The sequence below is a fragment of the Populus trichocarpa genome, chromosome 13 (genome assembly GCF_000002775.5).
Source record: "Populus trichocarpa isolate Nisqually-1 chromosome 13, P.trichocarpa_v4.1, whole genome shotgun sequence".
Classification (NCBI taxonomy): domain Eukaryota; kingdom Viridiplantae; phylum Streptophyta; class Magnoliopsida; order Malpighiales; family Salicaceae; genus Populus; species Populus trichocarpa.
Window position 1 is genome coordinate 6,077,262 of NC_037297.2, and position 72,089 is coordinate 6,149,350.

The following is a 72,089-nucleotide window of genomic DNA, read 5'->3' on the forward strand; positions in this document are numbered from 1 at the left end:
AACAATAAAAATACAAGTGATATGAGGTATATAAATACTACTAGATATGAAAAACAACTAAAGAATACAACAAATCCATACACATAGACCATAACACACTTTTTATTTTCCTTCTTCTATATATTATATTTCTCGTATGCTTTGCTGAATTGGACTTACAAAGGGTCTTCTATTCTGCATAAAAAGACTTGTTTTGTAGGAGAACATGGGTTATCAACCCAAGCCCAACTAAAAAAAATCAAACCCATTAAATAATCATGGAAAGGTCCAAATTCATTTGAAGTTTTCTCCATTTTGTTAATAGCTATATATCATTAATCCATTTCATGTAATTGTTTTTTCTAATTTCTTTAAAAATCAAGATAAGGTTTTCTCTAAATTTCATTTGTCTTACGTTTAAGTCTCTAAATTTGATTCTTTTTAGGCAAAAAGTAATTTGAAACGCATTAACAAACATATAATTACCTAAACACTCTAAAAGAACTAGAATTTTTTTTTTGGTGCTTTACTATTCATATGAATAATAAAGCTTCTTAATATATTTTTTAATCATTTCATAACAATTAAGTGTCATTGTTGAGTTGTACATGACAAGTCAGAGATTGCGGGTTCAAGTGCTGAGTTTTGCACCTATTTTCTAAATCTTAACTAACGACCTGTTATTTGTTATATATATATTTTTTAAATAATCATTTCCCCTTAATAAAAAATATAACAGAGCTAGGCGAGCGAGCTTGACCTCTAAGCTCGCGCCCTCTTGACCTTTTTCCTAGTGGGTTGATGTTGGGCCTAACTTGTTGATGAATTTTTCTTTCTTTTTTTATCTTGTTTTTTTTTTTTGGGGAACTTAAAAAAAATTATCATGATTACTTATTCTTTAATTTTAACATAATTCTTAAATATTATTATAAATTTCTATTTGAATTTAAAATTATTAATATGAACATTCTATATTTTAGTTTTTATTACATTTATAATTTTTTTTTTAGTTTTCAATCACACAAAAACATGTCATTTTATTTTGATATTTTTTTCTTAACTTGGTTTAATAATTATAAAATATTTTTTTTAAATAGAAATAATGATTTTAATTAAAAATATTACATTATTTAAGATAAATAAAAAATATATTGATAGGAAAATTTATTTTTATAAAAAAATCAAGATAACTTTATTTTAAAGTTTAATGATAAAATATTTTAGAAATCTAAAAATTTGATGTAAGTTTAAAAAAGTTTGGGTAGCGCCGCATACAAAGTTATAAATTAGTTAAGAGTTTGTTTAATAAACGTAGGGTGACTTGTGTTTTGTTTTAAAATTATTTTTTTATATTTTAAAATTGTTTTAATATATTAGTATTAAAAATAAATTTTTAAAAATAAAAAAATATTATTTTAATATAAAATATATTTCGAGAAACAGCAGTGGTGTTTCGCAATTCCAAATTCCAAACGGTCTACACGATGGAAAAGTCCCCTGGTAAACTAGTGCGAAACGAAGATTAGATTGAAAGGAAAACAAAGATAGGTTGCGACCCACACTTGACTTTAATTAACACTCCTATCCTCCGCATTCCTCGCTCTCTCATTCTCTTCCATTGATTAAGATCTTCCTCTTCGTCCTTCAGTTCCTTCACAAAACACAGAAACAGATCTCTCTTTCGGCTCCTACACAACAGGTACTTTTTTTATGGATTCTTTTCCATTTTTAGGACGCAAAATTATAATTTTTCTTCTTCTGAATTTCATTAAATTACTACTCACCAATTGTAAAGAAATTCTAACTATTTTATGGTTTCGTTAGAGAACTTATTTATTTGTAAGTGATAATAGTGGAAGGAAGGCATCAGTATGTTACAGTTGATCACACAAGTATAATTTTATGCTGTCAGGTGTAGTAGCTTTTATGATCCGGTTGATTTTAGAGGACATGTGGTTGTTTTCATGTCAACCTTGGAATTTTTTTTTGGGTTCAACTACGACTGTTTGCTAATTAAATTCAGAGAAAATGTTACTCTTGTCAATTTGAGGAATATATCCTATTTTTTGTTTTTTGTTCATCTGGGTCAATCTTGTGTGGTTTTGCAGTCTTGAAAATTTTCCTAATGATGATTCAACCCCTGGTAGTATATAGTTACATCTTCAAATAGGAGGAGTACTGCTGCATCTTTGTTTTCATCAAACTGCCTATTTTTTAATAGGTGGAAAAGGCTAATTAAGTGAGAAGAGAGTATGTATGTATATATGTAATGATCTTCTTTCTATTTGGTGCAGCCAGGGGAGGTTGTTGTCATCTAATCTATTGATATGTGTTTATTAGAACTTTTCAAGTTGTTGACTTTAATATCCAAGTGTAACATGCATTTTCTTGTGGTCTTGAAAAAGTCCAATAGCATGCTTCAATCCATGTGCTTCATGTGGCAAGATCGATACTTGAGGAAATTCATATATGGCTAATGAACTTGTTCAGGTTGTCTAATGGGGAAGTAACACTAGCAATTTATTATTCCACGACATGCTCTTTCTTTCATACAATTATAGTTTAGTTTATAATGCTTTTTCCATGGTTCAGTTTCCTCACACGATAATCAATATCTACCGTTTTCTCCTCCTATTTGTACATATATTAATTGGTAGTTGTGCCTATTACAGCATTTGGGAGTTGTGACTTGTTAAAAGTTGCATTGCCTTTGGACGAAGGGGAACTAGGAATAAAATGAGGTAAAATGCATGATTTTGTTGGCGATCATGGAGAAATTAAACAGTCATTCAGCAGTGGTTGTCTTGAAGAGTACCTAGAACAGCCAATGTGTGTCTTCAAGTAAAAATCACATGCAAGAGCTTAACAACGAACGTGTTTGCCCTCAGAATTCTGATTCAATAAACAGGTAGTGCCTAAACCAATGACCCCAGGAAGAGTTACTTTATTCAAATGCTTACATGAGGGCCAAATCAATTTAACTTCCTGTATCCTAAATATGGATGATTGGCTAAAATCCAAGAGTTGTGCAGCATGTTATTTCATTTCAAGTATTCTCTTTATCTGTAGGCATGATGGTGAGGCACATCTTGCTCCTAGGAAGTTGAAAACCAATGGCAATCTCAATTATTTTGAAGACAGAGAGGCTATGGTACGGGTGCTTTTCAGGGTTCTCCATGTTGAGATTTTGATTCTTTACTTACAGTGAAGCTTGATGTGGCTTGCTTACACTTTATGAATTTGCAAGTAGGAGCTTCATTTACGATTAAGAGCACAAAAGGAGGAGATCCAGATTCTTCATGGACAAATTGCTGCTGCCTGTTTGAGGGTAAATTTATCTGAAGGCCTTTGCTAGTCTGCATCTAGATGATCATAATGGCTAATGTGTTATTAGATTTCTGACTTACATGCAATTGCTTTGTTTTATATGGTGCCAGGAGCTTCAGTTGCTTGATGAGAAATATATTTTGGAGAGGAAATTTTCATACTTAAGAATGGTCTGTCCATCTTGTAAAATAGCAGTTCTCACCCTTTCCTTTGATGCAGTAATTTTCTATATGTACCAAGATGGATTGTGAGAGCAGTTTTTCAATCTCTGATCTATTTGCTGAAGCAACATCTTTTTGAATGATAGGCTATTGATGAGAAGCAAACTGAAGCAATTACTTCTGCTTCAAATGAGTTGGCTCGCAGAAAAGGTGATCTAGAAGAAAATTTACAATTGACCCATGATTTGAAGGTCTAGTACATTTTCTATTTCCAGCTTATGCTTTTCTACTCCTCTGAATACATTTTAGTTTTTTCTGTGCTGCATGAACATTGATATCAACCCATGATTAAGTAAAACTAAAGTAAGAAGTATTTATTAACAACGAAGATATCGAGGCTAAGAGCAGAGATATCATTGTCATTTTGAAGAAATCCCTTTTTTTTTTTCAGGTGATTCTGGTCAGTTATTTTAAATAAAATCCTTATATGACCTGCTTTTACTGTTTAATTTTGTGACATGACCGAGCATAGGGTTCATAGCGAATACAACATAGTGCAAATGAAAATTTATGTGATAATGATTCACAGGGTTCAGCCTTATCTAAACCAATACAAATTCATGGAGCACTGGATTCCATTAATATTAGTTTAACCCACCTTTACCTCCAAACATTTGGACACACAAGATGCTAAGGCACTTTTTTTTTCTTTAAATTTTAAACATATGATATTACAAATACTCTGCGTAATTTGAAAAAACAAATTTTAAGTGAAAATACTATTTTTTTTAAATAATAATGAACTAATAATTTTCTTTTGTCATGAAAGGAGTACTAGTATTTTTATTGGTTCCAGCTTTTTGACAATTCCTTTTCCATATGCTATATACGTAAACATAGTCTAAAAGAGGAAATTATTTTCCTGTTTTTAACCAATCTACCACAGAGTTACATAAATTAGTTTAGATTTATCTTTTTTATCTTTTTTTTTTTGATCATGTAGTTTAGGTTTTCCGTAAAAAGCAACAATATATATTTTTCATCATAAAATTTGTTCTTTCCAAAGATGCTAAACATTAAGAAAAAACATAGACAATAGTTAAAGAAGATTATGAACTTCAGTTCAGCTTCTTAATGTTGGACCCAATGTTGGGTCCCACCACAATGATATATTACACTGTTACTGCTGGAACATATGATTCCTGGAACAAGAGGCTCCCCTTGCATGTATGTAAACTGAATATATTATTTTGCTTTGCCAAAAAGTAAGAATGTCTATTGACTAAAATAAATTATACATGCAAACAAGTCTCTAAATCACTAAATTAGTGAAATGGCCCCAACTTATAGCTTATTGATTAATTAGGATAAAACTAGTGTGTGTACTTTCGACCTAAATGACACTTAAAATTTCAAGAGTGTTGTATTGCCCATTCACCTGCTTGGCAAGCATTCCTCATTTTGACGTACATTTGTATCTTCCTTTTCTTTCTTTCGTTGTTTTTAATTTCTTTTTACTAATGTATTTTAATTTTTATCATTCCTTCTTTTTCGTCCATCTATTGTATTTATTAACTAAACCTTTCATTAAAATTTAAAAAAACTAAAACTGCTCAGACATTCACTGTAGAACAAGAGAGAAAACATTGTGGATTGGAACAATGTTTTTCTTTGTTTTTTAATCCTTGAAGCCTTTTCTATTTTAGTCACCAACTATTTTTTTTCTTTCAATTTCATCATCATCAAGGCATTGATTAGGATTTGAGGTTGATAATTTGTTTCGATTAGATTGTTAATGGGTTCTCACTGTCTTGAAAAAATATATCTGACATTAAGTTAATGCTCCATTTGATAAAATAGAATATAAAAGCATTTGAAACTTCAGGGACCAAACTTGACATTGAAACAAAAAACAACCTTTTTTTTCATTGTTCATGAGAGGCACATTTTAAAATTTTAGTCCCTAATTTTTTTTTTCATTTTTGGTCTCTTTGTTTTTTGGATTTTTAGTTTCAGTCCAAAACTTTATTTTGTTCATTTTTTCAATATCTGCACTTGAGATAGGAGAGAGAACTTAGATGATTGGCCACTTTCCGACAATAAAAAAACACGATCTTGGTGTCAATGAGTTTCATTTAATGAGAGGAGTGCTGTTTAGGTGTTTTTGATCCATTATTTTGCTGAAATAAGTAGAAATGAGTGATTTAAGGTTAAAAATGAGTTTAGTGAGGTCTATATGGTGTTTCTTAGATTATATTTGGTTAGTGTTCTAGGACAAAAGAAATAGAGACAGTAGGAACAAAAACGTGTTAGGTTAAAGACACAGAGACAAACATAAAATAAATTCATCTCTAGTACGGTTTTGGAGTGAATTTCCATGCTCTTCTTAAAATAGGAAGCACAAGGAGACGTGTCCCTTCTGTCTTCATCTCTCATGTTCAAAGACATTAATCAAACGTTAGCTTAGATATTCTCAGATGAAAGAAGGGTTGAAAAATGGGTTTTTTGAGTCATGAAGTCATACCCTGACTTTACAGCAACTTCTCTAATGGCTAGAATTTGACCTCATTCATCTATTTTTTTTTTAAAAAAGAGCCAAGCGCACATGGGCCTGCTAGTGTTTTGGGCTAGAGGCTGGCCCATCCAAGCCTAGCTCTTTTTATGAGACCATTTTTTATTTTGTTTCTTAAATTTCAATTAAAATTATTTAAAATAAAATAATTAAAATTATAAATGCCATTCAATTTTAAATTTGTTTTCGAATAAGATTATAACATTTTTTTTTATAATATTGGCAAACACTTTTTTTTTACAGCCATTCATGAGTATTATTTTTTTTTAAGTTTAATCAAAATTAATTATAATGAAATAAATAAAATTATATTTAATATATTATTTCATTAGATATCATTTGATTTAATATTTATTTTCAAATAAGAATCTAGCTTTTTTTTATATAATATTAGTAATCATTTCAATAGCTATTATATATGATCTTGTTCTTCAAACTTTTTTTTTTAATATTTGAATATTCAATTAAAATGAAATTTAAGTTATTATAGTTATCACCAATATATTTTTCAAATTGCTGTTACTTTTTATTCATTGAACTATGCTTCTTAAAAAAAAACATGTTTTTTGTCAAAAATATGAAAAATTACATTAATAAAAAAATAGATTCCAAAATGTTCCTTGTAACATTGTGCAAACATTATATTATTCCTTTTCTTATTAATACATTTAGTTCAAAATATGTTTTAAAACTTGCTTTTATGGTTCTGATAGTCTGTTATTAAAAAACAATTATTCTAGTAAAAATATGTAAAATAAGAGAGCGTATTAATAAGATGAAGGGGTTTTAATTAAAGAGATACCTTTTTTATTTTTATTTCAAATCGTTCAATTTTTTTTTTTTGGATATTTATTCTAATTACCTTTGGTTTTTATTGAGTCAACAACATAGCTTGGAATGCTATACTTTTTTGTTAAAAAAATATATTCATATGAAAATAAGGAATTATACTAAAAAATTATTTTGTTTGAGTAGAATTTAAATTACTACTCTTCTTAAAACAACAAGAATAATTTCATTTTCATATAATTAGATAAAAAAAACTTGAAGAGCTCATTGCGGCATGAGATCAGGTTTTTAATTTGTATTTCTCTCAATTTTTTTAGTTAGTGTTAACAATTTTTTTTTTAATATTTGTTGGTGCATATAAGTCTAGATTAGTTTTATTAAATGCACACATCAACTTTTCAATTCACAATTATTTTTTTATGTTAGAAAATGCGTTTGATAATGTCTGCACATTGTTTTTTTAGGTTAAAGAAGAATTTGATTTGACCCACGGCAGAGTGTGGGTCAACTTACTAGTATTTTCTATTTTTACAAGCTACATATATAAGAAATGTCAAGATATATTTCATATTCTTTAATGTACCACACATGCTCTAGAGTATAACTTTCAATTCAATTCTACATTTATTTGTTTTATAATTTGAATACATTTTCACATATTTTTATTCTTTTATCTTATATTATATGATTTATATAATTAATTTGAATTGATAAAATTTTTCATTTATATGTGTGTGCGCGTGTGTTTGCGCGCACGCGACCATTATAAAATATGTTACAGTACGTGTTTTGGCCTCTTTCGGCAAAAACCTTGAGCTTCGCCATTGACCCTAAGTGGTCCGTAGATAATGCTTAAAAGCATGGAAGCTGAAGTTGCCTTAACATTAAGCTACTTGCTTCAACCAGGGAAACAAGTAATTAATTTAAGTGAAGTTCCGACAATAAATGGTAAACTTAATTCCATGTTTAAAGGTTAGCCTGTAGTGATTGGTTGTTGGGACTCTCATATGGAAAGTAGTTTTGTCCATTGTAATGGTCTTGCTAGTAATCAGTAGCTTTATAAGTAAATCCATTATTGTTTTTCTGTTTATATACAAATGCAGTGTGAGCTAGATCATATCATGCACAGTACCTAGCTTAGCTTTGTCATATAAATTGCTCAAAGTGAATGTTGGATATCATGTTATCAACATACATATACACATCTGAATATTTAAATTTTTTTGACATCTACTAATTTATCAGGGTAGAACATTCTGCTTGGGAAGTGTAAACAGACGCTTCCCATCCTTGCTTTCTGTAAAACATAAAGGAAAAACAATTTTGTAGTTTCGTATATGTGCTTGACTTCTCTGCCCTCTCAGTTGAACAACTTGAGGAAAGTGATACTATCAATTGTTGTGATGGACTAATATTAATACCTTTTTACCGTGCTCCTAATCTTTTTGCCTTATGTTTTTTTTGTTATCAAATTATTCCTGAATGTGTTTTGGGTAAAATGCATCCGTGAATTGTGTACTTGTTCTCCAGGTTGTGGATGATGATAGATATATTTTCGTTTCATCCTTGCTTGGCTTATTGGCTGAATATGGAATCCGGCCCCATGTTGTAAATGCCTCTGCTATTTCTAACAGTGTAAAGGTAACTAATTACATGGATTATATATCTGCAAGAAGTGAACATGGTACTGCAAGACAATGCATGAACTTTGAGGCTGCTCTCATTTATGTTTTTATCTCCCATTGACTTGTTGCCAAAAAAGAAACAAGAAAAAAAGAAACCCTAGAATCAAAGCATGCTCTGGATTTATCTTATTCTGATGGGCCATTCCCAGGTACCTTTTTCTTTTATTAAGTTCTTTGGGAAGGCATGAGAAATGCCTTATATTTTGTGTTGGTCCTCGAACAAGTTACACTCTATCCTTGTCTGTGAATCTGTATCATATTTGATCCCATGTATCCTGTAAATATGTACTCTTATGGGAAAGATCTCTAAATGCCTGCATCTAGCTGACATCAGATGGATGGCTTTTATTAAGCATGAGAACAACATTCAAATATCTATCAAATAAAAATTTAACTAATTTTACTTTATTTTTTCTTTATATATATTTTGCAGCTCCTGCATGATCAATTGCAGTGGAATATTAGAACTTCACATGTAAGCTATGAGGCATGCTGCAGAAGAGCCGCATTTGTTTTTGTGTTTTGCCAAATTAAGAACTTGCCATTATCATTCTTGTATTTGATTAAATTTCAAATGCTTCATTTTATCTAATTTAAGCTATATGTTCTCATGAGTCCCCGAGGTTTAACTTTAGTTTTTTTTTTTTCATTTCCATATGCAAGCATGTATTTAAGTATGTGCATCTTAGACTTGCAGATCCAACCACTCCCTTACCATGCATATACAAAAGCATTTTTTCCTTTACCCATCTTTACATCTCCTGCATCAATATTTGACTTGAGCATTTTTCCTTGAAAACATTCTTTTGGTTTGTTCTAAAAATGTTATTTTGGGACTTGGGGTGCTCATTTTTATCAAAGTTTTTCCTGTATCAAGATCTGGTTGTTTTTCGGTTGGTAATGAGTTAAAATAATGTTAACACTTGTGATTTACTTTTATCACAGGATATAATCAGAGAGATAGCATCTGTGCTGGGTTCTAAAAATGGAAGCAGTTCTCATGATATAGACAATCCTGTTTCTGGCATCTTGACGGGTCAAACAACTCATCGATCCACGGTATTACTGGCATGTAATCTACTTGTTTTCTGTCTCCTTATTGTCACCTTTTCAGTACACGAGCTTGGCTTTATGATTAAATTATTAATGATTTTTCTCTTATTATTTTGCTCTCTTTTTCAATGCAGGGTCACCATGGGACTTCTGCTTCTAATCACGATATAGCTGAACGTCATCTGGAACTGAATGACAATATGCCAAAATTTGTACATGAGACAAATCTTGCTGATAAATCAAATTTAACACTTCATAATGGGATGCACCAGCTATTAAATAACAACAATTTCCCAGAGTTCTCATTTGATCCAGACAGGTTGGTACAATTTATATAGTTTGGATGCAGTGCATTCAATCCTTTTCTTATGGCGGATAATATTGTTGTTAGGTAACTAGCTATAAATCACAGAACCTATTTTTTCGGTTTAAGACTTGTGAAGCTCTAGAAATTGTTGGAGATTCATTCTATATTGTTCAAGTAGTCATGTTTGGTTAACACAAACTTTCTTAAGTTTTTACAATAGTCATTTTGAATAAATCTGAGTATGTTCTCTCCTCAGCAAAGTTTTCAGAACCAGAATGGTTATTGAAGCAGAAAGGTCAGAGGTGGTTATAAATGTGTAAGAAGTATTGGTACATATTATATCTAGAAAGATATTATTAAATTAAACTGGAAGCATTTTCTAGGAACTATTCATAGTCTGTAGATCAATTAATTAACGTAAGAAAATTTTTAATGACTTAGGAATCAATATTAGTTTGTGAAGATATATTATGAGTAAAGCAATTTTTAAGATTATGTTATCCTCTATTGGTTGTTTTGGAATGGATAAAGACGTAAATTAGGAGTTCTCTATATTCATGATTTCCCTATAATATTTAGTTTAGATTTCTATTTCTATTTCTATTTTCTATGTTAGAAAATAAAATATAAAACCATTTTTGGGGTTTTAACTAATAGATTAAGCTTTTATGTTGAGTGGTTCTTTAACATGGCATTCACGCTTTTGGACCAGTGATCCAAGCTTTGAATCCTACCACTCCACTCCCCTTCTCTTGTATTTATATTAATAAAGATAAAATCATTCTTGGGGCTTCACATCTTAGATTAATTGTTGAGTGATTCTTTGACATGAAGGACTTCAATAATGGAATTATGTGTATTTTGGTTTAGTTTGTGTCAGGTTAATGGAAACTGATAAATGTTTACATTGATCTTGAAGACAAAATATATACAAGAGGTGGCAAACCAAATCAAGGCTGAAATCTCTGAAATTGGGCTGAAATATTACAATACTTAATAGAGAAAACTAAACAAGGAAAGAGTATTAACTCAGAAATATAACAAAATGTTCACAGCTTACAATCTGCAGAAGATTTGTACATATATTTGTGTTCTTGAGTGTTCTTCGTCTTATCTTTTCCCTAAGCACTCTTTTCTTCCACTGCCTTTATTTCTATTTCTTTCCAACTTCACTCCTACAATAATATCTTAATTTTTTCCTTAAATATCTAATTCCCCAAACCTACCACATCTAAATATTTTGCAGAACACTATCCCAAGTTGTTCACGTCATGCTGTCTCATATAAGTTTATTATACCAGAACTTTGCAGGATAGTCATCTTATATTTGATGCTTTACAGAGTTTAATGCTTTGGTTCTCTCTTTTCTTGTACAAGAACTAGCAGTATTCTTTTTCTCTTCAGTGATAGGACTTATTGTTATCTGATACTTGCGCCACTTTTCTAATTATATATGATTTTGTCACAGGAAGGTAGCTGGCCCTCTTTCCAATAGTTTATTCGGAAAAAGTGATATGAATGCGAGAGCAGGACAGATGGCCAATGATGTGCCCCATCCTTCCAGCATGAATGATGAGATTGCTTCCTCTGTTTCAGATGGTGAGGATGCTTCTATGTGGAGAATTTTCTTTTTTTGTTTCTGATGAAACCTAATGGACTTGTTTCATTTTAGATCTCCCTGGCATTGAGGGTTTCCAGATTATCGGTGATGCTACTCCTGGAGAAAAACTCCTTGGATGTGGATTCCCTGTCCGTGGGACTTCTCTTTGCATGTTTCAGGTGATGTGCTTAAGTTTTCTATACAAGAATTGCCATCAATTAAGACATTCCGAATACAACAAATGTTATTTTATCCACACACCAATGGTTTATTCTTTTGTCTTATAGTGGGTTCATCATCTTGAGGATGGCACTAGGCAGTACATTGAAGGTAATAAAAAAATATGAAATGCATTTTTGACTTTCCGATAGTGCTCTTATTTAAAGGTTATCTCATTGATATATCATTTATGATAATATTTGACTCAGGAGCAACAAATCCAGAATATATTGTCACGGCTGATGATGTTGATAAGTTGATTGCTGTCGAGTGCATACCTATGGATGACCAAGGCCGCCAGGTGATTTTATGACTTAGCATGCATTTCCTAAGGTGTGAAAATCCACGTGTAATGTATTGAGCGTAATAACATAGTTTCACAAAAAATACAAATATCACTCAAAAAATCCTTTTCTTGCCTTTTTTTTTGTTTGCTGCTTTATTTGATCTTTTTCCTTAATCTGCTTTATTGTCTTCCGGATCTAGTTGAGTTGTTGCACTGAAAATTTTTCAGATTACAAATAAATGTAACTCTTGATATTCTGATTTATTCCAATTTTCTTATGTTGTCAGGGGGAACTGGTGAGGCTTTTTGCTAATGATCAGAACAAAATAAAATGTGGTAAGTGGGTCTGAAATGGATTCATCTCTTTAATATCTTAAAATCTTGAAGTACTTAGTATATGAAGTGACTGACCTTTTTTTAATCATATGAAACAGAACTTTTATGTGTCTATTTTTCGTAGGATGAAGCCATTTTTTCAAATTATGGTAGATATATGATTTAAGTCCATACATGTTGAAAGTTTGAATTTCAACTGGGTACAGCATTATCCATTTTATCTTCTTCTTTATTTATCATAATGGTCTTTCCTGTGTTCAATACATTGTGATAGTGTCAGTTTATATAGCTAATGACCATTTTTTATTATTTCTGCTCATAGTTATGTTGAGATTATAATTTTTCTTCCACTCGGTGTTATATCTAAGCTGCTGTTGTGAAACTTATGAATTTTTGTGATTTCCAATCAGCTTCTTTAATGAATGACTCAATCATTGAAGATTGAAAATCAAGTTGCCATGTGCACATTTAGAAGCCTTTTTGCTTATATTTGGCATTTAGGCATTGTCCTTGTTGACTGAGCATATACTTCTTGCTTGCTCTCACATGTATGTATTGGTCAACAAGGAGAAAGGTGAAAATGTACGTGAATTGATTTAAGAAGCTATGTTTTCTTGGACCCCTGCATGATGCCAATCACCATTACTTATGATTTTTCATCCTTTTCGCAAACTTAACTGGCATGCTAGCATGAATTGAAGATTTGCTTAAGTGGTAATTGTTTATTGATTTTTATATCCAGTCTGCTATATTCTTTCATAACTTTATGATGATCTACTTGTAGACCCAGATATGCAACGGGAGATTGATACTTATATTTCTAAGGGTGAAGCCACATTTAGTGTTCTATTGCTGGTAGGTATGGTTTTGTTTTAACAGAAGTACGTGTATGCGAGACTAGTTTTACGATTTTTTTCTTCTAATGATATGTTATGGTTCTCCCCCTCTCCCTAAAATAAAATAGATTCCTATCCTATATGGTGATTTGGTTGTTGGAAAAGGGATGCCTGGTAGATGAAAGCATACGCGTTGTAAGATGTTGTGTTGAAGTAATTTTTTAGGAAACTTCAATGTAGTTACAAATGTTCTGATACTAATTTTAGAACATTTTGGTTATTACTACAAAAAATTAACTTGTCTAATATTTAAACCTTTCATCTCTTTGTTGATTTTTGATTGGGCTAATAGACTTGGGTGCATTTGGAAATTGGATAGAATCGAGGTCCCGCTTTTACTCTTTTGAACTGCTTATATGTTGAAGAACAATATTAAATTCTTCCCCCTTTTTTCTTCTCCAAAATAAATAAATAAAAAAGAAAAAGAAAACTTTTTGGAGATTGGAGGGGGGGGGGGGGGGGGGGGGGAGGTGCATGCACTTGGAAGCAAACCACATGAAGCAATCTTGTTTAGGAGCTAAAACTTGAATCCTCTTGATTATGTATTAATCCAGAGTCTCAACAAACTAAAAATTGAAATCCAAAATAATTTGCAGTTTTTTAATTTCTTGTACGGGCAGGATTAGAGCACAATCCAACATGCAATATACACAATAACAATAGCATATACCTGCTAAATCTTAATTCTCTGTTGAGGTGCATGTTGAATTTTTGTTATTGAGGCCCATATTGGCCAAAATGTGTAAAGGAAACTCCTTTTTTCAACAGTATGACTCTTTTCCATCACCGTGAGCTCTTTTCTAAAATAAAGTTTTAAATTAGAAAAAGGAAATGGTGCAAACTTCTGAAAAACAATTTTACACAAGGGTAGCTCTATAACTAAATTTTTATGCATGCTCAATATAATTTCTATTTTCAATGTAATAGAAAATGTTTGTGAGGTGTTTGTCATCTACCTTAACGAGGAGATATTATAGCATGATTTGAGGTATTAGAAGTGCTCCCTCTTAATCCTCCTTTGGATGTACGAGTAGGGATTGTTGGTACATATAAATACGTTCTTACCATCCTTTCTTTTGGATCTTCATTTCCATTAATTGCTTGTAATGAAAACATGGAAATTAGTAAGAACTTAAATGCCTTGTGCTGACCTTTGGCTGCTAGTTTTGTCTGGTGATAATTCTTCTTTTACTTATCTGCTACAGTTGTTTATTTGGTTCCAAGTGGAAAGCCTTTGGTCATGATTCCTTACTTTTATTGTGTTCCAGGGCTGAGAAGCCAGTAATGGCAACCCCTTGGTAAAACTGTGAAAGCTAACATTATCAAGAATTGTTCTATCATAAGCTATAAAGATAATGAACCTGAAATCCAAACCAAACTTTCAATACCCTTTATACAGTTGATAGAGCACCTCAAGGTTTTCTTATAAACAACAAATTACTGTCTATTTGCTTTATGAATGACACATGGTTAGATCATGTGCTAAAATAAAAAATCTTTTAATGTACACAAACCATGCTTATAGATTTTATTAGCTATGGGTTATTTTGGCTGGTCGATTTCTCCTCTTTTTGCTTCTCTGTGTATGTTGTAAACAACAGATTCCAGAGATTTCCTTTTGATTTAAAATTGTGCTCATTTTCATTCTTCTTAGAGCAATATTTGAGCCAGTCAATGTGCCCTGGATATGGATGTTAAATTGTTATGTTCAATTTCCAATTGGTTGGGCAGTTTAAGATGTTATAGTGCTATTTGATGCTGAGATTTTCTTTGGGGGTGCTGTCTAGAGATTTTAAAGGAACAAAATGGGGTTTTGCTTGGGGGGAGGGAGGATATTTGGGTTGGGTTTCATTGTGAGGGTTTCTTCGTTGATGCTAGGTGAAATTTTGGTTGATGCTTGTTGAACTTGCCTTGATTGTAAGATGCCTCCTTTTCAACTCTTCAATGATTATGTTGTATCCAGTTCTATGACATCAAATATCTTCTAACAAACGTTTTCTTGTACTCCCTTTTGTAGACGGACTCTTCTGAAAATTGGGATTCAACAACTCTAGTTTTGCGACGTTCTGGGTACCAAATTAAGAGCGATGGAAGGGGAAATGTAGTTATTGCGGAGAAATTTTCAAAGGATTTATCTGTATGTTTTTTTCTTTCACCACTTTTCCCTTCTGCCTTTTTTTTTCCCCAAGGGTAGCAATTAATTTAGTAATTTGACCATTTCTCTTATACATTTTTGGAGTAACTTTGGGCCTTTTGCTACATAAATTTCATTCTATGTACTTAACTATCCATTGAGCCAATTTATATAACTATTTTCTTTTTTAAAGAGTACCATGAAGATGACAAATCTTTGCAAATATATATGTGTGTGTGTGTGTGTGTGTGTGTGTGTGTGTGTGCAATGAAAGTTTATTCTCCTGTGCATATGGCTTTGTATATTATTTTATATCTTTTTCACTCTGCAGATAAAAATCCCTGCTGGACTCTCAACGCAATTTGTTTTAACATGTTCCAATGGATCTTCTCATCCTCTCAGTACATATGATGTTCGGTAATTACTACCTTATGTTAGATTTTCTATATTTATGTTGATTTGAATGTAATTTCCATGCTACTTGTTTCAAATGGATTGCTATTTTATTTTGGCTCAGCATCAGAAAATGTAAAGCTGACAGGTGGGATGTTGACCAGAAAGATAGTAAATTCCTTAAGAAGCCCTTAGACCTGGCAGGTTTATTAGATTATTGGAAGTGGTTTCCGACTTTCCTCTATGGAGATATAGAATGAAGGCAATACCGCCTCCTTTACAATAACTCCTACTTACCCCAGTTACTCCTCCCATGTTCATTAAGTTCAGATTGCCATTAGAGTAGAATTAGAGGAAGTAGCAGTAGAGAGATGTGATAAAGCCTCATTAATTCCCAGCTAGCACTGTGGACTTCAAACTTGCCTCTCCAAGTGTTTCATGACTTGCTACATGTATTCAGTCCTTCAATGTTTGTTCAACTTGATGGAATGTCAACATTTTAGTAGTTTGTGAAACAAAACAACTTGGTTAATATTTTTGCTATTGGAAATGCTAGTATTATTAATAAAACCATTTCTTTTGATTTGATGATCAATATAAATAATCTAACATAATGAGATATGCCATTGGGAAGTGATTAACAAATAAAAAAGTTACACTAAATATCCATATGAACAAATGTGCAACTAACCAGTGAACTGTGGATCTCTGAATTCTTAAATGATTAGTCAAGCATAAGAAAAATTGAAAGCCACATCAGTTTGTATGGTTTATTTATTTATTTAGTTGTTTTTATTGCATTACTCTATACAATATATTGATAAAAAGGAATATGATGACCTTATGGCGACAATGGCAATGATGGATGATCCACAATGGATTTTACATATTTTATTTTAGAGAGAATGTGGAAATCAATTATACATACTTTCATTTCTTTATTTGTGTGAGTTTAGGAGTTTGGGTTCTTATATTCAAGCACCTATTCTTTATTCTAAAGGTTTTGGTTGATAATTGAAAACTTAATCAATTCTTAATTTCTCTTTGCTTCAACTCTCCTCCTCCTCCTCCTCCTTTAATCTCATTTGTCTCACATTCTTCCTGAATTTTCCTCTTTATCCTATGTTGCACAGACAATAACCCTATGCTTTAATCTTTGTGCTGCCTCCATATATTGTAATTCTCATAAATAACTATGTGATATAACATGTTTTTTATTGAAACTTCTCTGATTGCTTTCCCCCCCCTGAATATTTCTTCTAGCTTCTATTGCATAGCATAAATTTGCATGGTTCAATTTATACCAAATGTTTGTTTGTTGGCCGATAAAATTTTGTTAGGATTCTCTTTTCTAAATCAGATGGTAGTATTAGTGAACATGACAAATAGTTAAGATCACACCAAATATTTTGCCTTTTCTTATGGATATGATGATGTTTAACCTGATGCTATTGATATACTTCTGCAGAATGCGAGACACTCTTGTGTTGGCAATGAGAATGTTTCAGAGCAAGGTATCTTATTCTTCCATGTGAAAAATTGGTGTCAGTTATCCTATCTTTGGTTTTTTTTAATAAAAGACTTATCCTACCTTGGTTTCTAACATTTATAGTTCCAATATTAAGAACACATGTGGCATGAACAAAACTCATCTGAGAGCAGCTTTGTTTCCTATTTTCACTAAAAGATAGGTAGTTAATCCACACAAATTTTCCATGTGGTTGTAGCTATTGTAAGGCTGTAAATACCACTGAGAGCAATGACTTTAAAGTTCTCTTCTTGGATGAAATATTTAAGAACTCAAACTCACATCGGCTAATGCTCAACGTGTCAGTCAAGTGCAAAAGTTAACAGACAACTGCTTTTGGCAATGCCTGATGTTTGATCAATTTCATTTACATATGCGTGGACACATTGAGCCCTTCTGCTTGCTAACAATAAAATAATTTTCCCTTTGTTGCCTTTTCTGATGTGATTTAAGTTTTGATCATCTTACTTGGTGTGCCCCTTTTGGATCAGGCATTGGATGACAAGAGAAAAGGTAGAGCTTAGAGCCGTAGATCCCTTCATATTTCAGTAAAATATTCCTAGTTAATATTCATTCACACAGAAGACAAGGAGAATAAATCTGCAGGGAGGTTTGCTAATTTATGCTAGATTTACCATACCAAAACTCTTCTTTCTATTTTCTTTGTGCCTTATATTGCGGTTCAAATCATTTTAAGACAGTGAATCACGTGTATATGAAGCATATAGATAACAAATGTATAACAAGAAATGTATTTTTGTCTAGTGTTGTCTCATGATTGCCACACACATGTAGCATAAATTGTCAGGTTGCTACGATCAAATTGCTCTCACAATTTTCATGTCAGAGTTCAATGTTATCTTTTGGTATAATTTTCTGCTCTTGTTTGAAGGAATTATACTTTTTTTCAACTAAAACTATTAATTCAATGGTAGGTTTGAATTATGTTTGTAACTTCATAACGATGGGGATGTTCATTGTTTCCTTGGTTTAGGATGTCAATAAATTATTTCCAAGGGATGGATATTATTTTAATCTCTGTGCGTGTGAGAGAGTAATGCTGTTCTACACGAAGATTAGGGTAGTAATGGGCGGGCAAGAAATGCTCATCATTCGGTTGATTTCTGTGCTCATGAGACCTGCAAGTAGGCCTGAAAGAAGTTAGTTGAATGTTTGCTTCTAATCTTAAGAAATAAATTAAACAATTCTTTTATGGATAAACAAAAAATGTTTGGTGGTGGGGTGTGTGTTGAAGGTGGTATAAAGCACTTTGTCAAATAAATTAGAAAAGATAGAAGGGGAGCCATTGTGACCATGGAAATGTCCGTGGTCCTCAAGGTCGTGAAAATGGGGGGAGGGGCATGAGTACAATTGGAGGTGATGTCTGTGTGGTGAATGGATCATTTTGCTAGAAAGGATGAGGGTGGTGGTGGTAGCAATGGCTGAGATGGCGATTTCTGAACTGTTACACCAGTCAATATATAGATCGCCCTGTTCACTTATTGATGTTGTTGTCATTTCGGAGCCCATGAGATCGAATGATGATTATAATCGCGGCCGGCGGTGGCCGGCAGCAGGAGCGATGAAAGTGTTTGAAAATATTTCCGGCCCCATTAGCAAACACATTGTAAATACGAACAATGTTGAGAGCATGCATGAATGCTGCCCTCGTGCTGTCATGGATCTTATAGAATCAATTTCAATAAATTTTGATAACCCAGGTAAATGAATTCAAAAATCAATCAACACTAATCTCTTTTTTTTTGTTTAATTCAATATATATGTGTTGTAGTTTATTTCAATCAGAGGAGTCAATAATTGAAAAGAAGTCAATGATTGACATTAGCAAGGTTTTCGAGCAAGTTGCTCTATTTTAGTGTCATCGTTATAAAATTCTTGAACACTATGGATCCTAGAATGAATAATTATTAATTATCAAACTTTTATTATTTTCAAAAGATAATGAATCTTTATTTCTTACAAGGTTGTATGGAAAACATTTTTTAAATAATAGTTATTAATTTCTTATAATAATTCTTGAAAAACAAACAAAGGAAAAGGCAAAATCATGGAAAATAATCATCAATCCTTTGTGAGGTTGCACGAGAAATGTAAAAATAATTATTGGAGAAATCAAAATAAAAAAAAATGGAAAATAAAAACATATAAAAGAGAAAGAAAGATTATTTAATTTAATAGAAATGATATTCCGAGAGTGAGAGGGGCAATTTCTATGATTACTTGAAGGGACTCTAAGATTTCAAGACTTTTTACATAATTAAATGGGCAATGGAACCGAAAATAATAATAATAATAAATTAAGGGTGAAAACTGGTGATTGACGCCAGAGCTAACGCCAGACCTAACGCCAGACCATCTCCTCGGAGGACGTAATGATACTCAAAACAAACATGATTGCGGATTAAGAAAAGTACTTGTCAACAACCAGCCCAGGATGTGACTCTGCTGATTGCCTCCTCATGATCACATGGCACATTTCATCATTTATGTTAAATTATGCATAGCATCAGAGATATTGGTATGGTTTTTTTAAAATATTTTTTTTTTCATACTTTGAAATCATTTTTCATATTTTTTTATGGTTTTTTTTTCATATGTTAAATAATATATTTTTTTATTTTTGAAAAAATATTTTTGATATTAATATATCGACACGATAAAAAAAAACATAAAAAATAATTTTAAACAATTAAAAATTTAAAATTCAGGAAACTAAATCATATTTCCAATAATTCTTTCAAATGGGAATTTCAAGGCTATATTATATTTGATGGCATAAAAACATGTGGTTTGATGCTTTATTCTGCTCTCCCCGCAAATCTTCCTTCCCCATTTTCGGTTAATTTTGTGCTTGTACAAAAGGTTATTTATACGTTTCTTTTCTTGCCATTACTTCTCTTGTCCCAAAATTTTATAAAATCCACAGAAATCATTGGCATAGAAGTCTACACAAAAGCTAAAACTTTGATGACCAACCCCTTATGACTCACAAGCTTGTGTGTGACATACTTCCACAAAATATTCAGTAATTCACACATTACATTGCCTTGCATCGCTTTTTATTTACTTACTTGTAGTCCTCCAAATTTTAGATTTGGTTCTTATAACCCTCTCTACTAATTTTTTTTTGATTAACGTGGGTGTTTGAGCCTGCTTGCGCGCACATCGACTAATCCTACGAATCCTAAAGTTAACAACCATGTAAACCTCTAGTGGTCTTGAGGTTTGTGAGACTCAAATTGGTGATTTCTAGTGAGCAAACCTAGAATCTGAACAATTGAGCTACACCTTTTAAGATTACATCTATTGTAGTTATAGACATACTAGTCCTTATACAATACACACTTTCAATTTATGGTCCACACGTAGCCCTTTCATCCACTTGTATGTTTGCACATGATAGGAAGCTAATGACCACATATGACCACGATCTGAAAGTGCGAGGGTTGAAAAGCTTGAAATTAAAGAGATTTCGAAACTTTTTTAAAATATTTTTTATTAAAAATATATTAAAATAATTTTTTAATTTTTTTATATTAATACATTAAAATAATTTGAAAAAAAGATTAAAATTTTTAAAATTCATGTGAAAAGCCACTGGATGTTTGGGAGTTGGTAACTGTTATGGTTTAAAATACTTTTTGCTTGAAAATAAATTAAAATAATATATTTTTTAAAATCATTTTTAATATCAACATATCAAAATAATCTAAAAACATAAAAATAAAATTAATTTTAAATAAATAAAAATTAAACTTTTCTAATTATCTCTCCGAATATACTAGCGATACAGTCGTGGTTGAATGCGTGGTAGCTTTCACAGGAGATGCGAGTTAGAGGCCACTCACCTACACTTTACCAACCATTGAAGCTTGGACGGTACTTCACCAATTAATTAATGATCATTGGATTTAAGAAAAAAAACAATTAAGTCAATATACAACCATCCAATCAAACCCACATCAAGCAAAGGAAAAAAACAAAAGAAAAAAGAAAAAAAAAGAAAAGTAAAGAGAGAATAGAATAAACTCTTAAAGTACAAGGACCAAGAAGGGGGAGACACATCAACTTCCCTTCTCCTCTTCCTTTGCTTACCTTCCAATCTTAAGCTCCTCGTTTTCATACTTTCTTTTTCTAATCCCACTTGCTTTTCCCCTTCCAGCTCCCCTCTCTTTTCTTTTTCAGTCACAAGGTTTGTTTGTAAATATTCTGATGAAAGCATATCATGCAGGAACTGCTGCAAATTTAGAGGTGTATCAAGATTGAAACAAGAAAACAAAATGGGTTCTACTACTGGCAACCAAAATCCTTGGGCTCCATATAGTACCTATAGAGATTGTTCACAGGGAATCTGTAGCATTTATTGTCCACAACGGTGTTACATCATTTTCCCACCTCCACCTCCTTTTACTCTTGGTGATGATGATTCTAATACTGATTTGTCTCCTCTTATTATAGCAGTTATCGGTATCCTGGCAAGTGCTTTCATCTTGGTGACATACTATACTCTCATATCCAAGTATTGTAGGCGGCGGGGCCAGGGCGATGGAGCCACTGATTTGAATGAAAACCATGATCAGATGGCTAGTGAAGCATGGCAAGGTATCCCTGCTGGTGGATTAGATGAGGCACTTGTAAAGTCTATCACAGTATGCAAGTACAAGAAAGGTGATGGTTTCGTTGAAGGCACAGAGTGCTCAGTTTGTCTGAGTGAGTTTCAAGAAAATGAGAGCTTAAGGCTCTTGCCGAAGTGTAGCCATGCATTTCATCTCCCTTGCATTGATACATGGCTCAAATCTCATGCAAGTTGTCCTCTATGCCGTGCCAATATTGCTCCCGCTAATATCTTGCCCAGTGAAGCACCAGCTGTACCTGAGCCAGTCCAAGAAAATCTGCCAAGAACTAATGTTTCAACACTTCAATACCAGCATGGGACTAATGATGCTGTTTTAATGATTCAAGATTTAGAAGGGAGTACTTTTCGGCAAGAGGGCGTCGTTAGTCTTGTTATCGGTGATGATACTCCCAAGACTCCGGTTAATCAAGATCTTGAAAGTTCGCAGACTGGTACGGAATTACAAATTAGCGATCCGATCCAACCACTTAGAAGGTCTGTTTCATCGAGTTTTTCTCAAAACCACACATCTATTGCTGATATATTACGCACTAGTGAAGATGATGATGAGGGTAGTGATGATTACCGGAAGAATGGAGGAGGTGGGATCTTGGGTTTAGTTAGAAGTCCATTTGGAATGAAGAGATCCATTTCTACAGGAAGATTTACGTTCACAAGCTATGAGAAAGGTAGGAGTTCTATGATTCCCATTTGAGCATACAGTTTTCTCCTGATGTACAGACGACATACCATCAATTTCATTTCTTCTCTGTAACTAGTTAATTAAAACTCATCAGTATAGAGATCTTGTGTTAATTCAAAATTTGGCAGTACTTGAGATGAATTTGCAGTTTGATCCCGCCATTAGTTAGTTTTGATCAATTAATGGAGTTTGTGTTCTTGAAATGGACAACTGTTTGTGTACATGTTGCTACAACCTAATCTAATCACTCCAAATCTGGTTTCCAAATTCTTGGAAATCTTTTTAGATTATGTTGTTAAGATATTGAATTTTATTACCTTCATTGTCTCTTCTAATGAATATTAAACTTTCAACCATTCATAATCTGGAGTTGGCATGAAGATCTTAAGCAATGCCAATAATTAATTGCAAGGGAAACAAACAAAAATGGAAAGCCAAGATAAACTATGACGAGAGGCAGCCTTGCCACTTTATTTTTTTTTTTAAAATAAGAACACACGGCAAGATGACAGGCAAGTTGCAACAGATAAACATGTAGGGTAAAAGAAAAGTTAATTTGGCAATTCCATATGCTAATTCTAGAGGTTGCAATAATAGGACAAAGAAACGTTGTTGGGAACCTAATCTATGATAAATGATAAATTATCCTTTCGTGACAACCAGGAGAAAGCTCCATTTTCTACAAGTAATGGTTTGAGGTTCACATGAGAGCTAATGGGTTTTGTTTTGAGTATTGGGCTAAAACTTTAAGAAAAAAAAAACCCTTGAACTATATAATACACGAGTTATTAAATATTTGGATTGAAACCTTCAAAATTCCACTATTTTGGTAATTAATATAATAAAAAAATATTAAAATAATTGTTTAATGTTTATTACTTTTATATCAGATATAAAAAAATTATTAAGATTCGAATAAAAATTTATAATAGTATTTAAGAATCATGTCAAAACTGAAGAGTAAATAAATCGATAAACATTAGTAGGTTAGACTTGTGTTCTCGACGTAATTTTTTATGACCAATCCATAAATTTTATCGATTATATTTTTGTATATCTTAAGGTTGAAATGAAATCCTTGAGTAGTAAATTTGAAAGTACTTTTATGAATATTAAAATTCTTTGGTTGAGAACCCAAAACACAATATTTAATATCGAGATGCAATTTTTGAGTATTTTTATCGATGTACAATGAGATAAGCATTGACAGGGATCATGAAAAAGAATGGTTACCCTAAAATTTTAGTTATCTTTGGTGGTTTCTTTGATAAATAAAATATTATTTTAAAAATAAAAAGTTGAATTCTTAAAAGTAAATTTTTGGCTTTCAAAAGGAGAGCATCTTGCCTCGTGCTATGTTGAGCTTAGTTTGTTGCACGATTCAGTGTTCTATAAATATGGTGTATAAATAGGTTGTTCATTTTTCTTTTTTTTTTAGATCGACACCATCTAACATAAAACAAGTTGCTTTTGATCAGAAATGACTTTTGAATGCTTATAATATAGGCCATGGTTTATGGTTATGAAATAAAATATATATAAGGCTTAAATGGTGTTTAAGGATTCAAAGACATAAGATCATTGATTCTATATGAAGATATTTTTAGGCTTGTCGCCTTGAATTTGTCATCTTAATGATTGATCTCATTCCAATCTTAATTCTCCTAATTGTATATGCTGCTTTTTCTTTACCTTTTATCTTCAAGTTTGGACTTTGCATCATTACGAGGGACACTTTACATAGCTATTTATCTTTTTTTTTTCATCATCATTTTTCATTTTTTTTTCATTTGATCATTTGAATTTTTTACTTGATTATTTGTTGGCTCCCTTGTGTAACATTCTTGTCCTTTTAACATTTCTCTTATCTCTTTCAATTCGGAGAATGTCATCAATTGTCTTTCAAAACATACCCTCAATGTGAAGGGTGATCCTAGTCATGGTTATATTTCAAGAAATATTCAAAGATCAAAGGAGAAAACAAGGGCTTTATTTTTACTTGTGAATAAAATATCAAAGATGATATTTTTTAATCTCAAACCCAAACTTGCCTTTGTATACAAATGCTAGCCTTGCTTGATCGATTTGAAGAACTTTAAGGTCAAACATATATAAGAATACAAGTGCACACTATTACCATGTAGCCATATCAATTGATTTTGTTTGGAAACATCTTTTATCATTCACTTATTTGTTTTTCTTTCTTTTCAACAAGATCTTCCTTTTTAAGGTTTGTTGGAATGACAAGGGTCTTAATGGCCTAAATAAAGGTAAGATCGAGGTTTACCAGGACATAATGACTTTTAAAGCTCCAAATAGGGATATTTCAAGTATAAAAAAGGTTGGTTTACCTCTTAGCATCATGACACACTTTGGAGTTTGTTGAAATTTTTAGGTAAATTTGTCATTATACTTATCCAATCATGGACAAAAATAAAATGCCAAATATAACTTTTACAAAAAAATATCTCTTGATTTTAAAATAATAATAAGAAGAAAAATGCATACTTTATTTAAAGATGTAATGCAGTCCCAAAACACATGTATAACATGTTTAAAAAATACATGGTTAAAAATGGCAAAGTTCGATAAAACAAAAGAGTGGACAATGTAACATTTCTTCTATTTTCATATTAGCTTCTCCTAACCAAAACATTTATGTCTTGACATCTTGAATTTTTGCAAACCTTTTAGGAGCTTTATGAAGATTGCCAGCATGGAGACTAGCAGTTTACACGAACTTTGTCAACATTGAATGTAGTTCTTGCATGGATGATGCAAGTGATATTACCCAAAGGTTTGAATGTTTAAATAACCTCTTTTAATTCTCAAACAATAGACTAGTGATTGGCTTGACCTTGAATTAGAGATACTTCCATATTGGTTTCTCTCCTAGCATTTGTTATAGCAATCACATCCTTTGATAATAAAGATTCAAGTAGGAGAAGAATTGCATTTTCCTTAGACAGATCTTCATTGAGAAAATAATGTAGTATAACTGCCTCCTTTCCCAACAAATAAACTCCATATAGATTGTCGCACGTCACCCGAGCGACGTCTGATTGGTGATTTTTCATCGTTGATTGATTTGTTCTTGGGAGTTGCCACCTAGTATTTAATTGAGGGTTACTAAGAAACCCGAGTGTACTGGTCTTGTCAGAAATTCACGGGTAAGGGACTGGTTGTGGTTAGGAAAGGTATTAGCACCCCTAACGTACCCTACCTGAAGTAAGCTGTTTCATGACTTTGATATGTTAAAAAAGTTTTAAAAATTTTGTTTTTTCATCGGATATTAGAAATACGATTTACGTGTAAGTTCATAATTCTTAACCGTGAGCAAATCAAAATATTAAATTCTTCTTTATTCTTTGTAATTTTATCATAAAAATAAAACATACATAAAAAAAAATACAAACAACACATTCACTTTCACTATATATTTTTTTTTTCTTGATTTATTTTACATCTACACTGCAAATTATAAAAATTCAAAACTAAGCAAAAATTACATTAAACAATTTAAAATTTACAAAATAGCCCCTAAAAGATCCAAGAATTATAGAGTAAGACTTCTTGAACTGCAGGAACAGTGGCGGCGCGTGGGTTCATGCGCGGCCGCGAGAAAAGCCAGAAAATGGGTGGGTCTGGCTCAGCTTCTTCTCCCTTTCCCTTCCCTGCCGGTGGTGACACCCACCGTCACCTGCAAAAGAAGAAAAAAACACAGGTAGATCTGTTCAAAACCTTTTGTTCTCTTTTCCTCCCGGTTCGTTTTTCTTCTGCCGATGGCAAATCTAGCGGTGGCGGTCTTCTGTGGCCGCTGCTGAGTTGTTGTTGACGGGCGGATCTGCGGTGTGCAGAGGGCGACGATGAATCTGTGGCCAGTTATAAACGAAGCTGCTGTGGCTGACGGTGTGGACGACGCTGATGGCTCTGTGGGCGTGCTGCTGAATGGTCTTCACTCCTGTTGGTGGCAGCGGTGGTTGGCCTTGCTACTATTGTCTGGCTGCCTCTGGAAGGCTGGTCGATGGAGACGGGGGAAACAGTTCTGTGGTGTGCTGGTGTCGTGGGGAATGGTTGGTGATGGAAGGGAACAACTGAGATGGAGAGTGAGGAGCTGTCTTGCGGCCTACTAGGAAAAGGAAATGAGGGGGAAGGCGACTGATTTGGCCAAGGAAAGGGGAGGCGGCTCTGGTTTGCTTTGGCAGAGAAGACCAGAGGATGAGGGAGGCTGATGGGTCGGCTGAGAGAGGAGAGGAACGATGGAGAGGCTGGGAGAGGGAAGGTCTGGTGAGGGGCTGTCTTGGCTGAGAAGGGAGGCTCCTTCGGCTGGCAGGGGAAGAAAAGCCTTTGGCTGGCGAAAAAAGGAGCAGGGGCGGCTGGAAGAGAGACGGTGAGATGGCCCCGAGGGGGCGGCTGCTTAGGGTTTTCTTTTCCAAGAAAGGAAGCAGTGGCCCCTGGAGAAGAAGAAAAATGGTTAAGGGTTTTTTTTTTGGGTTTTTGTGTGGTTTAGGTTTCTCCCCTTTGATTTTTCAAAATTGCCCCCTTTTATGTGTGCTGTGGAGACTAGTATTTATAGATAAAAATATTGCTAGGTTTCCAAACTTGATCCCTCAACTTCTTTTTTTTTTTGTAAATTTGATTTTTCTTATTTTTTTGGATTTTTCTTATCAACATTTTTGAATGAGAAAAATCGGTGATGTTAAAATATAACGCGTTAAAAGTCGAATGCGTTCCAAAGATCTTTGAAAATTTAAATTTTTTTGAGACGATGCTGAAAATGCTAAAAACAATGCAAATATATTAAAAAACATATTTTTTGGATTTTCGTTGTTTTTGGATTTTTCAAAAATTTTATAAAAAAGGTGGGTCAAAAATTGGGCAACAACATAAATCATTAGTTATAGCCAAAGTCTTCTCACGAATGATACCAGATTTTAAAGTTAAGCATGTATGGCTATGTGAGATGCGACTAAAGGTAGATAATGCCACACTAGTTTCACATGCACATCCTATTATTGCAAGAACATTGTTATGAAAATTACCTGAAGTTGACTTTACTTTAAAAAATACAATATAAAGTTCATTAGCTGTATAACATAAACCATTGGAGGTAGCTTCCATACTATGATAGAATGGTGGGAACGCATCAACTTTATCAGTGCTTTCAAGTAAGCTTATTGTTATATCTTGAGATCATCACCACTTTTTATTGACATCAAAAGAATCCCATCTCTTGATGCCTTAATATCTAATGCCTAGATTCACATAGCATTATTGACATCTCATCAGATGGTTATGAAATTCAAATGGAATTCTTAAAGTCGAAATATCTCCAGTTGTATTAGCATTTGGTGATAGTTGTAACACTTGAGCCTAACCATGTAATGTACTAGTTATAACATTATTTAAAGGTTAAATAATTTGCATAACCAAACAATATGCTTTAATTCTTATTAGGGCTGATTAGAGTTCATGATCCAGCTCGACTATAAGTTGAGAAACTTTCCTATTCATATCCTGGAATTACTTCTAAAGTACCCCTATAAGTTTGAGTTGAAGGTTTGAAACCCTTTACTAGCACACCAAAGTTATTGATGAAGTAGTTATCTTGGAATAAAAAAGAGCATTACACATGACATTATGAGGCTAGTCATTTCATGCTTTATATGCTTTCTGAGTATGTGTTGTAGATTTTGAAGGGGAATTGGATTACAAGGGACCTATTATATATATCATCTTATTTCACATAAGATGATATATATGATAGTTATAAACACATGAATACAAAATATATGAGTATGTATGCACAAAAATGGTTTATTGGATATGGATTAACCTAGCATGGGATGATAAATGGCTACCGCTCATAGATTTGGGTAGTATGAACCTAATGTCATTATCATTCCGATGAGGGGATCATTGCCAAGCTTTGCTTAAGTTGAGATTTTTGGTAGCCCACCAACATTTAGTCCCCTTTAGTCAACTGTAAAAACTTAGAATCTTGTTGAAATCTATTGGGGGTAATCTCTTGTGCGGTGGCCATTTGTTACTAAAAAGTATTGAAATTCAAGATCTTACATATTAGGCTTGCCTTAGTGAGATTACACAAGGTCTACCCTAAAGATAGGTTCTAGCCATTATTACCTGGTCATAAAGGTCTCTCACTACTTAGTGATCATCATCAAGAGGTCAACATGAGGTCTACAAGGTGTGTGAAAGCATATGTTGTAACTAGCATTAGATGTGCATACTAATCACTGAAAAACAGACAATTAGATAATAATTGGTGGTTTAAGAGTCTTACCCAGGCTGAAAGCCATTGGGGTACCACTACTCCCCTACTTAACCTAAAATTTAGGGTGTGTGCTCTAAAAGTGTAGTGCACCGTGTGCGAAGGAATAAATTCGTATTTAATATACATTATGCATGAGAGATATGAATAAAGATGCATGCTAAAATGCTAAATAAGTAAACATAACAAACAAGATAAAAAGGAAATTTTAGTCTAAAAGTTCCTAGTGGAGTCGCCATTCTATCACACTCGACATCGTGGTGGCCCATCCTATTTCCTCATGGCAAGGGTTTTTTTACATGTGAGGCGAGGCAATATCCTAACTTTGTGAAATTGAGTCATCGCCAACTATTATAATCATTAAGAAATCTTAACCAGTCAACAAAGATCTATGGTAAAAGATTAGTTATACTAGATGAAAGATATTATTACCCTGAGGCATCTTACCTAAAGTAGACTGCATTGCTTATCTTATCTTTTATTCCTAACAATTTGTTGTGCCTAGTCTACCGATGGTCTATCTATAGGATGATAATGAATTTACTACAATGAGTTAAACCTTGATTGTTGATTTAAACCTAGCCATTATAAAGTGTGGTTTATTTTTGTCACTCCCAGATATTACCTTTGGATAACTTTGTGAATTGAAAATTCTAAGGTTGGTCACTCCTAATCATAACCTTTGATTAATTATCGATCAACTCATGTAAGTGAATAATCCATAGGCCTATGTAGGGCTTATGAAACCTAACACAAATCCTAGGAAAGGTCAATGAATTGTGCTTTAATGAGGTTCACCTTTCCTATGGAGTATAAGTTTCACTCATAATATTTGCTAAATGAAGACTTAATACTCTCGATTCATACTCAAATGTAATCGATGAATATTAGATTGAAAATTTAATACTTCTAGTTTTTTTGATTGGTGAATATTTAGACTAAAAATTTAATAATCTTGATTTTGTTATAAGTGAATAATCAAATGGAAATTTAATTATCTTGATTTGTCACTCATGAATTTTAGACTGAAAATTTTATTGTTTGAAAAATCAAATGGATATGCTACTCCCCTTAATATCCAAAGTAACAACTCATATCAAGTTCATTTACCTTAAATACCAAAAGTTATAACAAAACATTTTTTTTTTTAACTTGGGTTTTTAGAAACCCAGGATGGGTTTTCAAAGATTTTGGAGTGTCAGTCTAATGAGCCTTTTAATACGGGTTGAACCTAATGAGTTTTATAAACAAGTTATCAAACCCATTGTAAATGTATGTTTGAATGAGCATTGATTTTCTATTAATTTGAACCAAAAGACCATGATATTGTTGAATAGGTCAATGTTCATACACCAAGAAAAAACATGTTGCAATGTTAAAGATAATGATGGAATGACCAAGAACATGAAAGGAAACAATATGTAAAATTTAAAGTATTCAACCAAATGTATTACGCAAATGTCAATTTAATAAGCATCTATCATTTCTAAATTCTCATCATAAACACATCAAAATTAGCAATACAACAAGATGCAAGATTAAAGGATTTGGCTAACATTATTCAAACACAAATATCAATCTAATAAACGTTACATAATCTTAAAATATCATCACAAAATAGATCAAAATCAACAATAAAGCAAGATAATTATTCAAGAGAGGTTTGAGTTTTGAAATGAACCTTCTAGGGGTGGTCTAGAAGGACTAAAAGGGATGGAACATTGGTAAAATGCTGTTGAAAAGAAGAAAAATAGTGTCGGCGCATGGCTGCCACATGTTAGGAGGGAGATATCAGTTTTGGTGTGTTGTTCCATGCACCATCAATGTCTGGACAATAAATGGAGGAGCCCATGAGGTATGCTAGGTTGTGATCCTTCTTCCTGTGGTGGAGGTGTAGGCCACCTTCTGCTAATGAGGGAGATCTGTTGTTGCAAAGCGACAAATGATATTTTTTTATCTCTACTATTTTTTTTTCTAACTTTTAGATATGGTCATATTGAGGTTATTTGGTTATGGAGCTTATATGGATGTGTAGTGCTATTTAAAAGAAGAATAATGAGGGTGATCTAGTTTGGTTTAGAGGTCAGAGAAGAGACAAATCGAAGAGAGTAGTTTTTAATGTTGTTTTCTCTATTTCTTGGATTGATGATGATGCATGAGTTATTGAATGTAATTGATTAAGGGATTTTTTAGAGGGCTTTGGCCTGAAGAGAATGATGGTGTTCTTGTTAGAAATGAAGGTTAGAGGTGAGAGAAATCGAGGAATTAAATTTTGGGTTTAGAGAGAAAACAAATATAAAGCTAGGGTTTTTTTTATGGGAGAGGTTGGAGAAGATGAATAATGTTTTTCTAAGATTTAAATTTCCCCGTTTTAGCTTATATTTTCTCAAAAACTTTATGGTGGCTCTCTTATATGGTGGCTAGAGTTTTTAGGATTGTAGGTTAGGGTTTTTGAGAGAGCATGATGAAAGAGATGATGAATAGTATATTTTATATGGTATCCCCCTCATTTTTCTACAATTCACTTATTTGTTTATAACCCATCAATTTTGTTATATTCTCTTTAGAGTTTGCATGATAGATGAAGCATTTCTTCTTGTTGTTTTTGTTTTTGTGGTTATACGGCTAGGCAATTTTACAAAAGGAAGAGAGTTTTTTTCTTTTTTTTTTCTCTTGCCTATATCTTTCTCCCTTCTTTTTTTGGTGTACAAAGTACTCCATTATTTATATTGTCTAGCTCCTCTCAAGAGTGAAAAAATCCAAACCAGAAAAATAACATTAAACCTTTATATTGTTTACTTCTTGAATTAGGATTTCCCTATAACTTTTCTATTTTTTCTTGATTCTCTTTTTTGCATGAACTTCCATTATGGTTTTAGTCCCCAATCATCTTAGTTCCTTTTCTTTCTTTCCTCTCATTCCCCCCCCTAATTTTTCATTTATCCTTTCTATTATAATTGATTTTTCTAGTTTTTATTATTTTTAAAATATATTGGAAATGGGGTAAAACATGGGTTATGACATAATTAATAATTACCAATCTAAGATGTATAGCATGGTTGTTAAAAATGCGTTTTAACTCGTAAAATCGTTCGATTTTACGAGTTCAAACACATAAAACGTGTAAAATCGGGGTTAAAACTCGAAAACGAGTAAAATCGGGTCAAACCCGGTCAAACTCGCTAAAAAATGGGTCAACTCGTAAAAAACATTAGAACTGTAACGTTTTCACGATTTCAACCCATCATCACCTGTACTGTATATCACTCCCTCTCTGCATAAAAATGGAGCGCTAAAAAGCTTAATGCTTTTCCTTCTCTCTCCTTTTGGTTTCTTCAAAGCATACTAGTTAGCAGTGGAAGCAAAAATAGAAATAATGGTTCGAAAAGCTCAGTACCTTCTTCTTCTTCATAGATTTTTCTCAAGTTCTCTCTCATTCTGTCCCTTTGTTCAGGTACCTTACTCTCTCTCTCTCTCTCTCTCTCTAATGTCTCTATTCCTCTCTCTATGCGCCCTATCACTTTAGAAAACTTGAAAGTTTATGCTCACGAGCATTTATCAGATTCCCTTTTCTTGATTCCTATCTTGGTTGGTTTTTCTTTTCTTTTGTATTGGATTAGTCATTGGTTCTTAAAGTTCTTAGGGACTTAATGATTAGTTCTTACTGTATGAACTTTGATTTTCTAACTTTGGACTTAGTAAAAATGTTTTATTTTCTGTTAATTTAAAGCTTGAAGACAGATGGGAAATTCTAGTTTTGCTATTTGATTTTGATTGTAACTTGATTTGATTTAATTTGGGATTTGGTTGTTTTTGTAGAAAGCTCATGCATTGACTCTAAAAAGTACCGAGTTTGGATACATTTCAGTTTGAATTTTATTTTTTTTACTTTAACATGATTTAAGCTTAGATGATATTTGTATAAACTGTTTCTTCTTTGCTATGGTTGAATTTGGTTCATGTTAATTTGAATTTGGATCAAATTATTGATCAGTTTGTGATTTATTCGTTCAAATATGAAGGCTTCAAAGGCTGACTCAAGTTGGGGTATACGACTGTTGATTGCGGCTGCTTGATTATTTCTGGTTTTGATTCCAAGTCCTCATCAAGATTATCGCCTACAATCTGCCATTCAACTTTTTTTAGTGGTTTTTTATGTGTGGATCTTTTGTTTGCTGCAACATTAGTGGTTTGCTTGTTGGTAGCAGTTCCATGAAGTTGCATTTTCTTAATTTGGATATGAGTGATTCTTGAGAAGTTATTAGTTGATATTGGAAGTAAAGATTATCGCCTACAATCTGCCATTCAACATTAATGTTGTGTTTGATGGAAATTCTGGAGAATTATATACTTACAGACTAGGATTTTTGTGGAAGATGTTGAAAAAACAATTTAGTTAAAATATTTTACTTGTGATTTTATGACTTTTAGTTAAAATTTTTTGCTTGTGATTTTACGATTTTACGATTCGAGTTTATATTGTTTGTTCCGTGTCGTGTCAAAAAAGCATTTTTGACAACCTTGATGTATAGTTCTAAATATTTATAGTAATAAAACATTAAAAAATGAATAAAACAACAAAAAATAATTTTTTTCTTAACTTTTATTTCCTACAAACTGGCTAGAAGTTTTTTTTTGTTTTTTTTTTAAAATTTTTAGTAGTAAAAAATTAATTCATAATATTCTTATTAATGTAATATGGATAATTTTGAAACACTTTTTTTAAGTTCAAAATATATTATAAATTAGATAAAATAAAGTAACAAAAAATAATGTTTTAATGTGCTTTTCAATGTAAATATTCCAACCTTATAGGTTTGTGGAGCAATTGTGCTCGGGTTGGATCTAGATCTGAATTTGGATTTGCAGTAAAATAATTTTTTAGACTATAAAAAATTATTTTTTTAGGCTTCGGTATAGTCCATAGATAATTAATTTCTCCAACTCATTGTTTTGTTCAGCCTATGGAATAAGTCCAATCAACTTCATTTTTTTTTCAAAACTAACTCTTCGTGACCTCTACAGTTCTTATGGAATAAGTCTAATCAACTTCTTCAATTTTTTTCAAAGCTAAGTCTTCATAACCTCTACAGTTTTTAGATAATTTTTTCAGCTCTTTAAAAACAATTATCATGTTTAATTATGTTTTTATGGAGGATAATCAAAGTTGTTAGTGGAGGGAATTCCATTAGTTTTGGTTTCTTAAATTCTTTCTAAAAGAAGGTTAAATAAGAGTGTTTTTGGTTGATTGTTTTTTTCTACACAAATTATGCATAATGTTTTACACTCTTCTTCACCTACTTTCAAGCTTTGTTTTTTTTTTGGTTTTAAAGCTCTATTTCCTCTTGTTATTTTTCTCATAATCTTGAGTTTAGGTTCACTCATTATAAAGAGGTTATTTAATACAATTCTTATGGTTCATTGAACCTTGTTTAGAAATGTAACTAAACAAGATGGTGTCATAACCTAATTTTTGAGCTCTATATTTTTATATATTTAAAAAATAGAAAAATTTTAAAAAATATGCCTTTTCGTAAATTAGGTTAATTTTAATCTTTTCATTATTTTTTCACTTTTATTAAATTTTGTTTGTCAAATTAAGTCAGCACATAAAACATTTTAAGAGATACATAAAAAATATAGCTGAGGGGAAAAATTGAACAAATGATTTAAGTTTGGAAAGTTTTAAAAATTCAAGAATGGTCGTGGTAGAAATTCATAACTCAATTGAAGAAAAATTAAAGAAAAAAAGGCTTAATTTGGTTTAATTTTGCAAATATTAGAAAAATCGATGAATTAGGGATGGATTTGAAATAGATATCCAAAATAGCAAATCAATTAAGGACTTAATTAAAGAAGAAAATCAAAATTTGGAGTCAATTTGGTAAAATATGTTTACTTTTAAGAAAAAAAATGAATTTGTAACAAGTAGCTAAATCTGGGGATCTAATAAAAAAAAAGCTTTATTTAGGTTAGTTAAGGGTTTAATTGAAAGAAAAAAGTATAATATTAAAGCTACTTTGAACTAAAGTAGAAAATTACCAAAAAAACATGGATTAAAACTAAAAAGGTGGAGATGTTGAGGGATCATTGAATTTAAGCATAATCAAAAGATGTCACTTTAAAGGGGTGTTTGAGAGTGTGGTAGTAGTTGCTTTTCAAAGTGCTTTTCACTCGGGAATGCATCAAAATAATATATATATTTTTTATTTTTAAAAAATTATTTTTTATATCAGAACATCAAAACGATATAAAACATTAAAAAATTAATTTTAAACAAAAAAAGTCAAATTTTGCCCAACCTCTGTTTAGATCGCAATACCAAACAGGGGCTTAATCATGTTTAACTATTAACGCTAGGTTGTATGAAGCCTTTTTGACTTGCCCTTCTTTAGCCTTGACCTTAATCTAGTTCTTCCCAAATCAAATTCTTCTCTCTAAATCCAAACATCCTATCCTTGATTGTATTTTTTTTTTTTAGGTTTTTGATGCTAGTCTAGCCTAATTTGTAACCCATGCTATTAGATTCATAGTTTATTTTAGGTTTATGATTATAGTTTAATTTTGATATGTAAATCAAGTTTAATTTGTTTTTTAAATCCAGGGCAATTTAATTCACTGATTATTTGTAAGTTTGTTATGCTAGTTTAACTTAGTTGATTCCTTGTTTATTTTAGTTTGTGTTTTAATGTTTAGTTTGAAATGATTATCAATTTGATCTACTATTTGATCGTTGAACTCGGTTTTTTTGCATTGTAATATTTTAGTTATCAAGATGTAAACTTAGGGTTCCGAATTAAGAATAAATTCATGAAAACCAATTGGATTTTTACATTGTGGTTGATCACTTATTAAATTTTGCTCTTATAAAGTCATGATTTTAGTGTTTGAGATTTTAAAAGAATATTTCAGCTTAATTAATGCATTATAGCTATATCTAATATGCATCTAGGATCATTACTCTTGAAATTTGGGTTGATTACAGAACACAAATGGGTTTTTGTCTTTTGTAGGTAGTTTTAGAATTTGAGCTATTGTTTTTAGAATTTTGTTGCCAAATCAGTATTCATGATTAAGCAGAATGTTCACCATTTCCTTTTCTTTTCTTTTTTTTCCCCCAAAAAACTTGTTGTTTGTGTTTCTTTATTCAACAAGTAAGATGCAACAGAAGTCTCTCGTGGTTTACTTGCCAATTTTCATTTTCTAATTGTTGTACAACTACTGATTTTCTTTAGACAATAATTGTTGTTTAGGGATGTATCAATATTTGGATTAGCTAGAAATCTTGAAACCATCAAAGTTAACATTGTTTTGGAAGCTTTGTTCAAAATCTTTTCGTGTTGGGCGTTTTGATTTAATACATTGAAAGACCAATGTGAAATGTTCATCGTGATATCATGGAAATAAGAATATGGGTGCGAAACAAAAGGAAAAAAAAAACATGAGAGTTGGTGGAAACTGGAAATGCTTTTTCTAAATTAGGAATATGTGGTACTAAATTTTATATAAAAAAAATAGGGATTTGGACAATTTTGAACATGTAGTCATTTGTTTTTGCTAAACATACTAGAAGAAAGATTATCATGTTAAGAAGATATGTGATTGAATGTGACAAGAACTGCTTAGAAATAGGAAGCAAGAGAAACATTAGGTTTACTACTCGAGTCAAGGACCTCTGTCAATCTCTCTTTAGTCTTGAAGCCAGAAGTAGATGGAAGTTCATAGAATTGGAAATCAACCTTTAAAAAAATATCCTTGACATTCTATTTAAGTTGTTTGAGACAAGAACTTATAAGTGCTATATAGTATGCATTGACATTCTTTTTTGTTGTCCCAAAAACAATTAAGTTCGTTAAATATTTTTCTGTGCATTGTATTCTAAATCTTATTTGTGTGAAAAACCGAGTCCCATTTAAGCCTTGTTATCACGTTGAGCATCTAACTCAATGAATATATGGATTGTCTCCCTGTAAATTTTTCTCCACTATGGAAGCTAATTGACATGCTCTACAATTCGAAGTTGGAATCTAAAAACATTAAATTAATGAGTCTCTTTTCAAAACATTTAATAAATACTGTAATAATAAAAATTTGACCCCCTTTTCAAAATATATTCCAAAAAAATAAAAAAAATGTTTTCAATGCATTTCACCCATTCACTCGCCCATTTTGCGATTTTTAACTATTTTATCTTATTTTTTCTTCTTAAAAAAATAAAAAAAAAATCTAAAAATAGGTTTTCAACGCATTTGTGTCAGTATCACAATTTTCAATGTCTTTCCAAGAAATAAAAATCCAAAAATATGCTTTTGATGTATTTTAGCTATTAACACATTTATTTCATAATTCTGAATTACTATTCTTATCGAATTGACATTGACGTTGATTTTTTTTTAAAACCAAAATATAAAAAAAAATAAGAAATTGGATGATCAAAATAGAGAGCAAAATAGAGAAGGGGCTAAAATGAAAAACAAGAGGAATGAAGGGAGCTAGGAATATTCTTAGGATAAACTTAGAATAAAGGATAAAAAAAATAAGAATGTTGTTGTGCAGAGGGCTATAAATAAGAGTGAATAGTGAAGTTAAATAGGGGAGCTACCATATAAAAAACTCTAACATCATGTCTTCTATAAAGAAAAACCCTAGCCACCATAGAAAGAGATAAAAAGAGAAAAAGAAAGAGAGAAAAAAGCTGAAATTTGAGAGAGAAAACCCTAACATCTTCCCCTCCTAAAAAACCCAAAACAAAACCAAGAACCCTAGCTTCATCTCAACCTCACTACTATTCTGGCCAACCACTACTATTCTGGCCACCACAACAACAACCATAACCTCTTTCTCATTTCTTGTTGATGTGTGATGAACTTCCATAGCCTCCTCTCATCAAAAAACACCAAAATAAAGAAAGAAGAGAAGTTGCAAAGAGAAAAAAACAATAGCTAGCCAAAACTTTCAAGTGCTAGATCTTTCTCGTTGATTAGTGGTGATTGACACCTCTACCACTATGAGGAATAAGAGGAAGTGGTGCAACATAAAAATATAACCACTCTCCACTTATCCCCTCTAATGAATTCAACGATGCGTTGTAAACCAGGTTGTCTAGAAAAAAACAATATAAGAAACAAAAAAGGTAGAAATGTTTTGGCCACTAATCTCCTCACTTGAATGGTGATGATTGACACCTCCACCACCAAGAGAAAGATGAAGTAGTGCAGTCTACAAATATAACAACTTTCCTCACCCTTTTCAATATTATTTAGAACAATGAAACATAACCCGTTCCAGAACTATTTTACCACTTTCATCTATTGTTTTAGCCTCTTTTAGTCTATCTCATCCACTCTACAAGGTCTATTTTGAAGATTAAACATTTTAAAAATGACTATTTAGGTTTTTGGTTGATTTTGATGTGTATTTGTGATGAAAGTTTTGGGTTTGAACAAATTTTAAGATTGATTACGTTTGTACGTGAACACTTGAATTTTTTTGCATGTTTTTTGACATGTGTTTTATGGATGAATGTGTATTCCAAATATATTCAATGTGTTTTCAATTATTTTTGGTTTTTAAACGTCTAGGTTAAATCTTTTAAAGTTTGCATCTTGCTCACATTTGATGTTCTTTGTCATTCATTTATGTGATTTATGCATGAGTTGCCTTTTATATAAAAGAATAATGTTCATACTCATGCATATATTTGCATTGGATTTTATAACTTGTTTATAAATCCCACAAAAGGTTTGTCCTACATTAAAAAGGCCTTTATAGGCCAACATTCTAAAACCCTTTTTAAAAATTTTCCCTTTTTTTAAAACCACATAAAAAAAAATGTTTTTTATTCACTCATACTATTTGGGATAAATAGACTTATAAAGGGCTATTAACTTAAATGTTAATGAGGAGTAACACCTTAATCTCTCTTGTTTTCAAAACATTTGTCCATTTCAAAATTTCAAGTCTTTAAATCTAATATCCATCAATGACTTCTAACTGTCAATTAAGAGTTTTAATTTTCCTTGGTAAGTTTAAAGCATCCATATCACTACATCCTACCTTTAAATATATTAACCCATAATGGTTACTTCTTGAATATTTGGGGCTAAGGCACAAAAACCTCACTCAACAAAAAATATGAGTGAACCTCGGTACTATAGGATAAATGAATCTAAACAAGTCGTTATCAATGGGTCGCTGTTGCATAAACAAAATGTTTAATAACAACTCTTTCTATGACTTGGTCTGGGTTCAATCCCTAATAAAGGCTCACTCAACTATTCATTTACATGGCTTGATAGACTATTAATAGTCACAAGTTATGATCAAGAATAGATGGTTCTAGACATCAATTCACCAAGCAACTGGGAGTGATAACAATGACCTGGACTTTAGAATAGATAGGCTTAGACCCACTTATCCACCTAGAGTTTAACTCATTATAGTAGACCTATTCTCACCCAAGTAGATTGACCATTGGTAAATTAGTCACAACTAACCAATAAGAAAAGAAAACAAGTAGTAATGTAGCTTATCTTAGGTAGGATCCTTTAGGGTGATAATATCTTCTCTTTAACATAATTAATCCTTTACATTAGAACTCTTAAGACTAGTTAGGGTTTCTAGTAACCATAATGTTAGGTGGTGACTTCTTTTTAACATAAGATTTTTTCCTTTTCTTAACATAAAAAAACCTTTCCCTTTTAGGAAAGAGGACGAGTCACCATGATGTTGGGTACAATAAGTATAATGGTACACAATATCCAATGACTCATCTTCGAGTCTATTACAATAAAATGGTTGAAGTAGTAGATGATGAGAAATTCTTGATTCATTTCTATCATAAGAGTTTAAATGGCATTATGTTGAATTGGTACATAACGTTTGACAACACCAAGATTAGGAAATGGAGAGACTTGGTGGATGCTTTTATCAGACAATACAAATTTAATATGGATGTAGCACCAGACCATTCAAGTTGGTAGAATATAAAGAAAGGTCCCAAAGAAACCTTCTGAGAATATACCTAAAGATGGCAAGATATGATAGCCTAAATTAACCCCTCATTGATTTGAAATAAAATGATTTCACTTTTCTCAAATACATTTAGAACACCATACTTTGAATATCTGGTTGTTGGTTCAACTTAACATTTCACTGATGTAGTTATAATGGTAGAGAGGATAAAATAAGCTATAAAAGAAGCAACTATAACAACCACAACATTTTTATGCAATTTCCATATAATTCCCTTGTAACTATTTTATTTATTAGGTGAATTTGTTTTTTGTATTCAAGAATTTACATTTTCAATAAAGAAAATCTACTAAAATTTGGCAGAGTCTCTCCTATATTACGAGATTCCAAGTTATCGACTAGAACATATTTCACTTTAATAGTCATCAAGTTATAACTCAAACATTGTCCAATCATCCTGGACTTATTACATCATCGGATGAAAATACTTCTAATACTCATCCACCGAATTTTCCACCATTATAATAAAGCATCATAGATTAATTACATACATTCATAATTCTATCATAACAAAAGGATTATAATGTCATAAAAGTTTTTTAACATATTCTAATTTAAATAGTTTAGTAAGCATAAGGATTTTCATTATTACATGTCAGATTTCCATTACAAAAGAGATACATTTTACATATTCATTTAATTTGACAAAAGGGATCCTAAGTATTTACCAATCTGCTCATGGTTGCGAGGTACCTAGAATTTAATTCATTATATAACATAATAAGATAAAGTTACTTAATAGGTTAATCAAATAAGATGAATAATTTTAATATTACATTCCAATTATATCATGTCACTATCCATAATTTCTTTTACAAATCAATTGATCTTAACTAACAGATTATGAATTTTAGCCATTCTCGACCCAATGCTACTAACTCATTTTCAAGTATACTCTCACCCTTTTCTGGGTGTTTACTTTTGTTTCCCATTTCTGGAAATGACCTATCACCGGGTAGTTAAGTCTCCTCGCCCATTTTCCTGACACTAGTTCCATTACTGGATAACTAGTTCCTTTATCCTTTACCGGCATTAGTCTAATTACCAGGAAGCTAATTCCTTCGCCCATTACGGGGCACTAATGCCATTATCAAGAAGCTAGTTTCTTTGCCCATTATCGGGAAGCTAGTTCCTTTGCCTATTATCGAGCACTAGTCCCATTACTGGAAGCTAGTTCCTTCGCTTTAATTTTTTTTTTTGCATGAAATCAAAACACTTTTCTATATTTACAATTGATTTACTCTTTAAAACTTAATAAATAAAAGGATTGAGGTGTCAAATACCTATTTGTTATTGAAGCTCTTGTTGTACCTCCCTGCTGCTGCACAACTCCCAAGGCCTTTCATCGTTTAACAGGTATACAACATCAATATATTTTTTTCCATACACATTTCACATAACAATAATCTTAGTTGATTTCTTTCAACTTAACCGTCATTTACAATTCAATGCTCATTGAATTTTATTTCATTTTCTCCTTCCATCCATTTTCTTAGTTTATCTATCAAGAGAAATTTTTTTTATAATTTCATTCACACATGTATATTAAAATTTGTTTTTGCAACCTTCACAAATTAATTCTTGCATTTAAAAAACTCTTAAACAAAGTAGAAGTTAGCCAACTTTGGCTAATATGTAACTTAACCATAAAAAATACTGTTTCTTATTTTAATTATATCTGAAGTTATGAAATTTAGTTTTGAACGTGGCTTGTTCTTATGAAAGCTAAGATTCCAAGCTACATCTTTACTGAAGGGAGGGAAGCTCAACTTTGCCATTAATGCTCCCAAATTACCCATTATCATGACTTGTTGAAATTGTCCCACGTAATTTTCAGCTTGATTTCCCCTCGGATGTTAACCTATATCTGGATATTTAGAACTCTAAATTAAGTAAAGTATGTCCCGTTGGAAAGCTAACATCTCCGGCTATAACTTTTATAAAGAAACCTATCCCAAATTTTATCATTTTCATGCCCTAATCTCTTGTGAACTTTAAGAGACGAGGCAATCCAATTTTATTATCTAGGGCTTTACGAGAAATCAAACATTTTTATTTGACTTCTAACCATTCAAAACAACCATTTTCATGTTATATTCATTATAACATCACCAAATATAACCTTCTAAAACCAATTAACCCAACTCATATTTTTTTAAAATAGTCAAAACTATTTTAAGGAAAACATGCTCATTGTAGGAATTCATACATATACTAAATTTCACCAACATTAGCATAATCATATACATTTCTAATTCATTACAAACATTTATCACACTCCACACTAACAATAGCATAAATGAGAAAAAATGTATATTTTTCCATTATAAGTCTTCGTCTATACCTTCATACACATCAATCTTTTCAAAGATCAACAACCTCATTGAATTAGACAAAAAAAAATTTACAAGCATAATGTGGTCAACACCATAACTTCCTCATACCATGATTTATTCAAAAATTCTTTCCCATTAATTCCTCCCTTTCATGAAAATCAACATATTACAATGATTTTCACCTCTAAATTCAATAATCATCCTCAAAGTTCCAATCCACAACAACATAATCAATTCATGTTATATATTATAACTAAACATATCTAAAATCATCTCCCACACAAAATTATGGATTGATAATTCATAATTCACTTATGTAAACACATTTCTATTACACATTATTTGGTTTCCTCTTGGCCGGCTATAAATGCCTTTAGGAACAACATGCTTTCATCATTATTTCTTCCTAATTTAACATCTATTACAAGTTATTATAACCTAATTGATTCAATTCATCATCAATTTGCATTTCCCCTTCATAATTCACTTATGTAAACACATTTCTATTACACATTATTTGGTTTCCTCTTGGCCGGCTATAAATGCCTTTAGGAACACCATGCTTTCATCATTATTTCTTCCTAATTTAACATCTATTACAAGTTATTATAACCTAATTGATTCAATTCATCATCAATTTGCATTTCCCCTAAATTTCTATCATGAACCCGAACTTTAATTTAATGATTTCTACCTCAATTGTTATTATTTTTGTATGAAATTGCAAGATTAGGTTTAGAATTTTTTACAAAACGTTAATCTAGTCTTTGAATCCCAACCAGTTAAAGTTTTTCAAAACCTCTCCTTAGAAACCTTTGTTACCGTGAACAATGTTGGTTCCTCCCTTGGTGTCCTTCACTTTTCTCTTTTGTTTAGATGCTTATGGGTGTGATGATGAGTGTTTCTCTCAATCCCCCTAAACACCTTGATTTCTCTAGGTTTCCTTTTAAGAATTTTGAAGAAAAAATTCAAATCTTCCTCCCCTCTGTAATTTCCGGCACAGCCGGCCTTTAGGAGGAGAAAGGAAGATGGTTTTTATATGTGAAACTTCTCCTATTTATGCTTTGGCCCCTCCTTTATATAAATCTTAATTTGTCCCTAAAGTTTCTAATAAATCCTCTCCTCTCATAACAAGTGTCTCACCACTTTATTTTTCACTCATAAATATAATTTTTTAATTTTTCTAAATCTTAATTTAACCCATTTTATTTCTGGGTTTCATTTATTTATTATTTTATTTTTAGTCGATGTATACAAGAACGATCTTAGATACTTCAAAAAAGGATAGAAAAGGTGAGGATATGTAGGTAAAAAAAAGAATAACGAGGTTCACAACTTGGAAAACAACTATTCCCAACCTTAGAAGTAATAGGTTAATATATAAAAATTAAATCATCAAGAGAGTTCCGATGGCAGTAGTTTTTAAAACCCCATGTATAACCCAATAGTTGGTTTGGATTTTTCTACATAATTCCCCAACAACCAAGTAGTCAATATCCTTCAGAACCAATAATTCTTTGGACAATCTAGTAACTATCCCAATACCAATAACCAATCATACAAAAACCATTGAAGAAACCAAGAGCCCTTATAACCATTTCCTTTACCTATGAGCGAAATGTTCAAAAGACTAGTTAATATAGGAAAAATTCCTCCCATTTCTACCACTTTATCCCAAATGATATAGGTCAGACCAAACCTGTGAGTATCATTCTGGTGTTGTAAGACATAATCTTTACAATTGTTTTGCTTTCAAAGACAAGCTCTTGCAACTTATCAAAGCTAGGTGGATAACATTTGATGACGCCCATACTCTCAACATTAATCCTCTACCAGACAATACTAAAGCATATAGAGGGGGATGAATATGATCATCAATGGCTCTAAAGTAATAGAAAAGGATCAGTTCTAAAAGTGACAATAAGTAAGTTATTTGATATGTTTCAGGTAAGAAGAAGGATAATGAGTTTCATAACTTGGAGAATAACTATTCCTAGCGTAATAGGCAATGGGGTAGTAGGAAAATATTAAACCATCATGAGAGTTCCAATGGAACTAGTTTTTCAACTCCCATGTATAACCTGACAATTCCTAATTTAAATTTTCTATGTAATTCCCCAATAACCAACTAGTTATATCTATTAGAACCAATAATTATTTGGACAATCTAGTAACCATCACAATACCAATAACCAGTCATGCATAAACCATTAAAGAAACCAAGAGCCTTTACCACTAGTCCTTTTACCTATCAGCAAAATGTTCAAAAACTAGATAACAAGGGAAAAGTTGCTTTTATTCCTACCACCTTATCCCAAATGATAAAAGTTAGACTAAACCTATGAGTATCATTCTGGTGTTGTAAAAGATAGTCTTTGTAATTGCTTTGCTTTCAAAGACAAGCTCTTTTAGTTTATCAAAGCTAGATGGATAACATTCGATGATGCCTTAATGTTAACACTAACACTTTGCTAGGCCATACTAAATAAAATGAAAGGGTGAATATGATAACAAATGGTTCTAAAGTAGCAGAAGAAGAGTAACTATGAAAGTGACAATGAGTTAGTTATTTGATATGTTGATATAAGCTAATTATCTTGGTCCACCTTCAAAGGCATAAGCTATGAAATATCCTCAAGAGTATTGCAAATTTCACTTCTAGTTTGGACATGATATTGATTTTTTTAGGGAAAATTATTATAAAGTAGAGACAATGTTAACTCTCGGAATGCTGGAGTTTGAAGATGTCAGGATGGAAAATATGGTAAGGATGGTATCTTTTCAAAAAGAGTAAACAACAATATGTAGGTAGTTGAATGGTCCTTCCGACATGAAGTAAACCATAAATAGTTCTCCCAAGATGGTTTTGACAAAGATGATCTACTCAAGCAATATAGATTATAGTGCATTGTCTTATAACTATAGTACACCCATTAGAATATGAAAGCTTCCCCAAATATACCAATAAAATAAGGGGTTTGACTAGAAGCGACAAGTTTTTTTATGTTAGAAGAACTGGAAAAATAGAGAACGATGATAGGGAAGGATATAAAAGAGTTGGTTAAAAAAAATGAAATCAATGAACCTATGAGTAAAGAGGAAGCTATATAATTTTTAAAATTGATGTAACATAGCGATTATAGTGTAGTCGAGCAATTAAAAAAGACTCTTGCATAGATTTCATTACTATAGCTTATCTTGAGTTTATAGTCGCATAAAAAGATATTGTAAAAAGTCTTGAATAAGGATTATGTTCCCCAAAACATTACATCGAACTTAACAAAGTATTTGGTAGGAAGGATTCATATAATAAATAATTTGTACTTTTTAAAAGAGCTAGGTTTAGAGGGAACAAGTCATAATAAGTCATTATATATTATAGTGAAATGAAAAGAGTTTGTTGTTGCAAAGGTTCTTATAGATAATGGATTAACCTTAAATGTATAACCAAGGAATATTCTAGAGTGCCTACCAGTTGATGCATCACATATGAGGCCTAATAATATGACGGTTAGGGTATATAATGGGTCACCAAAATAGGTAATTAGTGATAATGATTTGGAGTTGGTTATTGGACCATAACCTTTCTAAGTGACAGTGCAATTACTTGATATCCACCCATCCTCTATTATGTTAGTATGATAGCTTTAGATTCATTCTTAGGTGTTGTGGCATTATCATTACACTAAATATTAAAGTTTATATAGTAAATAGAAGATTGAAAATTATGAAGGCCAAGGAAACATTATCATTTACTAAGAATATACAAATCTTGTGTGTTGAAGTGGAGAAAATTAAAAATTAATATTTTCATATATTTTAGGTTGTGAACACCAAGTTGGTGCCAAAAAACACAATAAAGAGAAAACTCAAAATCCCTGAAACTGCAATAATGACAACACGATATCTGTTGAAATGCAGGCTACTAGTGAAATATGACCTAAGTATAGGGATGATAAAGTGGGTTAATTACTTGAAAGGTGGTAATCATTTTTTTTTAGCTTTAAATGAAAGAGAAAAGACTACCAAAAAGCTAAAGAGAAAATATACGAGAAAAGAATGGTTCTTATTGAAGGATGAGACCCAAACGAGGAATAAATTGTTATTCTACCTATCTATAAGATTTTTCCTCTTTAGCATGTGTGATACATCTAGGAGATAAGATGAAGAAGTTGAATAAGACATGAAGTTGTCTTCTTGGTATCGGGGCATTAATCCTATACACATACATATATGCTTATAGTTCTTCATTCATCATCTAAAAGAGATCAAGGGTTATACTGATCACTCTATAATAGAAAAGGATAACTCTTAGGTTATGGTATTGCCTTAGTTATCTGTGAATACTTTAGAGGAAGCTCTATTAGTCAAAAAGCTAATTTGAAAATGTGTTAAAGAAGAACTTAACAACTGAAAAGCCTAAAAGATCCTAATAGTAGTCCCAAAGTAATTGTTTTGCTTTAACCTTCTCAATAATCATGGCTCAACATACTAGAAAGGAACATCACTTTTTTAATGAGCCCTATCTATCTATTTTTTTTAGTTAATCAGATCATGTATATTCCTATCAAATTGTATTCTTAAGAATCTTGAAAGTGAGACATCAATAATAGCCTAAAATCATTGTATTGAGATTAATTAGCCTAATTTTAGAGAAAATATAATTGCAATGGATGAAGAAGAGTGGGAGAAAAGTGATGTTGATGAATTTAGTAGGCTAGAAGAATGTTCGAAACACATAATTGAACCAAATCAAGAAAAGATGAAAATAATTAATGTAGGAGGTGATAAAAATCCAAGAGAGTTGAAGATTGAAACTTTAATTTTGAAAAAATATAAAAATAATCTTATCAAGATATTAAAAGAATATGTGGATATATTTACATGGTCTTATATTAATATGTCTTGCCTGAATATAAACATTGTAGTGCATAAGCTTTCGTTAATTAATGGATGTGACTTAGTAAAGAAAAAGTTAAAAAAGATGAGGCTTGACCTCTTAATCAAAATCAAAGAGAAAGTCTAAAAACAATTTTAGGAAGGGTTCCTAGAAGTCACCAAGTACCTTTAGTGGGTTTTCAATATTATAGTAGTTTCAAAGAAGGATATAAAGGTTTGAATATTAGTAGATTTCAGAGATTTAAATCGGGCAAGCCCCAAAGATGATTTTTCCTTGCCCCACATTGATATATTGGTTGATAATGTTGCCAAATATGCCATTTATTATTTTATGGATAGGTTTTCTTGATATAATCAAATTAAAATGACAAAAAAGGATAAGGAGAAACTATTTTCATTATGTCCTGGATAACATACTATTATAAGGCCATGACCTATGGTATGAAGAATACTGGGGAAACTTATCAAATAACAATGGTCATGTTGTTTCATGATATAATACACAAATAAGTTAAGATGTATGTGGATGACATGATTGACATGTCAAAGGAAGAAGAGGATTATGTCCAAATCTTGAAAAAGCAATTTGAAAGACTACATAAGTACTAGTTGAAATTGAACCTGGCAAAATGCACTTTCGATGTTAGGTCGGGGAAGCTATTGGGTTTTGTTGTAAGAAAAAGGTTAAGACCATTCAAGAAATGTTGAAATCGAAAAAAAAGAAACAAGTTAGAAGTTTCTTAGGAAGATTGAATTATATAGCTAGATTCATTTCCTAGTTAACTGTCACTTATAAACCCATCTTTTGTCCACTAAGGAAAAAAATCTAGAAAAGTGGGATGAAGACTATCAAAAGGCTTTTGATAGGATCAAGCAATATTTATAGAATCCACCATTGTTAGTCCCACCGGTATTGGAGAGACCTTTAATTTTATACCTAACAATTATAAAAGTTTCTATGAGACATGTTGGATCAACATGATGATCTATGCATAAAAGAGCAAGCAATATACTATTTCACTAAGAAGTTTACTGATTGTGAGTCTCATTATAACTTGTTAGAGAAGTTGTGTTATAGTTTTGTATGGAATGTTAGACAACTCTAACAATATATGCTTTATTATACCACATGGTTAATCTTAAAAATGGATCCATAGAAGTAGATCTTTGAAAAACCTTACCTATCGAGCCGAATAGCAAGATGACAAGTCATAGTATCTAAATATAACATTATTTATATGATGAGGAAGGTAGTGAAGGCACAATCATAGATAATCTAGCAGATAATGCAATTGACAACTACAAGCCACTAAATTTTTATTTCTTGGATGACGAGGTTATGGTAATAGAGGTAAAGGAAAATGATGATGAAAATGAGTGGTGGACCATGTTTTTTTTATGGTATTGTAAATGTTTATGAAAATAGTATACAAATAATTATAGTTTTTTAAAGTGGTTGACAATACCCTATCTCCATCCAATTATAATTTTACTACACTAATAATGTTTCAAAGTATGAAGCATGCATTCGTGGCCTAGAAGTTGCATTGGAAATGCGTGTTAAAAAACTAAATGTGTATGAAGATTCAATGCTGGTAATTTAACAAGTGAAAGGAGAATAGTAGACTAAAGATAAAATATTGAGACCATATCAAGAGTATTTGACCAAACTCACAAATGAATTTAAAGAAATTGAATTTACACATTTGGGTAGAGATAGAAAATAAGTTTAATAATGCTTTAGCAACACTAGCATCTATGGTTATGATTAATTATAGGGTTACAATGCAACCTATTTGTATTAAGGTTAAAAGTTCCCAAACTCATTACTTTTCAGTGGATACAGAGATAGATGGAAAGCCTTGGTAATAGGATATTAAGCAATTTATCAAATGATGAGAATATCCAAAAGAGGCATCTAAAGTAGATTAAAATACATTTAAAATAATGGTAATGAATTACTACTTGGATGAAGAGATTTTTTACAAAAGAGAATTTTAAGGTACCTTTATAAGATTCCTAGAAGCTAATGAAACCAAGAAGGCTTTGTAAGAAGTTCATAAAAGGATTTATGTTACTCATGTCAATGGACGTTTGATTGCCAGACAAATATAACGATCAAGTTATTTTTAGATGCCTATAGAGAGGAATTGTATTGAGTATGATTGAAAGTTTCATAAGTCCCAAGTACATGGGGACAAGATAAATGCACCTCCTATACCTCTTTTCAATATGGTATCACTATGTCCATTTTCTATGTCGATGTCATTGGACCAGTAAATCTAAAAGAAAATAATGGACATTATTTTATTTTGGTGGCAATAGATTATTTCACAAAGTGAATGGAAACATGTTTTTACATGCATGTAACTCAAAAGTAGTCAAGTGGTTCATTGAGAGAGATCTAATTTATCGATACAGCTCACCCAAGACAATAATAATAGATAATACCCAAAACTTTAATGGAAAGATGGTTACAGAGTTATGAAAAAAAAAATAGAAGACCAAGTATCTGAACTCATCCCCATATAGACAAAAAATGAATGGTGTCGTGTAAACCGCTAATAAAAATATCAAGAAGATCATACAAAATATGGTTGTCACATATAATGATTGGTATGAAATGCTTTCCTATGCTCTTCATAAATATCAAACTATAGTAAAAACTTCCACAGGGTCCACACCATACTTCCTGGTTTATGGGATGAAAATGATAATATCTTTAAAAGTGAGAATCTTTTCTTTAAGGGTCTTGATAAAGTTAGAGTTAGAACAATCAGAATAGGATAATATACAATATGAACTATTAAATATGATTAGCAACCATGAAAAAGATTAGTTTACCCTACAGTAAAAGAAGGATGGTAGAGCTTACGACAAGAAAGTTTACCCTAGGGAGTTCAGAAATGGAGACTTGGTGTTGGAAAAGATTTTACCAATACTAGGCGAAGATCAGAGCAAGTGAGAACCTAATCATGAGGTTGAATGTAGTAAATAAGGCTTTTTTAAAAAGGAAAACTTATATTATCAAGAATGGATGGAGTTGATCTAGGACTGTATGTTCTAATTCCATAAAGAAGTATTATGTATAAATATATAATTTTCACCAAGATCAATCTAGTGAGATTCAGGCTAAAATCTCTTTGCATTGTCTTTGTCATTGTCTATTTTCTATCTGTTGTTTATATCCACAAAAATCACAAATAAATCCTCTCAACTAAAACATATGGCATGATCTCGTTGGCAAATGGTTTAGTTGTGTGAAAAGCTCCTCGTTGAATATTTGTGTCGTGTTTCCTTAATGAAAATTTAATTGTGTTTTGATTTCAGGAAACAACTTGATGTCTTTTAAAAACAAAATTTAACATCCTAGTTCAACATTTTAAAAAAGGGATGGTAAAAGAGCTATGAAAATGCTTAGTGAATTGTTGTAACTAGAAACATGACAATAACTCCTTTCTATGGTAATTTTAATTTATCTAAGCCAAGCAAACCTAAAACAAAATAAATAAATGACAAATTCTTTGTTTGAATCATGCATCACACATTTTATTTTTACATTAAGAATAATGGTGCATAGTAAAATCATAAGTCATGGATTCGCAATAAGCAACTCTCTACTAAGTCTGAACAAATTACAACGGATAAGATCAGTACTTAACAACTCAAATAAATTATGTTTGAATGAGGAAAGGCTTTATGTGTTCACCAACTTTCATATTTATAATAAAGTGTATCCGTTGGTGTCCCCTTTTAAGCCTAAAATTGTTTCTAAAAAGAACCCTTTCAAACACCTTTTGAGTCTCCAAATCTTTCTTTTATAGCTCAAAACCATAATTTACATTACATGCCTCAAAAAGCTCTTTATAATTAAAAGCGAGTTGGCAATTTTAATAAGTTGTGATCTCAAATAAAGCCGTTGGGGTACTGTTACTTTCCCACTTATCCTAGATTGTAAAATGTGTGCTCTTAAAGTGATGCATGACAACATAAACAAGGATGCATGTTAAAGCAATAAATGCAAGAAAAATAAACAAATAAACACAACAAACAAAATAACAATAATAAGACAAAAGGCAAAGCTTAATCCTAAAGTTTCCTGTGGAGTCGTCATTCTGTCGCACCCGATATCGCAGCGGCCTTAAAATTTTTACAAGGAAAGAACATATTTCTGACATCTTGTTCTTTTAGGGGAAAAAGTCTTGTTTCAGGAGTCGCCACCTAGTATTATAATCACTAGAAACCCTAACTGTTCAACATAGATTCTATGGTACGGGACTGGTTGTGGCTAGAGAAGGTATTAGCACCCCTAACGCACCCTACCTGAGGTAAGCTGCATTGTATTTGTATTGCATAATTTATAATTAATTTATCTTGAATTTGAATTATGTTTGTTGCATATATATATATGTGTGTGTGTGTGTGTGTGTGTGTGTGTGTGTGTGTGTGTGTGTGTGTGAACAGTACAACTCCGAAACGGCACGCTGAAACACTCCGAAACTGAAACATTTCATTCCAATTGAAAAAATGAAACACCTACCAAAACGGAATTGACAACCTTGGCTATAACACCACGCTGAACTATAGGCTTTGTTCATAACATTAATTGTTTCATATTCTGAACAAAAACAATATCTCGACTTGCATTGTAAACACAACCTGTTTGAAAATACAGTCATGTATGATCATAAATCAAAACACACATTGCAACCCCTTTGATACCTTTTTCGGAATGGTGGTTATATGAACTTTTAACAACAAGAGGTGGTAATCATTTTGACAAAGGATTTTTTTTTTGTTAATGAAATTGCTTTTATTTTTTAACAAATTTGAGCTATTTCTTGATGTGTTTTGAATTCATTGGTTTTTTAGCGAGCATTAAAGGTTTTTGTTTGCTTCAATTTTTGCAATTTTTTTAATACCATGAATAATAATAAATAGAATATTGAAAAAGTCATGATTCTTTTTGGAGATAAGTTTTATGCTTTACATGAGATCACAACTTATTAAAATTGCCAATTCGCTTGTCATAACCCAATTTTTTATCCTTTTATTTTAATTATTATTATTTTATTTCCTGAAAAAATGATGACAAAAAAGAAAAAATGATGATGGAAAAAATAAAATGATGAAATAATTGAAGAAGGAATTAAAATTTGGGTTGAGGGCAACATGATTGGAAATTTTGGTATTCAATTAAACTTTGGATCAGTTTTATGAATCAAATCAAGAGCTTAATTGGAGAATTGATAAGTTTTGAGACTTAATTGAGCTTGTAATTAATTTAATTAATGAAATCAGGGACTTAATTGAAGAAATATCAAAGTTTAGGGTTAATTGGGGTCCAAATTGCAAAAATAAAAATCCAAGGACTAGCTTGAAAATGGCGCAGAAATGCAAGGATCCAATTAAATTTTAACCAGGGGCTTGATTGCAAAATTACAAGAATTCCAAGGACCAAATTGAAAGCAGCCTTTGAAATTGGAAAACGGAGTCGTTTTAGGCAGGTGACTGTTCGCTCGTCTTCTTCTTCTGCAACGGCTCCGCCATTAAAGGCAGGGACGTTTCTCCATTGAATGGAGCGCCCCACACCATTACTGCCGGCTGTTACAGCGCCGATCGATCTCCCAGCCCTATAAAAACCCGGGTAAAGGCAACCTCGTGGGGGGGGGACAGAGGAGAAAAAAGCAAAAAAAAATAGAGGGGAGGGGCGAGAACCAGAAAATAAAAACCGGAGGCAGCAACAAAACTAAAAGATAGCAGAAAAAGAAGAAGGATCCAGAATCAAGACCACCAGAGAGAACTGGCATCATCATCATCTTCGTTCCTTCATCTCTAAGAAAAAACCCAGAAGCAGAGAGGAGACAAACAAACAGGAGGAGGGGAAGGAGATAATAGACAAAGATTATACAGGGCGTGAACGAACAGAAACAAACCAGAAAATAAAAAAGAGAGGAGAACAGCCAGCCACCACGCCTTCGTCATCATCTTCGTTCCTGCGCCCAGGTAAGCTTCCCGCTCCCTTTCATTTATAGTTGCATAAGTACAGTGAGAAGGTAATTTTAATTACCTTCCCACTGTGCATAGCATGCGTGAATAGTTCACGCATGCGTGCCTCAGCCATCCGGGTCACTAGCTTGGGCCAGTGACCGGGCCAGGATGGCTGAGCAAGGTTGTCAATTCCGTTTTGGTAGGTGTTTCGTTTTTTCAATTGGAATGGAATGTTTCAGTTTCGGAGTGTTCCGGCATGCCGTTTCGAAGTTGTACTGTTCATATATATATATATATATATATATATATATATATATATATATATATATATATTCAACAAACATAATTCAAATTCAAGATAAATTAATTATAAATTATGCAATACAAATACAATGCCAAACAAATATAATTTTAAATTTTAAAATATTTCTAAATAGTCAAGATTAAATAGATCTTTAACTTAAAGTAATTCAATTTAAACAAAATATCAAAATATTATGAAAGTAAAATGTTTTAACACGAATATTTTAAATATAAAGTTAGGTCAATGTTATCAAGGCTAATGGAATCTAAATCATCCATTGTTTTGCTTAAATTCCTATAAAGTATAAACATGAAAAAAAACAACATGAATATAAACCATATATATTAGTGATAAATCTAATTTTAAAAAATTAATATCATTGTTAATGAAAATAGTAATAATAATTTTCAATATTATTATTAATATCATTGTTATTGAAAATAGTAATGAAAAAGAGCTTTTTATAATTGGGTGATTTAATTAATTAAATTGAACAAGGTTCAATTTGATTCAATGGCTTTTCAAGAGCGGAACGGAACATGTGGAATGAAACTGGAACGTTCCGGGCGGAATTTAGCCGAAAAATCCGGAACGGACCGAGATTTAAAATGAGATGAAATTTGTTCCGTTTTTTGAATTGGTATGGAATGTTTCGGCCATTCCGGACGAAACGGAACGGAATTGACAACCTTGGTTATAGCATAATGAAGGCAACCATAACAAAAGATAAATGGAAACCAAGAAGCCTAGAGGAAAATTATGGACTGGGGCAAGTTATGGTTTGTGTTTGAGTTTTTCAAAATAGTAAACTGGTCAAGATCATAGACTGGGGCAAGTTATCCAATTCCAAATAATAATGATGGTTATAATGTTTCTCATAACGATAAGTTGAGTTAGGATCATGAAAAATTGTCACCATCCAGATAGCAATTAATGATACAAGGTTTCTTCAAGATACTGCAAGGTACAAGAAATATTAGGTATAGGTAGAGAGGAAGAGACACAAAGAGAGGGGACGGAAGAGCAAAGTCAAGAAATATTAGGTGATTAGGTTTTGTCTATTTTGATTTTGGTAGGGAAAAGTTTTGACAATTGGAGTGTGTGTTTGAGAGCAACAACAGTCTTCAATTCAAGGTAAAATTGTTTCTATCTGAGTGTTGGAATTTTTTATCCATGCAATGCCTTGATTTGATTGATTTAAGAATGATTTTTTTCTTGCTAAACGTATTATAAGAAAGACTCTCGTGCCAATGAGACTTGTAATTGAATGTGATAACAACTGCTCAGAAACAGGAGCAAGGGAAACTTTAGGTTTACAATTTCTCTACAGTCATGAAGCCACAAGTAGATGGAAGTTCTTGGAATTGGATATCAACCTAAAACAAATATCCCTTCTGTGAATTTTCCCATTTGAGTTTAGAATTTAAAATTCCGTGGATTTTTAATCTCTCTAATTTGCTTGAGACAAGAACTTGTAAGTGTTTGATATTTTTCTTAAAATTCCAAAAACAATTCTGTTCGTTAAACATTTGCATGTGCTTTGTATTTTGAATTTTATTTCTGTGAGAACCTGAGAGTCCCATGTAAGACTTGTTATTACATGGAGCATCTAACTCTAGAAATGAATATTAGGATTGTCTTCCTGAAAATTTTCTCCAGTAAGCAAGCAAATTGACATTCAATATTTTTGAAGCTAGAATCTAAAAACTTTAAATTAACGAATCTCTATTTTTTTAAGGGACCGATATTTTTTTTAATCAATACAAAATAGTGGTATTTTCAGGATTATAACTTAAATAATAGAGTTTTTAACAAGACCAAATGCTGGTATTAATTTTAAAGCTTGGAATTTAAAAGAACCTTTTTCGATGAGTCTCCTAGTCCAAGGCATGAACATCATTTAATTTCATATTCTATGGGATGGAAATCGTATTTTCTCGAGTAATCAAGTCCCAGGAATAAAATCATATATATCTTAAATTGATAAGTTTTCTATGTTTAGGGACCAAAATAAAAAAAATTAATTAAACATCATGAATGAATTATAGGTTAATTAAGAAATCTAATAGCAATTAAAAAGAAAAATTTAAGAGGAAAACACCTAGAAAATATAACATTTCATGTGAAATGATGCATTTTTTTTTTTTTTTAAGTATAATTAACTCCTTATCTGAATCTTTTGAACAAATGCTAATTTTTAGAATTTCTAATATCCTTTAATTACTAGCTAGGTGGAGGTTTTGATTTTTCCAATTATTCTCATCACCATCGTCATTATTTTAGGAAGTCCTAATTGTTGTGCAAGGTGCTACAGTTTTTTTGCACTGAGTAATAAAATCTTAAAAACAAAAGATTTATCATTGACAAAATCAAAACTTCAAATTTAAAATATTTGAAGAGTTTCAACAAATAAATATTTTATATGCTATTAATTTAAGTATAATTTCCATGTATAATTAATTTACGATTATATTTCAATCTTTTATATAAGTTTATATATTTGTTCAAATATCACTGTTTAAAAACAATAATATGGCTCAACTTGGTAAATATGAGTCCAATTCTATTTGGACAAAATCTATTTGTTATTTTTTCCTTATATCATATCTCCAGTTGTCTAGCATTCAAATCTATAAATTCTTCAAGAATTTATTATATTTTTAATATTTCATTAATACACACACACAAATATTGCATTGAAACTATAAATCTAATATTTCACTTTCAAAAAAAGCTACTCAAAATTGTGGTTGAAACCGGTTAGAAAGTCATGGAGAAAGTTTTTTTCTTGATGAGATTCTCGGTTGCTTTCTTGGTTATCATATTATGTTAGTGTTTTTTCCTTCCCTACTATTTTAAATCTTTATTTTATAATATGAGAATTAATATATATATTGCAAATATATACTATGAGAATTTATGAATTTGGTGGAAGGGGTAGGTAAACCATATATATATAGAATTGAAAAGTTTGTGTTACTTTTGAAAAGTTTGTGTTAAGCTAAATAATTAACACAATCCGTTTATGATTGTATTCCTTCTTGCGACCTATTTATTCCATTGAATTTCATTTATTTATTTTTTGAAAGAATTCCATAGTTGTTGCTTGGAAAGATCATAATTAAATAAAGTTATTTATTTCAGTTATAGAACTTGCATTTCTCTCGTATATATATTTCTATGACTAGTCGGCTGCGAGAGGTGGTTGCTATCCTTGCCCATATCTTAATCAATTTCTGCTCATCCTTATAATTTAAAGCAAAAGTTCCATGAATTGTTCAATAAATTGATTCTCTTCGGATTTGATGATCTTGCGTTGTGATTAATTGATTTTCAATATGTTTTGAAAACAAAATACAAAATTTCTAAAAGATATATTTTCAATGAAATTCAGCAAATATGCAATCATTTTATAATTCTCAAATCTTTTACTTGTTGTATTTAAATGGATGAATTTTTTTAATTTTTTTTATTAAGAGTGAAATGAGAGGGATAAAAAGAAGAGGGACTGAAATAAAGTTTAGAAGGTTATAGAGTTATTAAAAGAATTTTAAATTAAAGTTTAAAATTTAAGTTTCAAAATAAGAAAGATTTAAAATTTGAGTTTCAAAATCAAAAAGCTAAGATTTCAATTTCAAAAAAAATTATCAAAATTAGATTAAAATAATAATAATAATAATAATAATAATAATAATAATAATAAAGGAACTTAATGCTAGGATCTTGAAATTTAAGGAGAAATATTATAAATTGGTGTATGAAAAGAACAAAATGAGGGAGAAAATAAAAAAAAAAATCAAGAAAGAAAGAAAAATTGAAAAAAAAAATTATTTGGTGTTGCGTATAAAACTGAAACTGAGTTAAAAAGTATCTTGACAATACCCTTCGATTCACTCCTCCATCATATATAGTAAACCTCTATCCAATATATATATTGTCCTGGTCTTTGTTTGTACATATGATTTGTTTTTTTATTCTTTCTAAATGTTTGTGAATGCTTGCTTAGAAATATCTTAAAGTTATATTACCTTGTTTGTTGAGAATAAATTCGAGTTGGGTCAACATGACCACATCAAGTTCCATTGAGTGCAAGTGAGGGTTTTCAGGCTAATTTTAAAATTGACCAAAGAAAATGGACCAAAGACCAACTGAACATCCACCATCCTTTCAAGTTTAATACTTATATCTAAAAGTGAGGATTCGATTTTTTTGTAGGGTCTAAATTCCAAATCAATGCCTTAGATTATAATAGTTTATAACCTTTAATAATGAATCGATAGTTTATAACCTCCAATAATGAATCAGTTTAAGCAAACCTTTGATTTAAAAATATCATGGTTACATTTTATCATGAAATACAATATGAAGCGGTTTACTTTCAAGTAGGATGTCTGAAGGTGATAATTTTCATCTTTCATTTGACTTAACCATCCCCTTACTTAAAAATCTTGAAAAGATGAGTTAGGATTTTTAATTTTTATAAAACTAGGTGGCAACTCTTATTTTTTATTTTTACCATTAGTTTGCCTCAATGTTCTCTACGATAGAATGGTGACTCCATTAGAGATTATTTTAGGGCTAAGCTTTGTTTGCCTGATTTTCATGATAACATGTATTTTATGCTTTGATGTGTGCTTTCAAGGATTTTACCCTTTTTTTTTTTTGTCTAATTGACCATTGTGTATTTTTTTTGGTTTTTTATATTTTTTTATGTACTTATTTTTTTCTATTATGTCTGGATTGGATATAAACTCATGCACATGAACACACTACACAATATTTTTCTTACAATGCTTTAGGCTACACTGAGGAATTAGTTATGTCCTGATTTTCATTAACTAAGGAAACACTAGTGAAACCACCAAGATCTCATGGATAGTCTACTTGGTCGTGATTGGTAAACCGATAGGGCTTCATCTTGGTAAATGCTTTCCAGCCTTGCAAGCCTCGGTTTAGCCTATTAAGGCTTCTTAATCGAGCAATGAAGAATTTTTTTTAGACCACTAGGTTAGCCAATTATCCTTGCACGTAATAGCTAGAAACTTCCACGAGAGTGTCTTCCTATACTATCATAGGGCAAGCTTGATGTGCATGAAATTACATGAAATGGGTGATAAGACAATCAAAATAAAAAAAAAATATTTAAGAATAGATACAACATGAGTTTAAGACTAAAAAATAGATAAGGATAATTTTAATAGATGATTTCAACGCCGACTAATATTGTCTATAAAGATGATAAACTCCTACAAAAGGAAAGCACAAATAATAAAGATGTCATCATTGAGGTAATAGCCTGGTATGGAAAAGTTTTTGGAATATGGCTTTGCCAATGTACCATTTAGTTTATTAACCCATCTTCAAGTGAATAAAAATTTAAAATTTTCCTCTCAAAATGTATAAGTTAAATTATTGAACCATTTCTATATTTTTGGATGAAGAAAAGTCTTAGACTATCTTCTCAAAATGTATGGATAATGTGTTAGGGGTATTTCCCACTTTTTTGAATGAATGAACTTCAACTTTTGATCTCAAATGGATGGATTAACATCCTATTAATTGAAACATAAAGTATTGGAAATAGTTAAATCCCCTATCTTAGTTTCAGACACCATTCATGGAAAAATCAGATAAAACTCTCTCTACAAATGGATTATAGACATTTAACAACTCTTGTCACCCCTCATGAAAGGTTAATCCATATTAAGTTTGATTGAGTCTTTTCTCTTTTTTATATGACACTTTTACATTCTCATTTATACATGTCGAAAACACAGCTTAACGCAAACCCCGTGGATATAAAGATCTAGAAATTCACAATCAAATCAACTATTTCTAAGAAAATTAAGATTAAATTTGGAAAGGAGCTTGACATAACAACAAACTATACCAAGAGACCAAAAATATAAGTAATCAAACCCTCACCCAATACCTATAAAGAGACATGAATGAGAAGTATAAAAGATACTACAAAACTTAGTTAATTCTTCGATAAGTCAGAGTAGTTCAATGAAGAACTAAAAAGTATGAGTAAAACCTCTCACACACAATAATTATTGTTGGAATCAAAGTATACCTAAAAAAGCCTAAATACAAGCTAAATAACTATATTTATAATAGGTAAAAATATTTTAAATAATGCTGAAAAAATAATAAAAGAGTTTTAAATAAAATAGAAAAAAGAATCATAAATCAATTAGGAAACTAATATAATTCTTGCATAGTAACTTCTCGATCTTATTGCAAAGACTTCTCAATGTCCTATTTCCATTAAATTTTAACTCAATATAGAACAAGACATTTAGAAACTTCAAGTAAAATTTTATCCTGATCCAATAGTCAGATAAAAAAATTATGATTGTTAGAGTAAAACTATACACCCAAATCCAATCACCTAGTTCAAAAATAACCCTTTTTTCTCCCTTTATTGGCTTTGAATACATATTGCTTATTGTTTTTTTGTATTTGCCATCACACATTCTTATGGAGAGCCTTTAGTACCTATGTTTTTTTATTAACATCAAGCTAACTCTTTCATCAATAGATAAAAGAAATAAATCCAAATTAGTGAGAGGATTAAAGCTATGAACAATTTTCTCTGTTCATTTTCTTTGTTTCATCCTGTTATAAACATTGATTTTTTTTTGTTGATGCTAATAATTGATTTTTTACTCATGTTATATATATGTTCTTTCTGTTATTTATTTTATTTCTTAATTAAAGTATCTTTTTAAATGGTAACTAAGGTAGTTTTAGGTATATAGGTTTTTGTAATATTTTCTTATATGTGGAGAGATGTTTTGTTAAATCTTCATATAATATCTCAAGAAATTTATTGTAATTTATTCTAATATTTATTCTTATTTGGTATTTTTTTTAAGTAAATTAAAAAAATGATTACCCTTCTAAATTGCTATTTTTGGCAGGAGAATTTTATCCTCCATGTACTTTGTTTTCTTTTTTTGTCTCAAAATACAAAAAAAATAATTAATTTTTACTTCTCTCTCATCAATCACTATCAAAATTGTCAATATAATTTCATTACATCAGGTATATCTTGTACCAATTTAAAAGGCATACCAAATTTCATCTTACTCAAGATCTTAGGTCATTTTGGATTTCTTACTCAAATTTCAACCTAGATGTTTCGGGTTTACTTTGTTAATTCCATTTCAGATAAAAGTACAAAAGTAATCAAAAGCAAACATAACATAATCTAGGCATGTTCACTTTTGACTAATTGAAGCTGCAAAGTGGGCTCTATAATGGTGGTGGTTTTTAGTGATTATATAGATAGATGAGGTAATGTCATAGAGGGTGATGCTCATGCTTTAGATGGATTTACGAGACTTGAGGAGAAGAAAGGTGAGGGAATTGATGATTTTAGAGGAAGGTGGTTAGTGAAGAGACTGAATGATAAAAGAGAGGCAAGAGCAAAGTTATGGTATAATAATAGTGTCTTGTAGTTTCTTCACTGTCAATGGTTTTGTTCTCTCTTTGACACTATAAAACATATAAATTCTACATATTCAATAGGATGATTTCTTATGTTTTTGTCTTAAATGACATCCATATCTCTACCTGAAAGAGGTCTTTCCAGTTCGACCTTGTTGTTTATTTGGAACACATAAAAAAAAAGATGCAAAAACCATACATTCTTTAGTGCACAAAACTATTAGAATGCTTATGATCGTATGATATCTTCTGATAGACACTAAAAGTAGTTGATGATACGAGGATTACAAGTTAGAGGGAGCAAGGCTAATATCAACTTTCTTTTTCATGTTGATATCTTCCTTCTACATCATATTGGGCAAAATCTAATCAAAACAATACAAGAGATTTACACGTTTAATCTTTATTGTTATCTCGTTATTAATCATATATCTGGGTAATTAATGTTAGATTTGATAAGTAATTTTATAGTCTATTACATAATTTTAAAATCTTTTTAAAAGTCTTGACATTGTGTTTATTATATAATTTGAAAACAATTTATTCTTAGATTTGAATTGGACTAATGAATGTTGAATTAATATTTTGAATTATTATTATTTTATTACATGACTCCTTAATGGAATGTCGAAATACTATGCAATAGAAATTTATCATTCCAATAAAATAAAATAAAAACAGAATGTCAACTAAAACCAAATTGACAACCTTATCACTACTAATAATTTAATTATTTTATCCCTCTTTTCATGAATAATTAACCTTTTGATTTATAAATACACCAATATTTTTAAAAATTAATTTTTACATCTTTAAAATTTCTTTTATTATAATTACTCCTGTAATAATTAATGTTTTGTACCAAACATCATATAAGTGCAAAAATCAAACAGGAAAAATTTCCAACAAAATAGTTTATTATGAACTCATTTGCTTCAAAATTGTACCTGAATAGATTTCAATATTTAATGAGAGAACTCAATTGAATCAGGGAAAAACCTTTAGAAAAAGAGATTTTGGAAAGAGATTAGTGAGAGAAATAGGTTGTTGGAACTATAACACCATCATCCACTATTAGATTTGACTTGTTTTTTTAGTAAGTTGTGTGCTTAGTAATGATCCATAAACTGATCATTTGGATTTTGTTGACCTATTATTGTTTGATAGATATCACATTGCATTTTTTTTAGAAAACTAAGTTCGAAACAGCTATAACATCCAGTTTGTTTCCCTTTCGTTCATCGTTAGATCTGCTTCAATTTTAAAAAAAGGTTCACCTAAATATCCTTTTTGTTCTGAATGGTAGAGATCAAATTTAAATATCCTAAAATTTTAAGTACCTTTTAAATTGTTTTCTATAAGTTTGAGACATGGCCACCATTTATCTAAGAATCGATCAATTGGTTTAGCAAACCCAAAAACTTGTTGACTGGTTACTATCGCAAACAACTAACACCACCATAGCTACCATAAAAAACCTTTGACACTACCAACTTAAATAACACCAACACCTCAAACATCCCTCAACCTCCTCAAAACATCGAAACGACCTATAAATCGAAACCACCTAAAAAAAAGATCAAACCCTCCTACCACCCACATTGTTCCTACGACACTAAAGAACACTAACACCACCAACTTCACTCCTAACACCTCATAGGCTGATAGAGTGAAAATGTCAAACTCAATAACCCGAGCTAAGATAGCCTCATTTCTAGACAAGAGATCGATATTATCTTGGAAATGGAACAAATGTTTGGTGGGATTCTTCCTTTGTTATAGGATGCCTTACCATACAACCAACTCTATTGTCTTTCAGGAATGGAAGAATTATGGCCATGAGAATGTCATGACGGCATAACAAGGTTTCTTGATTTTCCATTTCAAAATGGAGGATGATGCTCACTTAATTATTGAAAATAAGTCGTAGATGTTTGGGGAAAGACCATTATCCTTCAACCATAACACCCTCATTTTGTTTTCGACAAGAATAAAATCTCAAAAATGGCTACATAGGTTTGCCTCCAAGGGTTACCTTTTCCTTTTTGGAATGAAAAGAGCCCAAGAATGGCTGCTATCATGGTTGGAAGACTTTTGGCTTGTGATGAACAAATACATAACAACACCAAGCTTGATTATGCCCAAATTTGTATTGAACTGGATGTCTCATTGCCTATAGCTCATAGTTTCCAGCTGGAATACAAGTTATCTTCGGATCCCATCATAATTATGGTTGAGTATGAATGGAAGCCACAAGCTTGTAACACTTTCAAAGTATTTGAACACTCTTACAAGGCTTCGGTTGAGGTACCAAACCTTTTTCATTAAGGATATATTAAAGATCCAAAATGGAGGTGATACTTTGCATACATGTAGCTCCCAAGTTACTATTATTGAGGAGGTTACATCCCCTTTAAATATAGCTGCTACAATAAACCCAGCTCCCTAGACAGTCAGCTTTCTAGAAATTGATCGACCAATTCAAACATCTCAGGAACTAAGCGATCAGTTGGACAAGACAAAAGCCTCAGGAGCTACTGTCTAGGAAACTAGTTGACCGATAAAAGTTCTATAGAAATCATTTGATCGATTCAATATTGTTAAACCTTCTGCCTAAACAACCAGAAAAGATGTTTTAGATGATGATGTTGGGTCAGATCAAGACTTAGATAGGGACTAACTCATCTTGAAAAGAACCAATTTGGTTTTCTTAAAGTTGCTAAGTGTGTAGAGAGCAAAACTCTGAACTTACTAAGAAATAGTGAGACTATGGATATACTAGATACTGCTACAACTTTAGGCATGAATACGATGGCTAAAGATAAGCTTCAACTAGTACAGTCAAACCCACCTTCTACTACTGGTAAGAAGAAGAAGGTGAAAGGTTCTAAGAACCGTTGATTTTATTTCTTATTGTCTCTCCACATCTTATAATATATATTAGGTTATCAGAATATTTTAGGTTTTAATGGCTGGTAAAAACATAAAATAGTAAAGGATTGGATTAATGAGTATAAACTTAATATTGTGGGTCTCCTTGAGACTAAGATTACTTCTAACAGGATGAGGGGGGGTGGAAACAACTATAAATCCTTCATTATAGCAATTTTTATTTAATATCTCAGATACAGTTAATTGTTGTATTCTTGTTGGTTGGGACCCAATGGTATATAATATTTATTTAATGTTATTGAATCTATGGGTTGACATAGATGGTTTCTGGGTATAGTTGCAGACACTTGGCATATTCTAGTGGATGGTAACCCTATGTACATGCTTACCAAAAGACTAGGTTTCTAAAGCTGAAGTATTTGCATCACAACATACTAGCTATATCTTTAGCTAAGTGGTTGAGGTAAAGTATAATTGGGTTGTAACATAGATACTTTTTTATGGCTCTTAACACTCTAAAGAGTATTATAGGGCTGAGAGAGAGCTAGTTAGGGAGTTCTTACAGCTGCATAAGGATAATAAAGCTTTTATAAATAGAGATCTTGAATTCGGTGGATAAACTTGGGGGATAAAAACACCAAGTTCTTTCACCGATCACTGCTACATAAACAAGTCAGGGATAAAATCCACTGGTTGACTGATGAAATAGGGTCTCAGGTTCAAAATCATTAAGGTCTGGGTTAATTGGCAACCCATTACATCCGCGGGCTACTTTCTACACACATGGCCACTACTTCAGAGGATAATTCTCAATACTTCTCTAGTAGGATTTCTCCTGACATTGTGCTTACTTTAGAGTTATACATTACATATGATGAGATCAAGAAAGCCTTATTCTTTATCCCGAATGATACGGCTCCTGATCCAGATGGTTATACTTCTTTGTTCTTTAAAAGAAGTTAGGACATTATTAGTAGGGACTCCATTACTCATGTGAGGTACTTCCTTGATTCCTCTACTCTTTTTAGATGTGTTAATGCTACTAAATTGCTCTGATTTCTAAGATTAAGACTTTCACCACTATAAATGACTTTAAACATATCTTATGTTGTAACGTGATTTACAAATGCATATCTAGAGTCATTATGAGTATATTAAAGGGGGTTTTCTAGATGTTATTTATCCTGCTCAGATTGCCTTTGTTCCGAGTAAGCAAATATCAGATGTTATCTTGTTGAATCAGAAGCTTATGTATAATTATCACTTAGTTATTCTTATGCCTAGATGTGCTTTAAAAATAGTCATTAGGAAAGCTTTCGATATAGTTACTTGGGAGTTTAACCTAACAGGGCTAATGGCTATTGGAGCGTCTAACATCTTGGTTAGATGGATTGAGATATGCATGTCTACAACTAATTTCTCAGTTGCCATGAATGAGGAATGTCATGACTTCTTCCCATCTTTTAGGGGCCTTCAACAATGTGACCCTTTATCCCCTTTTTGTTGCCATGAAAGGTTTAGAAGGTATACTTAGAGAGGCTTCACAGAACCCGAGGTTTCAGTACCACTAGCGGTGTCACTAGAATGTCATTACTCATTTAGGTTTTGCAAATGACCTTATAATTATCTGTCAGGTAGATATGGACTATGTCATGATTATTATGAAGGTTTAAAATGATTTTGATGGGTTTATAAACTTGTTACAAATCTAGATAAAAGCCATATTTTCTTGTCAGGAGTCGATGATGAGTGTCAGGCCTCTTTGCAGACTCTTTGGGGTTTCAAGATGGTCTCTTTGCTGGTCAAGTATCTAGGAGTGCTGTTAATCTCTACTAGACTAACTCACAGTAATTGTATGCCTTTGGTGGATTGGAATCTCTCGAGGATTAAGTTGTGGACTTCAGCTTCTTTTACTTATGTTTGATGCCTTCAATTGATCAAATTCGTTCTCTTTTTCATCCAATTATATTGGTGTTCCATGTTTATTCTTCCTTGCTCTGTTATCAAGAAGATTGAGAGTATTATAGTTATCTTTCTCTAGAAATGTTGTTCTATCTCCTATTTAGGGGCTAAGGTAGCCTGAGCTTTAGTTTGTTATCCTCTTAAGGAGTGAGATTTAAGGATAAAGAGGATTGGGACTTGAAATAAAGCAATTATTCTCAAACACGTCTAAAACCACTTTCAAAGAGATCATCAGTTTGGTCAAGATGGGTTCATAATGTCTTATTCTAGGGTAGATATTTCTGGCATGTCAAGCCTCCTTCAATTTCCTCTTAGTCCTAGATGAAGATCCTACTCAATAGAGATTAGTTTAGAGAGAGATTTTTTCCATGCATTGGAGATGGGGCTACTTCTTCCTTGTGGTTAGACTATTGGTTGTTGGATGGTCAACGATTCTATGACCTTTTGCTCTTCAGGATACTATCCTCGATTTAGCTTCTATGGGATGCCAAAGTTTTAGACATCATTAAAGAAGACAATTGGTCCTTTCCCTCGGGTATTCAAGAGCTTCAATCTATCTAGGACTCTGTTTATTTCCATCCCAGGATTGCACTGCCAAATCACTATATCTGGAAAGGTCATCCATTAAGGAGATTTTCTATTGGTTCACTATGGGAGGTACTTAGAGACATGAGACCCATAAATTTTATGCATCACCTCCTCTTATTTCTAGGTCATATCCCGAGACAATCTTTTATCATATGACTTGCTTCTATGGGTCACCTACATACCATCAACAGACTCCATGCTTACTAGATCATCAGCTCCTTAGTATGTATCCTTTATGGCTCACATGTTGAGACACACAACTGTAATATCTCACATCAGCGGATGAGGATTTGAAGGAGGGCCTTATATAAGCATGCTCATCTTGACTAGTAAGATGTGTTTTGGGGTTATACGTAGCTACCAAGAACAAAGACATGAGGCTCGTGGGTCAAAGCGGACAATATCTTACTAGTGGGGTGAGGTGTTACATGACCATCTGTTTTTTCAGTATTCTTTCTCTACTTTGGTTTGAGGGGCTACCATGAGTCGAACTCTTATAAATTGGCCTTTTATGACATGGTGAACTTTACTTCAGTGGAACATACATGCACTATAAGCAAAAAGAGTTCTTGTATTTACTTGCTCGATTAGTCCTCTCAGTCATGGTTTATTTTATCTGGTATGAAAGGAATAATCAAGTTTTTCACCAGGTCTATCATCCTTATCATATTGTTAGTGAGGTAACCTTTGATCTTATCTGATCTAGGTTGGTTGAGGTAGAACCAAAATACCATATTCCAGCTACTCTCATATCCATATGACAGTTTTTCCCTTTAATATAATTACACTTAAAAAAAAAAAAAAGCTTTCAATAATGAACATATTAATACGGAAGAAAAGTTTAACATTATATGTAAAATTATTGTTCACGTTCAGGAGAGTACCGGCACATGAAAACAAGATCAACTAAACACTAAATCTGCGAACCTTTTACTTTAAATGATGACCAACACGATTAGATTTTGTTGACTTCAGCATACGATGCAAGATAATCAGGAAACAAGCTTCCACTTCTTATATTAAAACAAAAACTTCTTTCTCACGCATAGCATCTGCTTTTATCCGTTAGCATATTTTCCGTTCAAAATCAGATCAAAGCTTCTTCATCTCTTTCGTGTCAACTTCGTGCTGTTTTATTTTTTTCTTTGCAAGGACCAAGCGATGGGCCATTACTTCACACTTTAGGTCATTTTCATCTACTTGTGTATCTCAAAAATATAAGGTTAGGTTTATGAGCAACTAGTTGCTCATCACGGTAAGCTATCATGACTACCAGCTCTACATACATATTCTTACGTCATATTTAGTCACTTTATTATAAGCAATTATAGAATATAATCACGATGGAGGTTTTTTTTGAAAAAAAATAAAAATAAAACCTTGCTTGCATTTATGACAAGAGCAAATTAGAGGAGATTTTGCCTCATTTAATTTATAGCTCTATATCGATCATAAAACGTTTATCTTTTTCCTTTCAATCATCTGAATTAAATATTTGGTTGGGAGTAAATTTAATATTTTATTTTGTTAGCTAATAAACGATGACAGCGTAAAACAACTCCTGTCCAACGTGCATAGTACAAAAGCACGAATTGCCACCCTGTTACAAAGATTAATTATTTCAAGTTTAAATATTTGAGTGATCTCTTATCACCAGCTTTCCAAGTGATTTCTTCTCCGATCAAAGCACTAACTATACTGAAAAAATTTCAAATAGACTTCCATAAATCATAGCCATCTCAGAACACCATTACCAAACCCAAATCCCTCTTCCAAAAAAGCGAAAAAATGGTAGCTGATCAGAGCTCTAGTAGCAGCACTGCCACACCTTCCCCCATCAAAACGGTGGTGGTTCTGGTCCAAGAAAACCGTTCATTTGACCACATGTTAGGGTGGCTAAAGACTATAAACCCAGAAATCAATGGAGCCACGGGTTCTGAATCTAACCCCATCTCCAGCTCCGACTCAAACTCAACTCTCGTATTCTTTGGTGACCAAGCTGCCTACGTTGACCCTGACCCTGGCCACTCGATCCAAGACATTTACGAACAAGTTTTCGGGGTTCCATGGACCGAAGCCTCACTCTCTGATGACAACAAACCGCCTCCAAAAATGAATGGTTTTGCACAGAATGCAGAGAGATTGCAGAAGGGCATGGCTCAGACTGTCATGAATGGTTTCAAACCGGACGCAGTTCCAGTCTACAAGGAGTTGGCCGAGAATTTTGCTATTTGTGACCGTTGGTTTGCTTCCGTTCCTGCATCAACACAACCCAACAGGCTTTATGTGCATTCTGCGACGTCTCATGGAGCTACTAGCAACAACAGGCAGTTGCTGATTGAAGGTTACCCTCAAAAGACCATATTTGAGTCCCTGGATGAGTCTGGTTTTACTTTTGGGATTTATTATCAGTATCCCCCAGCTACTCTCTTTTACAGGTAACCCTCTAAATTATATAATTTAAGTTTCTTCATACGATAAGATTTTCTCTAATATTTATCTCTTTCCTCTTCTTTTTCTTTGTTTGAGATATATATAAAATTATGTAGGTGGCTATATTTTAATTATTAGTGTTGTTGTTTATTTCACGATTGTTTTTTTTTTTCAATGGTTTCGCCAGTCATTCATAATGTTAACCTTTTCTCACTGGTTTTGGCTCGTCTTGTATTCATAAAGTTAGCCAATAATTATACTCGGCCGACAGCAGCAGTAGTTTCGGCATATGCGAGTTAATTTCTTCAAACACTATGATGGCTTGTTGTGACACATCAGATCAACAAGAGAAGGACATCCATTGGATGAAAAAATTTGTTTGTTTTTTTATTTTAAAATTTTTTTATTTTTTTAATTTTTTTAAAGTAATATTTTTTATATTTTTAGATTGTTTTGATTTAATGTGATGTGAAAAAAAAAATATATATATATATATATATATTATTTTAATTTATGTTTAAATAGAAACACTTTAAAAATAACTGTTACGGTATTTTTAAATACATATCTTGAGATGGATCATCACTTCAAACATTGATTGATGACTAAAAAAACATCTTCAATATTATTCTTGCATTAACAACAAATTAGTTCCCAACTTGAAATCAGATATCAACTCCGTCTTTAATTTAGTGTGTGTTTGAGATTTTAGTAGCGGTGGCGGTTCAAAGTGTTTTTCGCTTACAAATGCATCAAAATAAAGTTTTTTTATTTTTTAAAAATTATTTTTTATATCAGCACATCAAAATGATCCAAAAACATAAAAAAATATATTTATTTTAAGCAAAAACAATTCAAAATTTAAGAAAATATGGTTGCAAATCTACTAGAAATGTGTCGAATTTAATATGAGATATTTATTGCACTGTTCAAACTTAATAATAGAGTGTATGCATTGCAGTTTAGATTCTAAAAAATAATGTAATGGATCGATGAAATTAAAGCCGGTTTGTTTCATGAAAAATAATTTTCTGAAAACTATAAAAGTTGATAAATGAAAAATAATTTTCGGTCAAAGAAAATTTTAGTTTGGTTTCGAGAAAAACTTGGTTCTCAATCTTTTGTTTGCTATATATTTTGTTTCGGATTTTTATAAAAAAAAATTTCAATTTCATCCAATAAGAATCTGATTTTTATATTAACTTTGGTTCTCATTCTTTTTATTTTTATTTTTTTTTCTTATCCTTTTTTAATTGAAATTTTTTATTTATCAAATCTAGTTAACATTCTTTTGATTGTTATTTATTATATTTAAAATAATTTATAAAATTAAATTTATTTTTTAATTTCATCATCATTTTACATATCAAATATCAGATTTGTTCTCATTCTTTTAATAAATTTAAAAACAAATATTAATAAGTTATTTTCTATGAAATGGTGAAACATTAAAATGTGTTTTTCAATTTATTTTTCATGACATTATCAAATATCGAAAAATAATTTATTTTTCAAAAAATTATTTTATATAGAAACCATTCTTCTTAAAAAACCAACATTCTAGCAAATTAACAAGGTTTAAAGCAAACTTCATTACAGGATTTTAAACTTTAGGAACTGAATGTTAATAATATTTAAAATCTAGGAGGCTAATTAGTATTACACTTTTCTTTTTCTCGTTTGAGTTGGAATTAAGATATTATATTTATTAAATTAGTTATTTTCTATAACAATTAGTTGGAAACCAAACCCACAATGGAATCAACGTTTTAATATTGCCACATTGAGAAGTTGGCATACCAAACCCAATTTTCAAATAAAAATTAAAAATAAACTATTTTGCTTGGACTTTTAGCTATTTCTAATTATTTAATTTCTTGAATAGCTGTCCCGTTAAAGGCACTAAGCCTCAATCGTCATTATTGATTTCCCCCAATTATTAGGTATGAATTCCTGATTATAATTAAATATAAAATGATAAACAATCAGGATTCTATGCAGTACCATGTGAAAAAAAAAAAGAGTGATTTTTTTAAAGCAGCTTTTAATGTGTTAAATAATTTATTTTTATTTTAAAAAATTATACTTGATATCAACGCGTCAAAATAATTGAAAAATATATAAAAACAATTAAGTAAAATAAAATAATTATTTTTTTGATTTATTTTCTAGCCAAAGCTACTTTAAAAATAATTTATACCGCAACTCTTGTAGTATTGTTTTAGTTGTAAAGATGATTAGAAACACAAGATATTTAATCAAAAAAGTTTGAAGATGGAGCTTTTTTTAAAAAAAAAAACCCACCCCACCTTGGAGCAAACAGATACTAAAATAGCGTGTAATTAACTGGTTGTTTTTTTTAGTTAAGATTTTGTGCATCTACCATAATTAAATTTTTTTTGACAAGTGAAAAATCTCATTGTTAACAGGAACCTTCGAAAGTTGAAATACCTGACAAAGTTTCACCAGTTTGATCTGCACTTTAAGAAGCACTGTGAAGAAGGGAAGCTACCAAACTATGTTGTCATCGAACAGAGATTTTTTGATCTTTTATCGATACCTGCAAATGACGATCACCCATCTCATGATGTCTCAGAAGGTCAGAAATTCGTGAAAAAAGTATACGAGGCACTACGAGCTAGTCCTCAATGGAATGAAATCTTATTTATAATCATATATGATGAACATGGTGGTTTCTATGATCACGTTCCAACTCCTGTAACTGGTGTCCCTAGCCCTGACGACATTGTTGGTCCTGCGCCATATAACTTCAAGTTTGATCGTCTTGGCGTTAGAGTTCCTGCATTTCTTATATCTCCCTGGATTGAGCCTGGAACAGGCATGTTCATAACTTCTTTTCTATTTATGCCTTTTCCAAGTTCAAATTGATTAAGTTTGTCTCCTACGTATAATTTATTTACCAAGTAAATTACTTTATCTCTCTGTTAAACATGTTCTGATGTATATGTTGATTGGTGACTTGAAACTGCAGTGTTACATGCGCCTTCGGGACCATATCCTACATCAGAGTTTGAGCATTCCTCCATTGCAGCAACTGTTAAGAAGATCTTTAATCTGAAAGAGTTCCTAACCAAGCGCGATGCTTGGGCAGGCACTTTTGAGGGCATTTTGACTAGAACTAGTCCGAGAGTGGATTGTCCAGGTAAATTGAACATTATTTACATGATGTATTTCTTTATTAAAACTTTAAAGGCTTAAGTTACATATGCATTTTGCAGTTACGTTGGTTGAACCTGTGAAATTGCGTGAGGGTGCTGCAAAAGAAGATGCAAAACTTA

The 72,089-nt window shown here is 31.6% G+C and overlaps 3 protein-coding genes across 8 annotated transcripts in view; all 3 read left to right on the plus strand.

The window, feature by feature from the left end:
• Nucleotides 1-1,436: 1,436 nt before the first annotated feature.
• Nucleotides 1,437-18,148, plus strand: LOC18104169 (uncharacterized). Of its 6 annotated transcripts, none has more exons than XM_024583856.2 (20): nucleotides 1,437-1,678; nucleotides 2,652-2,887; nucleotides 3,049-3,130; nucleotides 3,230-3,307; nucleotides 3,417-3,476; nucleotides 3,614-3,718; nucleotides 8,359-8,469; nucleotides 8,947-8,988; nucleotides 9,459-9,581; nucleotides 9,701-9,885; nucleotides 11,342-11,472; nucleotides 11,546-11,652; nucleotides 11,761-11,803; nucleotides 11,902-11,993; nucleotides 12,266-12,314; nucleotides 13,099-13,169; nucleotides 15,228-15,347; nucleotides 15,676-15,761; nucleotides 17,206-17,251; nucleotides 17,757-18,148. In XM_024583856.2, exons 2-20 carry the CDS (start codon nucleotides 2,832-2,834, stop codon nucleotides 17,787-17,789), a joined length of 1,620 nt encoding a protein of 539 aa, XP_024439624.1. In that variant the 5' UTR covers nucleotides 1,437-1,678; nucleotides 2,652-2,831; the 3' UTR covers nucleotides 17,790-18,148. The 6 variants fall into 6 exon arrangements, with proteins under 6 accessions (XP_024439624.1, XP_024439625.1, XP_024439626.1 ...); XM_024583857.2 differs by having other exon boundaries at nucleotides 9,459-9,572; XM_024583858.2 differs by lacking the exon at nucleotides 8,947-8,988.
• Nucleotides 18,149-21,288: 3,140 nt separating this feature from the next.
• On the plus strand, nucleotides 21,289-22,807 carry LOC7493878 (RING-H2 finger protein ATL52). Its single transcript, XM_002319193.4, has one exon. The coding sequence runs from the start codon at nucleotides 21,567-21,569 to the stop codon at nucleotides 22,614-22,616; it is 1,050 nt and encodes a 349-aa protein (XP_002319229.4). The 5' UTR covers nucleotides 21,289-21,566; the 3' UTR covers nucleotides 22,617-22,807.
• A 45,149-nt stretch (nucleotides 22,808-67,956) lies between these two features.
• Nucleotides 67,957-72,089, plus strand: part of LOC7493879 (non-specific phospholipase C4) — a 4,543-nt gene continuing 410 nt past the window's right edge. Inside the window, exons 1-4 of the mRNA XM_024583837.2 lie at nucleotides 67,957-68,795; nucleotides 71,220-71,629; nucleotides 71,783-71,953; nucleotides 72,030-72,089. The exon at nucleotides 72,030-72,089 is cut by the window's right edge and continues 410 nt beyond it. Of these exons, the coding sequence (XP_024439605.1) occupies nucleotides 68,146-68,795; nucleotides 71,220-71,629; nucleotides 71,783-71,953; nucleotides 72,030-72,089 (1,291 nt within the window). The 5' untranslated portion in view covers nucleotides 67,957-68,145. The remainder of the gene's footprint in view (nucleotides 68,796-71,219; nucleotides 71,630-71,782; nucleotides 71,954-72,029) is intronic.

Excerpts from the sequence above, each read along its gene's own strand:
- LOC18104169 (XM_024583856.2), top strand. The coding sequence starts at position 2,832 with ATGCAAGAGCTTAACAACGAACGTGTTTGCCCTCAGAATTCTGATTCA. Across the intron at positions 15,762-17,205 it reads CTCAGTACATATGATGTTCG|AATGCGAGACACTCTTGTGT; the intron begins GTAATTACTACC and ends ATACTTCTGCAG. Across the intron at positions 17,252-17,756 it reads TGAGAATGTTTCAGAGCAAG|GCATTGGATGACAAGAGAAA; the intron begins GTATCTTATTCT and ends CTTTTGGATCAG.
- LOC7493878 (XM_002319193.4), top strand. The coding sequence starts at position 21,567 with ATGGGTTCTACTACTGGCAACCAAAATCCTTGGGCTCCATATAGTACC.